We start from the raw sequence: 72,089 nt of genomic DNA, 5'->3' as shown, positions 1-72,089 counted from the left end.
CGGCCCGGGGCGTGTGCGAGTGTGGGTTTTCATCACAGCGCTGGGACTAAACTCTGTACTCGCTCACATCACGGGGACCTGTCTTCTGTATGGGGACAAATATCAGGTTCCCATGATGTAAAACTTTCATTATTACAACCACAACATGATTTAAAGTTCATATGGGGCTATTAGGGTTTAGGTTAAAAGCGCTGTACCTGTTTTTACCATCTTAAAAACATGAAAAACAGAACTAGTTCATTTTTAACTGTTCGCATTGGTCCAAAGTTATTCCTCACTTACCTTATACTTTCCGACCATCCTAATTATTCACCACAATGAGTTTATCAGCACTTTTCACAACTTTCAGAGACCAGAGCGGAGTTTTTTGTGGCAATAAGGCTAACGAAAACTAGCTTGCAAACCCGCACTTCGTGATTATCGGACAATAAAATGCTTTCTGATTATTTTTACGTCAAAAGCTGCTTATGCAATAGATCCACACTGGGGCGAGACACGTTTAGTTCAAATACATGGAGAGAAAATCAGGTACAGGGGCTTTTAAGGTTAGGCAATTAGTGAGAACAGTTAAGGTAAGGATCAGACTTCAGGAAGTTAATGGAATCAATGTAATGTCCCCAAGATGCATAGAAACCCAACAAGTTTGTGCGTGTATGTGTGTGTATGTGTGTGTGTGGGGGTGTGTGTGTGTGTGTGTGTGCAAGGGGTCCGGTGGGTCTAATCCAGCCACAATGGACCCCTCCCCACAACAACCAGCCCCCGGCCCCAGTGACAGGTCCCAAACAAAGATCCAGCCGCTGCTTTACACACAATAATGTATAGGCGCCAGCAAAAGTGAGAGAGATGGACACACGGAGTATTCTTGGAGACTGTTCGGTAAAAATACTGCAAAATGTAAAAAAAATAAACTGCATATAGGGTTCATTGTTGTCAGCAGCACAATCTACACTTGATTGTATTATAGGACAACAGACAGAACGCAGACAACATATATTTTAATACATGTTTACACTCTAAATTTTATATCGTTTTGGGATTTTTTTTGGTTCCTTTTTACCAAATCAGACTTTTGCACGTTGATAATAAAGTTTAAGTCACACAGACACAACATCACGTCACATACAACTGAGGAAGTGCAGATACAACTGTCACCAATTATGGAAAATAATAGATTATATTTAAAAGTGGCGGTGACAAAAACTGATGTTGTGTCCTTGGGCAAGACACTTCACCCACATTGCCTCGTATGAATGGGGTTTGCGGGAGTGCGTTGGTGGAGGTGAGAGGAGCCGATATCGCAGATTGACAGCCTCGTTTCTGTCAGTCTGTCTCGGGGCAGCTGTGGCTACAATAGTAAATAATGAATAATGTTGTGCAAAGCTCTTTGGGCGTCATGAAATGCACTGTATAAATGCAATGAGTAATTAATTTAAATAAAATATAGCCTTAATAAAGCATGGACAAAACTTAAATTATAACGAACAGTTTATTAAGAATGATTCAGCTACTTGTGTTTAGCAATCAGTGTTAGTTAATGACCCTTTTCTTAATATAGAAAAAGACATTTTGGTAATTGTGAATCAAATCTTTGTTCATGTTTCATTGGGGCAAATTTACAATGTGTATAAATAAGAACAAGACTTATTTAAAGCTGAAGTAACATTTTACTATAAATATGTCTTTGTTCTATTGTAAAAGCAGAACCTTGTGCTAAAAATGGTATTCAAAATTTTTCATCTGCTTAATAAATAAATAAATTAATAAATACATTTGTAAAAGCAGAACTTTGTGCCAAAAATTGTCTTCATTTTTTTTTTTTTTTTATCTGGTTGATAGATGGATAAATAAATACATAGATAAATAAATAAATAAATATGTCCCATGCAATTTGTAAAAGCAGAACTTTGTGCCAAAAATTGTCTTCATTTTTTTTTTTTTTTTTATCTGGTTGATAGATGGATAGATAAACAGATAGATAGATAGATAAATAAATAAATAGATAAATAAATAGATAGATAAATAAATAAGTCCATTGTGCCAAAAATCGTCTTCATTTTTTTCCATTTGGTTGATAGAAAGATAGATAGATAAATAAATTGCAATTTTATAAGGAAGAGCCATGTGAGTATATGGTGGTCCTGCTTCACTGTCTGTAAAAGTTGATCTAAAGCTGTGCTAGTGAACAAAAATCATGCATGTGAATACTAGTGATGCGCCATAGGGTTTATGTGAGCTAGAATTAAGTTAGTTAGATTTAACCCCGCTTTAACCCCTAATTCATAACAAAAGCCCTAATTAACCTAATCAAACTAATTTAACTGAAATCACAAAAGACACATTAATTAGTTCTATTTCTTTTCCACAGGTGTGCTCCATCTGTCATTCTCGACCAATCACGTCCCTCGTCCCCAGAGCCGGAGCAGGTGTGCGGCGTAGGCCTCTGTACAGTGAGGTGTCCCCCGAGGGCCCCTCTGTCCCTCAGTCCCAGAGGGGAAGTGTCTCAGGGGCCCTCACACAGAGATAATCTTATCAGTGGTGTGAGTAATGAGAGCTTAATGTGGCGGCCTCAGGACTAGCATAGCCTCATAGATACAGTAGAGAGGCTAATCTGTCTCAGTGGAGCTGAATATGAAAGGCCCCGCGGTGTGGAGATAGAACAGAGCGGAGGTGATGGATGGTGTCTGCAGTTTTGAAGTCAGTGGATTTGTTTTAAAAAACAGATATATGGGGAAATTTTCTTTAATTTTTGTATTAAAGGAACTGTATGTAGACTGCACTCTTACAATGAAAAAAAGATAATGGCATCACAACTGAACCTGTGCGTCCAGAGCCTTAACCTGCAAATAGAGACACACACAAGTTTGTCTCATTATCAGTTTATGGACAGGCCTCATGTGGAAGCGCAGAACCTCCAGAGGCTGCACTAGCACTGATTCATAATTGTCTGCAGGTGCTGGGGTTTAGGTAGAGACCATTCAGATCAGAGAGAGACTTTTTAGGTTTAAACCAACTGGATTTCACCATTGAACACAAATGAGGAACTCACGTGAGGCTCATTCCACTTTCTGATTGGATAATTGTCTTGAGAACCAAAACACTAACACACAAATTGGACGTCAGCGTTACAATTCAGCAAACAGCTCAGTAAAATACTTCTGATTTGAGCACGTTTACCTTATATCACGAGACACGTTTACCTTATATCTGGAGACACATATCTAGGTCATGTTTTAAAAATGAAAGTTATATACACGTTTCTTTAAAAGTTAGAATCACAATTTTGCATTTTGTTCATTATATAGCTCAAAAATTATGAAAAAAACTGACTATGTAACAATTTTTAAGCCTAAATGTAAGACACAGTAAGAGAAGTTGGTGGAGATTTCTTTTGAATTGGATTGACATTATACTGTCCAGATATTATCAGGATAAAAAAAACAAAAAACTAAACAAAAAATAACCCCATCAAGATATTTTTTTTTGTTAATATTGCCCCCTATGTGCAAGTACAACATAAACAACTGATTCTTACCAAGTGCAGTTGAATGCCTCCTCTATCTATACCTTACCTTACTTGTCGCCGTGTTGTCGATGTATAGAAATCTGAACCGGGACCCTCTCTACCTCCCACACATTATGACAGTGAAACCCCGTGCCCCCAGCTCACGGCCTGGAAGAGCATCGTGTCAAGTACCTCCCATCATGCATTGTTCCTGTTTAGCGGAGTGAGTGAAGCGAATGGCAATCCCTCACTCTCCCCTCTCCACCTACCCACCCACCCCACCCACTACCAGCAGCCGCCCCAACTTTCATCCTCCCATACCCACCCCACCCCAAACCCATACACAAGAGCGGCTAATCCCCGAGACCCCTTCCACCACCACCACCCCCCACCACCTCCTTTACCTCCTCCTCTTCTTTCTCCAACCCTCAAAATTCTCTACCTCCTTCCATTTTCCCATCCGTCTCCTCCCCATAACGGTTTGCACATTTTTCTCACCTCTGTCATCTTGGGCTTTTGTTCGATCAAATATAAAGCATGTCTACGGGGCTTTTCACAGAGAAACACCAGCTTTGGTATGGTGTATGTACGGTAAAGTTGAAAGGTGAGAGTGGGTATACCTGACCGACTCCACTGAATTCAGTTTTTGTTTTGAATTAAATTTTCTTCTTGGAAACAAATCTGAAATTGTATTTTGTTGTTTTGTCTGTGTAATCCCTCAGTCGTCCAAGAAGCCTCCATATTGTTGAGTTCACTAAGATGAACACAAATCTTAACCTTTTAAGTATCAGGTATTGTTTTTAGCCTCATTTACATTACATAACTCCCCACAGTGCAGAGCTTTTCTAGTACTATACCATAACATAGTCCTTAGTTTACATTTGTTTCAGACATTACATCATTGATCTAAAACAGCTTAAAGGTCCTATATTACACAAAATTGACCCTTGTGAGGTTTTAGTCATGTTTTAATGCTGTTTCCTCCTCAAAAACAAACTTGGAGTTGTGTTTTGTTTCATTTACACATGTTTGAGAAATGCTGCGTTATTAGTCTGTCTACATCTCCAAAGCTCTAAACACTCTGTTCCAACTTGTGATGTCATGAAGTGGTAGTTTTCAAGTTAACAGCTACATTTTACCTTTTGTTTTGTCAGGATTGGAAATTCCAGGGCTGAAATGATCCAAATGATTCTAGTGAAGGTGTGTGGAGTTTAAAAACAGAGTGAAGGACTTCCTGTGTTAGGACGTGACATCACAAGGTGGAACAGTGTGTTTTCTGTTTGAGAGAAGAACTCAACCTAAATATGCAGAGTTTGTGCGTTAAACATGTGTGAAAGAAACAAAACACAACTCCAGGTCTGTTTATGATGAGGAAACAACATTATAACATAGATCAGAAAATAGTGTAACATGTGCCCTTTAACATTTTGTCCAAACTGCAACATTGATATAAAACAGCTTAATAATATTTAATTTACATATTTTTATCGTTAAAAAAAGCCTCATTTTTGAAAACTTTATGTATGACCCAGAGTCTGATTATTTTTTAATAATTGCAAGTAAATACAGATCAGTGGGCAGAGATAGGGGGTAGGTGAAAACAGACATTTTCCGAACACTCAACCCTCAAATGCAGGACGATACAGGATTATTCAAACATGCAACAATCAAAAATATAACTTGAAGTAATCTAATGATGAGGGAACACTGCTATAGCATAAATAAAAGCTTATAAAAGTAGATTTTTATGCACGTCACTATAAAAATCTATCAAACATAATTATTCCTGTCCAAAATATCTGGAGAGGGGTCCCACGATTATAGTCTACGGTCAATCACTTCTCCTCAAGCTAAGAATGGAGTTCCATCGTCCCACCCACTTCCAAGTCTGCTCCAGCTCCAGAAGTAAATTTTCCATTCATTTTTCCCATAGACTTTTCAAAAAATTCAAATATTAAGAGCTCAAAAACGCTGCGAAGGCTAACCAGCTACATGCTAAAGAATATCCATAACGTGGTTGTTTTAAATCCAAAAAGCGAATTTAAAAGGCAAGATTCAGCTAAATGCTTGAATAACTTTAGGGCTTGCCGCTTATTAATGTTCATATCTTGATTAATGGACACAATAGCGAAATAAAAACACCAGGATCATGTAGAGCGGGTTAATACGAACATTTTACGACCAAAATGACAAGTCTGACAGCAGCAGTTACAGAGAGAGGAGACAACAGTTTTTCAATAGAAAGTGAATTGGAGCCAGAGTCGATGGAGCCGGAATTGCCCCCGTGATCACTTCCTATTTGGAATGGGAGACTAGCAGGTTAGCTATGTCCATTTATATATATATACGGTCTATGGTTAGCACGTAGCTAATTAACCCTGAGCAAGCTTTCAAACTTTTATCTATTGCTGTTGCTCTCCATCAACCAGAATTTCTTAACCAAAGAGATAATACAGAAAACTTATAAAACTATTCAAACTTCAACAACAAAGTCTCCCGGAGATTACAGGTGCTGTTCTTTCTTACACCTCCCTTCGCTAAAACCGCTCGGCTCCGTTTTATGTTAAAGAGTTCACGTGGGAACCTGCACTCGCTCAATACAACTCCCATTTCCTCCATATTTCAAATGTCTCCAATGCAGCAGCCCTCCTTTACTCTCCTTCCTCTTCTTTAAGACCCAGCTATGAAGAGAGGGGGGGGGGGGGGGAGTCACTCAGCTAAGCACAGCGGTCCATTCCCCCACCCCCCGGTACCCCCACTCCCTCCCACACCTAACCTTGTCCGCTTCCCTGTTAGCCCCTGTACCGATCAATCCATCTCTCTCCGCCTTGCATTCCTTCATTCTCTCTCTCTTTCTCCATTCAGACAATTCAACAAACCGCCGGCCCCACCCTCCAACCTCCCTCCCGCAACTACCGCCACCTACCCCGCAGCTTCCGACCAATGTCCAGGACTCTACATCCCCACCCTCCCTGGACCCTATCAACTCCCCCCCCCCCTCCCCTCCATCGGCCGATTCGAGCGGGACAAAGACAGCGAGCGCACCCCTAATTCTCCCTTTCTCCTCCGCTCCACCTCCGCACCCCCCGGCCGCATTCTCTCCATCCTCGCTGGGCCCCCACAGGCAGCGGAAAAGGCTTTGAAGAGCGGGGACCCCCTCCTCTTACCATATACCTTGCATTATTATACAGCTTGTACATGGATATAAAAGAAATGTAAATACAATGTTAGCCTAATAAATCATGAAGAACAGCTGAATTCATAATGAACAAATGGTTTATTTACCATGTTGTTCCTTCATCAAGAACATCCCTGAAGAGGCTTTAGATCAGGGGTGTCCAAACTTTTTTCACCAAGGGCCGCATACTGAAACATATTTGAAGTGGAGGGCTACAAACCAGTGTCGATACAGGAAGTCAAACGGTGCATTTAACACAGGTTTGACAGAGACATTGTACCTTTAATAAGACTTGGAAGATTAGTTTTAAGTCTGTGTCACAATGCAATGTGATGCTATTCAGGTTATAGAGGTAGAATCTCTTCAGTTTGGAGTAAAAATACTTCCTGACCAATTGGGCCAGTTTAAGAGGAGGCATGAGGGCCAACAAAAATGGGTCTGAGTGCCGCAGTTGGCCCCTGGGCCGTAGTTTGGATGGCCCTGCTTTAGATGCTTTCCATGCATGTTTGCGTAATCTAGCGATCTCTCGTGGCCGCTATTTAAACCCTCCTTACAGTTAGCTACAAGGCTCCGCCCACAAGTCTACATCACCCACGCTGTCACACAACAATCTTCCATTAATACGTAAAAGTATGACACAAAACTGTCGACTACAACTTCACAAACCTGATGTGATGCGTAGTAGTTTCATTAGTGGGATGATTGCTGATTGTGTGGTGGTAGCGCTCTGAAGGTGGAGTGACAAAGTGAGGAGAGCAAAGAGAGGAAAGGGGACTCAAAAACAGAAGTGAAGGTTATTATTGATGCTTCGGCGAATACAGCATTTTCAAAACAATTAAAGGTAACAAGGAAATCTAAATATGTTGTGTTAGCAGTTAATACCCCACAAAAGGGAAATATCCCAGGCTTTGTAACTAGAGTCATTTTTAATAAACTACATTAATAAATTTTAACTTTAAATTATTTTTTCATTAAGGTTAATTAAGATGCAGCAATTACAAAGTGTGACTCACCATCTTTTCCAGTGGACAACTGGAATATTACATACTCACATAAACATACAAAGGACTTAAACATACACCTTGGAACTTGATGGGTCTGCCACCTGCTTGTCTCAGTGGAGATGTTACATATGGTTCCTTTAAATTGGACTAGCTCTACGAACTTAACAGTGTTTCGGGACAAAAAAAGTTAATCTACTTTGGTTGTACTGCATCTTACTGCTACTTCTAATACCAGGTACAGGGCTGGCACAAGCTACACGTAGTATTTGTAGTAGTTTTAGTTGTTGTACCATTTGAATACTGCTATCACTGTAGTATTTGTAGTCGTTGTACAGTTTGAATCATGCTATCATTGTAGTAGTTATAGTAGTAGTAACAGAAGCAGTAGCAAACAACTTATATTTCATTTCATTTTCAAATATATACTATGATCATATTTATTTGCAATACTTCAATACGTCATTTCAGTCTCCAAAAAAACTCCACCAGAGCTGCAGCAGTGAGGGTGGCCTTTCCTCGTCGCATAGCCCCCTCCTTTATAGAGTCCCATCCATACCCCAAGAACCTACCCCCCGTCTCCCCTCGTATACCTCTAAAACCCCCTCTCCCCCGTCCAAACCTCCCACCCTCCACGTCTCATCCGAGCCCATAAAGACTGCTCAAGAATGTTGTTTTTAGCTGCGACTGGTGATGTGCCCACGTTTTTTTCCCTTCAATTGTACCACTTGATGACAATTTGGCGCGCGGGAGTCGGCCATTTTTAATCAGACGTTAATTTATGGCACTTGGACCCCTTGGCGGCGCGACTTCGCTTTTAAAGGAGCTGTTGTGTGTCCTTTTTTGTCCCTTGTTTTGTCCTGGGAGTGTGGCTAACATTAATAGCGTGTTGTTAGCTATAGCGCTCTAGTACCGGGGCCCCCATGCACTTTTTTTTTTTGGAGAAGGGTGGAGGGCGTTTTCTTAAAGAGTTAAATGAAAGTGCGGATATGGGGTTTAAGCTAACGTTTACCTGAAGTGACAGCTGTGCTATACCTGTACATTGTGAGCTATAGCTTCACACGCTAACAATGAGACCGGGGTTAGCGCATCAAAGGGGCGGTATTTTTTCTATCGGTGCAGTTCTCAAGAGCTTTACACAATACACTTGGGTTTATGAGACTTTAAAGAATTTGGTTTATAATGTCTTTCAAATAAAGTTAAATTCAAACCAATACTTTGCTTATTTTACTTCCTGTTAGCTGTCTGTCACTGTCAATCAATCACAGTCTGGGTCCTTTGCCTCTCAGCTAATTAACTCTCAAGTCAATCATATAAATGCACTCTCATTCCCCTGCTTCCTGTCATATTCGCCATGCGCCACCAGTCTCCTCCTCCTCCTCCGCAAAACCATCAGCCTCCTCGAGTTTACAACACACCCAACGACTATAGCCCCAACTGACCTGAGCCCGCACAAGTATTGTATTAACCCGGCCTTCCCTTCCCTGTAGGTCAGCGCTCGACCTGAAATCAACCCGCAATACAGGACACAGAACTCAGAGGACAGGCTGGCTGCCAATCTGTCCTTCTGACCACCTCCAGTCGCTCACGTACACACCATATACATACTAGGCGAGGTGGGTGAAGTGTGAAGGACACAGCAGACTGACACACTGTCACTCCACCTGCCTGTGGCAAGTCAGTGGAGTGACAGTGAAAATGTTGCAATTGGTTTATGTTTAAGGATCAAATTCAATGCATGGATTTTGCATGTAATATCTCCTGTACTATCGCTACAAATCACTACTATATAGACCAGACATGCCCAAACTGTGGCCCGGGGGCCAAATGCGGCCCTCAGACCAATTTTTCTTGGCCCTCAAGCATCCAGGTGAATTGGCCCATTGGCCCCACAGTACTTTTTGCTGTACATTTCTGAAAATCTACTTTAACAAGCCCATATCAAATATTTAATGTGTCCCGTTAAGGATGTAAGCATGAATAAAGGTCTAGTGGTTCAGACTAACTTGTAATAATAACACAGATTTGAAGTATTCTCTGAATTGGTGACCAGTCTATGGCCCTCAATCGGCCCTCAACTTTGTCTGTGTTTTTATATGTGGCCCTTAATGAGACACCCCCTGATCTAGACATACTACTACTACTACTACTACTGCTGCTGCTGCTAATACTACAATTAAACAATAGATCCAAACTGTGCTAAAACTCTTTCTACATACCTTTAAATCAGGTCTCATTTCAGTGTTGCCAATGCTTGTTTTAAATCTCGATGATGTCATACTTTGAAAATGCTGAAAAAAAACATTTTAAAAATGAATTAGTTAATGATTCATTCATTCAGTTTTGTTTTAGAGTCTCTCTTCCTCTGAATCCCTGTTCTCTTTACAAAGTCACTCCCCCTTCAGAGCTCTATCACTACACAATCACGTGCATCCCGTTAATGAAACTACTGCACATAGCATCAGGTTTGTGAAGTTGTAGTCTACAGTTTTCATCATGCTTTTGTATATTCATGGAAAATTGTCATGTGGGAGCATGGGTGACATAAGCTTGTGGGCGGAGCTTTGGATAGGATTGTACAGCTATCTGCCCTTCTGAGCACCACCCGTCACTCACGTACACATCATATACGTACTAGGCGAGGTGGGTGAAGTGTGAAGGACGCAACAGACTGACACACAGTCACCCCCACCTACCTGTGTCTCCAGCTCCAGAAGCACTCGTCCCCAGTCGCTCACCCACATGACCTCTCTTAATTTAGTCCTTTTTTGTCATAATTAGATATTATCATTTAACTAGCTTTTACAAATAAAGAGGACAGCCTTTTATGTCTGTTTGTGCAAGTGTTTTATTTTTAAATTTACACAATCTGCAAGTATTTCTAGCCTGAGTACAGTGGAGAGACATGACGTTTTAAACAGCGGTGGCAATAATACATATATTCAACACACTGCTCTCCTGTTATATAGACACAAACATGCCCACTTCTAGCATGGGTGTCCTTATAAGTCACCTCATCTCAACTTTTCCCCCTGTAGCGCTTCGTTCTTTCTTCTCTGCTTCTTTTATTGACCCTCATGTCCTCCGCTCGTAGTGTAAAACCCGATCGGCCTCGCGGTGGTTGGGGGTTGAATTCCGGTGTAAGAGGCGTGTGCGCAGCTGGCAAACCGATCCCCCTTCAAACGGAGGCGCATGAATGAGACAGGTATCGCTAACACTACGCCCACTCACGGCAATAAAAGCCAAAGTGAAGAGGAGGGAGAGGAGGTGCCGTTTACAGGAACTAGAAAGTGAAGGCGGACCGCTTCAAACGCTCACTCGGTTAGGCATTAACAGGTAGGAATCTCTGGCCTTAGAAGTCTGCGGCCCCGGGGTTAATACTTTGGTCTCATAACTTTTCACTGTACTCAATGACATTTCTTCACAAGTCGGTGCGGTATTCATGTAGCCGCAGCTGCCCTGGGGTTGTCAGACGGTTATGTGGCTGCTAATGTGTGTTGATAGTCTCTTTGATTATTCATTGTTGAGTAAGACATTGGAAAAAAAGTGATGAAAAGTTGTATAAATATTCGCAAAGAGGCTATCGATTTCTTTTACACTTAAAGGTGGATTCTTCATAGATCAAATATTGAAAACGTTAGAACGGGTAAGGTACATGAACGTTTGTCGGCTACACTATTATAATATACGGCACACGTGGATCATTGTGTTATAATTTGGATATTTTTAATCGCAATATTCATCTAAGACGAGTTAATAAAAGAAACAAATACGCTGAGTTTGTGTTAGAAAACTGTAGCGCTCAATGGGAGCTGACGTCACTGTAAACATCATCTCAACAATCTGAAGTGTATCAACGATTGAGAAAATGAAATCGGAGAACAAAGTAAGTACGTCACAGTGGCCATGTACCAGAGACAGTGAAAACGAGGGAATATATTAGAATAAAGATTACTCAAATACGCACAAATCACTCTAGAAACAACTTTGAGGTGGTAAATGAGAAATGTTCAACTATAACAGGTTTAAAAGCTCTGAAAAGTTGACTTTGCAGAATAGGTCAGCTTTAAAAAAAAACGAAAACTCAAGTTGTCCACACCTAAGAATGTGTCCTCTGCATTTGACCCATCCATTCTTCAATGTCTATCGGGAGCAGTGGGACCCACCTCCAGATCTAGTCTTGGTCAGGACTACCTTAGCTGGAGGATTTGACCTATTTGCATGTTTTGGGTTGTATGCAAACGCCACATAGAAAGAGCCCAACACACATAGAAGCCAGGAACCCAGAACAAGAGTGTCTGCCAATCATACCCTGGACTTGTGGTTATGTCTGTTCAGAATGACTGTAATCGCCCGGATAGCAACTTTAGCGGTTAAAAGAGGAACAGAGCAGAGCTGAGCCAGTTAGTCCAGGGCAGACCCAAGTGCGTTTTATTTCCACCACAACCATTTACAAAAAAAACAAGGAAAAAGTTTAAAAGAATCATCATTTGCAGTACCTGTTACATACAGCACCCTCTCACATAACCACTGAGATTGTTCCTTTTATAGAGCCTCTCCTTAATTGGGTGAGCCCATTCTGTATAACAGGTACTTCTTTTCTCAGATCCAGTTCTGCTGTTAAAATTCAGCTCCAATCCATCAATGTATGAATTTATTCAGTGAAATTGTCAATTAAAATAGAGCTCAGTTTAAATTCAATTATTTTAACAGTGGAAAATAATTACATTACCCACAAGCTAAAATATATAACACCCCTCCTTGTTAACCCCCAATGGTCTGCCCCGGAACCTTCTTAAGGTGCTTCGGCTCCCCGGGGAGTCATTTGGCCGAAACACCTAAGGCAGACAACATGGGTAAGTTAAAAATTCTCACAATTCAATTACAATCAAGTCAGTGCTACACCTTTATCAATAAAACATTTTAAACATTTGTGTATGTCCTTTTCTTCCTGTTAGCCTCCATGATAGTAATGGACTAGCTACATTACAATGACACAGGAAATGTTGCAGTTGGTTTATGTTTAAGGATCAAATTCAAAATATGGAGTTTGAATGTAATATCTTCCATACTATCGCTACAAATCACTTTTATCTAGGCCTACTATCTACTACTACTACTACTACTACTACTACTACTACGACAATCAAACAACAGACCCAAGCTGTGCTAAAACTCTTTCTACACACATTTAAATCAGGCGTCATTTCAATGTTGCCAATGTCATAGACCAAAGACAGGTTGTGTTCTCGTTTTAGACTTTGATGATGCCATAAACTGAAAATGCCGAAAATAAGGTATTAAAATATTTCATTCATTAGTGTTTCATTAATTCAGTTTCATTTTTGAGTGTGTATTCCCTTTACAAAGTCACTCCCTTTCCAGAGCGCTATCACAACACAATCGCCTGTATCCCGTTAATGAAACTACTGCACATCGTACCAGGTTTGTGAAGTTGTAGTTTATTGTTTTGCATCATATTTTTGTATATTTATGGAAAATTGTCATGTGGGAGCATAGGTGATGTAGGGTTGTGGGCGAAGCTTTGGATAGGATTGTACTGCTAACTGTACTGAAAAGAAAAGGATGTTGAATTTTGATGAAACAAACATGCACGGATGACATCGAAAACCTCTTCAGATGTTTTTCTGAGAGAACAACGTTATGGTAGAAAGCTCCCAAGAATCAATTTAGCATAATACCGCCTCTTTAAACAGCAAATTCCCTCGCTGAACTCTGACCTGTCCTTCAGTTTCAGTTCAGTTTCAAACTATATGTTGTGACAAACAGTGACTTATCTCAATCTCTCGTGTAATAACCATACACAACTCACCATTCAAAACCCCAGCTATGAAAAAGTCACCTTCCTTCTCAAGTCCACATTTCCCACGTTATGAATGAATGTGAACATTGTCTCGTACGTTGAAAAAAAACCCCCAAAAAACTGCAATTGGTTTCCTGGCGTGTCTGATTGCGGCGTCTTGTATGCATCACGCCGATTATGTAACGGCCCGGCCTCTAAGTGCACGGAGGTATGTATGTGAAGGATTTACTTAGAGTTGGGGTGCACGCTTCCAGCATTCGGCAAAGGGGCCCCTAGTTCAAATAAGACAAAAACGCCGGACAGGATATGAAGTCACGGGCCTCGAAATGCCACCATTGTGAGTAATAGGGCCCCTGGCTTTTCACGGGCATCTATCGGGAGGCGTTTGAACATTTGGAGGATTGTGTGAGGCTTGTTTGATTACCATTACAACGTGCCTCCGAGCAAGGCACCTCTCTTTTTACATGGGGGAATTTTGGGAATTTTCACACCAAGTTACACCTAAGGAAATAATGGTAAGTAGTTGGAAGTAGGAGCAGACAGGATTAAAATTAGCATATCAGCGTGTTAGCAAAACAAGCATATCGACAGCGCTATGTAATATAGATTATCAAAAAGCAGTCTCACGGAATACCTTTTCAGCTCAGTAGTTACACATTTGTAGAGTTATAAAAAACTACAAATGGTTGCCATGTAGAACAAAATATTCTCGAAATTACCCTTAAGCAAGTACTGTACATTTTCTAATTATAAATGTTTTACAGAGCCTTTCATTAAGAGCAAATGAGAAGTTGTTTTTGTTTTAGCTAAATTAATCTGCGTGCTAAGAACATCACAAAACATATTGTACTAATTTGAGGGTTTGAAGGTTCGAGAGCTGCTGGCTTCCTCCTCCCGGTGGGACATGCTCAGAACACCTCCCTAGGGACGCGTCCAGGAGGCATCCTGAGCAGATGCCCGAGCAGCGGCTCTACTCCGAGCTCCTCCCGTGTGACTGAGCTCCTCACCCTATCCCTAAGGGTGCGCCCAGCCACTCTGCGGAGGAAACCCATTTCGGCCGCTTGTATCCGTGACCTTGTCTAACTAAAGTCTAACTTGAGTAACAGAGCTTCTGACATAGTAGTGCCTTCAGTTAGCATCACACCCCTAGAGAATGTTGATGACATCAGCTGCAAAGTCTCAATAGGATGTTTCAATACAATGTGAAACTAGAACAGTTCCAAAACTTGCGTGCTAGTGAGGCTGTCTGCTGTTTAGATCTGTTACATACAAGATTAGCACAAGTGGACATTTTAGACAGTCTGAGTTTTGATAAACACAACACTTTACATTTTGTATTTTTAAAAGGTTGGCAGCGGTCAAAGTTATTCCTCACTTATTTTATGCGTTCAGAAAATCCTAAAGATTCTCTATGATGAGTTTATAAGCCTTTTTCCCAACTCTCAGAGACCAGAGCGGAGTTTTGCTGTCACTATAAAGCTAACGATGACTAGCATGCTAACACACACTTTTTGATTATTGAACATTAAAAGATGTAGACAGCACAAGGCAGACTTATTTTTACCTCAAGAACTGCTCATACAATATATCTGTACTAGGGAAGACACATTTTGCTCAAATACATGGAAAAAATGTACAGGCCGTTTAAGGACTGGGTGGACATGAGCTTTAGACTATACAGGAGTACCTAGATGGAGGATTAAGTCCGGATTAAGACTGGTCTAAATCAGGTCAGGTTTAACAGAGGCCTGAGACAAAACCAGACTAAGTAGCTGTTTCGTTTAACTGGATTACGCAGTTCTCTAAGTCCATTTGGCTAAGTCTGGCTTTATTTTGTGATCATTTCTACTTAAAAACAGGCTGATCAAAGTCTGGCTCAGTCAACCATGGAAACTAAGGGTGCGTTCACACTCGCACAGTCACTACATCAAAGTTGGGACTGAACCGGAACTAACCCAGAACTAAATTTGGACTTGACCAGGACTAGAATAGGGCCAAACCAAGTCTCCATTTGTTCTCAAACCTGGCGAAAGTACCAAACTAGGACTAAAAAAAGAAGCTACTCTAACTGTATGAGAGCTCAATTTGGAGCTAGTTTACTCCAGGCTAAGGGTGCGTTCACATTGTCCAACACCACATCAAAATTTGGACTAAATTTGGTATTACACCTTGACTACACAGGGACAAAACCAAGTCTAAATCAGGACTTATCAGGATCAGTGTGAAAGTCAGAAGTCCTTATTGATCATTCTCTTACGCATTAAAGCAACACTATGTAACTTTCTGAAGGTGCCGTGTCACCAGCATGATTTCACGGAAATAGAAAGTTAAAGTCATACCTCGGAACATTCTCCATGCAGATGAATACGTTTTATGCCTTACTGTGTTAGATTACAACCAAAGGAACAACATCTCCATAGAAACAATCAGGCTAAATAATATAAGAGTCAGGTTTGTGGAGATGCAAGCCCACTCACAGGATGGAAGGTTCTACATAGCAGCATTACACATACATGTATCTTGCATTTATTCAATTACGGTTACTTTTTATTGCTTAAAAACATCTTGAAAAACATGTCATTACAGTGAGTGGGGTCGCCTCTCCATAGATTTGACCTGTAACTTGATCTAATAGCGTTACCTGCTTGTCTCCACGGAGATCAATAGGTTTAAAGCTATACTGTAGAACATTTCATGCAAAGAAATAATCATCACCTTGTAGATTTTGCCTCCACAAGAAAAGTTACATCATGAATCTTTAAAATGCTGCCTAAGCCCATTTCCCCTGATCTTTACCATTTACTGTAAACACTTGCCCCACATGTCGAGAATCATAAATTCACATCAAAAGACTTTCCATTTACCACCTATTGTTCTATACTTATCAGTATGGCCTGTAATTAAGCAGTATAGACCGCTCCATGGGCTTTAAAGTGTGGATTTACTCTACAATATCTGCCATAGGAAAGTGAAAGTAACACAAGAAGGTAGTAATAAAGTTATCAAGTATCAGAACGGAAGAACAAAGTCTATGGCCATTTGCGTAAGGAGTCGGTGTGTGTGCCAAGATCAATATTTAAACAAGAGGGGACCGGCAGGTGTGTGTTTTAAGGAACTTCATTCATTTCTTTGACGTCGTATGTGTTACTGCTCAGTGTAACGGTTTAAAGAGGGCATATAATACTTCTATGGGGTATAAACTGTGAACACAAAACACTGCAAAACATCACCAGATCACCATGTTACCTTTTATTACTTTGAAAATGCTATATTCACCAAAAGAGTGCATCCCGCTAATCAAACTACTGCACATCTCATCAGGTTTGTGAAGTTGTAGTGTATTCTTTTGGAATGGAAAATTACGTAACTTTGCACAAGAGGCGTGGGCTCATACTGCTGAAAATTAGAAGTAGATGAGTACCCGGGAGACAAGATTACTCAAACATGCATGGATGACATCTTAAACCTCTTCAGGCATGTTTTTGACCAGGGTTTTTAACTTTTACAATAATTCCATCGCTAATTGCAAGACAGCGATTAGCGATGGAACACCTGTCTTAATGTTTTCTAATGAGCTTCTGGTGATTCCAAGTTCTTTTGTTGTGTCCTTGTACTGTAGACTGTAAAAAGAAGTGGACTGAGTGTGACGTCACCCATAGCGTTCAGCTCCTGTCAAATGAAACTCATCGAGGCTAGAGCGGTTATTTGTAGCCGAGTTCAATATTTGGAGCGCGTGCGAGTATCATAGCAACCAAAGAGCCAATCCGGAGCAAGGCTGTTGATGGTAACGCCCCTTCCCGCTCTCACCGCTGGTTTGTGGTTGAAATTTTAGTCAAAATACACTGCAAGAGGTGCTGAATCCTTTGTCAAATCCTTTAGTCTCACAGGAGGCTATAGGTAACTTTGTGTTTTCTATTTACATGTCTGCTGTTTTATTTCACATGTCGGTTGTTTGATCATCCTTACCTTTACTGAAATGCTAATGTAAAGATGTTAGATGACCTAAATGCAAATTGTACTTTGACCTCAGACAGTACTTAAGTGCGTTACCCCATTAAGAAACTCTGTCTGTCAGTAGTGGAACCGTTTGTTTAGTGGTGCAAACGTAATAAAACCAACATAGACAGTCTTCTTATATGTTTTGGTATATTATTTTACAGATAATTTCCACGACACAACGTAAAGTGAATTGTAGTCGATGGCGCCGGAAGTGCACCCATGATCACTTCCTGTTTGGAACGCGGCGGTTAGCAGGTTAGCTGTGTCCGTTTATATATACAGTCGATACCTTATAGAAGACACATCCAAGTATAAAACTGTTGTGTGTGTGTTTGCGTGAATGTTGGTAGTGATAGAAGGGGCAGATGGCACAGATTGGCAGCCTCACTTCTATAAGTCTGCCCCAGGACAAATGTAGTCTTTGTCAGTCGCCAAAACAGCCCTGGTTTTTCACAGTTTGCAATGTTTCAAGGCTAACGCTAACTCTCCCATTGAGAATTCATGACAGCCAATGCTACGGAATAAGATCATCCATTAGAATCCAGGTGTTCAGTTTACGCATTTTCGTAATGATGAGTAGTTAAGACTGTTGCCATAGCATTTAACAATTTAAAACAAAACATTATTTATTTTGAATTGCAGGAAATCCTCAAAATGTTGCGCATAACAGGAAGCAGAAACCCAAGAATAGGTTCCCATGAGCGAGGAGTTGCTGTGTTTGTGGATATTATCAGGTTGCACTGTTTCTCATCTAGAACCCAACACAGAAATCCAATGGGAACAGCACTCACAGGTCTGCTAATGTAAAGATTGTAGCCCTGACCTAATCTTTTAATGGACAATCTGGTTTGGCTCCAGGGACAAGATCTGTACATTGGCTCTCTAACCACATTATAACCACGCACCTCTCTGACAAAGATCTCAGGGACTTTGAGGGAACCAGCATCAAGAACATATTATGCTTTTGAAACCAAGCTATTATTGCCACCAGATTTTAACCCTTGATACGTTCATGTTTTATAACGTTTTAAAAATGTGTTTCATATGTGTATTGAAAATGATTACATGTCTGATGCCCTCTGCTGGCAACAATGAGGCCTGATGCAATTGGAAAAGTCAAGTTAGCGCCATGGGTAAAAGAACTGCATGTGAACAGTGCTCTTACGTGTTTAAGTTACTACAATCACAACTGAACCTGTGTTTCCAGAGCCCTAAAAAGTATTGCCTTATGTCTTATAATTTAAGGTTAATTTTGGTAATAACTGTGGTAAAAACAGGCAAGGCAAGTTTATTTGTATAGCGCAATGCGTACACAAAGTTGTTCAAAGTGAAGTAAGAAAGACATTAAAATCACACAAATCAAAACATAAATAATCACAAATAATCACCATAGAATTAACATTAAAACAGAAGAGTGCAGCATTAAAAACCTTTCAGTCACATCTTCAGGAAGACTGTTACAGGACATATTATGAAATCAATGTATTTTAAGAAGATGTTATGTCAGAAGTCAACACTAACTGAAATTAACCCACCCAATAAAATGACAAAATCATGATAAATAAATAAATAAATAACTGCACCATGATTTCAGCTTCAGACAGAGACACATACAAGTGTTTCTCATTCTCAGTTTAAACAGGAAGCTCAGAAACTCCAGAATTCAGTCACTGAGCTGCAGAGGCTGCACTAGCACTGAGTCATGATTGTTCTGCAGGTGCTGGGGTTTAGGTAGAGGCCATTTAGATCAGAGAGTGATATTTTAGGTTTAAACCAACTGGATTTCAGCATCAAAACTGTCACAACACAAATGTGAGACTCATGTGAGGCTCATTCTCGTTTCTAATCTTGAGCACCAAACCCCCAAATTATAACGTTTTTGTAATTAAGAAAAAGCAAATCAAAATCCTGCACAGTCCCTGGTGACAGATGGATGTTTAGTTCATAGTCAGGAGATATTAAAGAGGGAGTACCAGATCGCAAACTGTAAAAGGAGGAGGTCAGTATTCAGGAAGCGTTGGCTCTAACACGTTTCAAGCACTCACAAACCTTCCTGCACATCAGTAGTATTCACATGCACGCTTTTTCAGGATCATGCACAGCTTTAGAACAGCATTTTCAGGTGAACATATCAAACTTCTTGCTGATCAACAAAGCAAATGCACGTTCAGACTTTTTTCTACTGTTTTTTTTAGATGGAAACAACATTATACCATGGTTAATCTCTCTCTTCATACAACAAGATACATCTCCTTTAATGGACCATCCGGCTCGACCTTATGGAGCAGATGTTGCCTTTACTTCCTCTTCCTGTTCCTGTTCCTCTTCCTTTTCGCATTAGATCCACGTCCAAAGACCTCACTGATTGTTCGCACTGAAGGAAACCAGGTCCTCCACACAGCTGCTTCCTCCACACGCGCTTACATAATGATCGAAATGCCCCGCGCTTTGTATTGTACTGCCCGTGTTTTTGTACGAACAGAAATAGGACCAAAGCCGCAGAAGAAGAGAGGGGTCAAGAGGGCGCGTTGACGGTTCTTGTGTAAAGTTCCTGTGACTGTAAAAACAATAACATGAGTAAAATGGGATGTCCAGTCACACAGTGGGTATTGTGTGAATCTAAGGCAGGGTGGGCAAAAGTATTGAAAATCGGATGGTAATCAATAGGAGGATTTTTTTTTTTTTAAACACAGTGGAATACTTCCTGTATTACCACGACATCACAAGGTGGAACAGAGTGTTTTCAGTTTAAATGAAGAACTCAGCCTAAATATGCAGGGTTTGAGTGTTAAACATGTGTGAACGAAACAAAACACAACTTCAGGTATGTTTTCGATGAGGAAACAACATTATAACAGAATAAAAGATATAAAAGAGTGATAATTTGAACCTTTCAGACAAAAAACTGAGCAATCCAGTCTGCTTATGTGAGATTTTGTGCGATTATTAGGGTCACATTACTGTTTGTGTCAAAGTGTTTTTATCTTCTGCAAACCAGGAAGTAACTGGTGATTTTCCTGTTTGTTTTTGTGTGTAGGCAGCACGGTGGCTGAGTGGCCTCACAGCAAGAAGGTTTGGTTCGATCCCTGGGTCGCCCAGGCCTTTCTGTGTGGAGTTTTTCATGTTTCTCCCCGTGTCTGGATGGGTTTCCTCCGGGTACTCCGGTTTCCCCCATCAACCAAAACATGAACGCCCTTCGAGGCAACTGTTGTTGTGATTTTGGGCGTTACAAAAATAAAATGAATTGAATTGGTGCCTTGTCGCTAGTTGTTAGCATCAGTGGTGGAAGTACCAGTAGTAAAGTACTGTACTTCGGTAGAATTTTTTGGTATCTGTAGTTTACTTAAGTACGTTTTACAGTGGATCCATTTTACTTTATTACATTTGAGAGCAGTATCTGTACTTTTTACTCCACTACATTTTGACCAACTCCTCCCTCCCTGGGAAAGCGTTCTGGGCATGTCCCTCCGGGAGGAGGCCACGGGGGAAGACCTATGACAAGCTGGAGGGACTTTGTCTCTCGGCTGGCCTGCGAACACCTTGGGGTCCCACCAGAGTGGAAGTTAGTGTCTGGGGTGTGGGAAGTCTGGGAGTCCCTGCTTAGACTACTGCCCCTGCGGATAAGCAGAAGCAAATGGATGGATGAATACATTTTGAACAGGACTGAAAAGTAAAAAGTGTATTTCATATGATTTGAGGGGTTATTTTTACCATGTTCCTGGAAACATCCTGACTAAAGTTTTTGAGTTCAAGCTTCGGCTTTGAGTAAAACAAAAATTAATACACAAAATTCATAAGAAAATGAAGACATTAATTCGTATTGTTATTGTGACCAAAATATGTATGATTTTGAATCAATATCACTACATTTACACTTGAACAAATTAACAACACAATACTTTTACATTTTACTCTTAAAGTACATTTTACTGGTACTTAAATACTTTTAGTTGAGTATCTTTTTACCTCTGTATCTGTACTTTTAACTAACAAAACTGGTTAGCATTACTGCGATAGAAAACTCCTCTCTGGTCTCTGAAAGTTGGAAAAAAACTTATAAACTCATCGTGGTGAATCATTACAGGTTTTCAGGAATGCGTGAGGAAAGCCAAACTGTTTAAACTAGTTACAGTAAAAACCCGGTACACCATCTTTAATGCCCTGACCACTTCCCTGTTTTTCATTATTTCCTTTCTGCTTTCCCCGTATAAATTTGCATGTCAACTGCCCTGGTTAAAGATAAGCAAATACTCAATCGCTCTTAACAGTCCCACTCTAACTCCCGCGGTAAAGTTTGATCGCTTTTAGCATCGCCATCCCATAATATTATCATCATGTTTAATCACTTGTCATAGCACATTTTCCATATCCGTCTTCCATAGAAACCAACGCCATTGTTCCGTACAGCCCCCGGTCCCCATTCATAAAACATGTATACTCATTTTTCCATACCTTCACTCAAGCGATTCACACAAGCATTTGCCACACTCTACGCACTTTTCGCTCGTAAACCGTACATAAAATCAGACTGAAATAGACGCCGTGGGTTTTATCTTTGTTTTTCAAAAGAGGGCGAATAATTACAAGGTTTGAGAATGATAGAGAGTGATGTGTTGGAGCGCTAATGCTAAGCCGGTATACATTTCCCATATCAATCAAGCACCACGGATGGCAGGGCTAGTTAGCGGCCGTGCGATTGTTTAGGGGGGCCCTCGCCTCTTGCTTGGGGTCCAGAAAATGTCTCCTTTTTAGCGCGGCACAGCGGGAGGCCGGAGATGGCGCCTCCGTGGTGGCTGGATGTAGGAGTATGTAGAGACGGCGTACGTGTGCTGCAAAATGGGACCACTGCTTGGGTAGAAAGTCAGGACGTGATTAATTTTATCTGGTATAATTTGGCTTATTTCATGCTAAATTATTTATGGAGAAGGAAAAATGGTAAATAAAAGCATCCTATCTTTAAAGCAACATAGTGTAACTTTTCTGATGATGTTATTGCTTTGACAGGAATGTTCCAAAGTATGGCATTAACCTTATCTTGTCTTCATTCAGTCATACGTTGGTCTGATTTGATCTGAGTGGGAATTGATCCTCTGACTTTTAGGTTGAAGAACACTGGTCCAACCTCTGAGCCAGGGGGGCCCAAACTCTTTTCACCGAGCGCTATATCTTGAAAAATATTCAACACGGAGGGCAAGTGGTCAGTACAGTGGATAATTCAGATGGGTGGATTTAACATACTTTAGATAAATCTTGAAATATTAATATTATGTCTGTTTGACAATGCAATGTGATGTTATTTAGGTTATATTGGTAGGATTACTCAAATTTGCCATAAAAAAGTACTGATGATCAACTGGGCCAGTTAAACTGAAGGCCTGAGGGCCAATAAAAATTGGTCTGAGGGCCGCATTTGCAAGCAGCTGATGTGTCTGTTATTAATTTTCATATCTTGAGTTAAGAAAAAAAAATAGCAAATGAAAACACCAGGATAGAGCGGGTTAATACGAACATTTTAAGACCAAAAGTCGATGAAGTCAGAATCACGCTCACCATGCTCACTTCCTATTTGGAGCGTAACGGCTAGCAGATTAGCTATGTCCATTTATATATATATATATATGTACAGTCTATGATAACTACAGAGAAATACTGCAATAAACGATAACCCAGTTTTAAATAGACTCTCTCATTAAAAGGCCTGAGCTGCAGCAAACACATATCAGAATGAACCAATATTTAGCTGTAGACATTGTTTACCTTACCTCAAATGTGACCTTATTACAAAAATGCAAAAATCTCCCCACTTTATCAAAGAAAAAGTGCACACTATAAATACTGAGCCCCAAAATATATTGCTCCAACTTTATATATTGAACGATAAGTTGATATGGTGATTATTGTGACAGGCTTATGCGAACCCTCCACTAGAAAAGTTGCATGGTGTACCTTTAATGAGATGATAAATAACATGACAGTGGTTTGTATCACACACGATGCTATATTACACATTGAATTAAACATCACAGCCCTAGACCAACTGTGTGCCTACATATGAGGTCAGCATGTTCAAATCAAATATAGCTTTTTCTGCTAACAATGCTAACAATGCTAACGCTGATTTATTCTTCATTACAAAAACACTGAGGCCTGTCCATAAACTCAGAACTGAGAAGGCTCTGGCAACACAGATTCAGTGTAAGCGCGCAGGGCAGGCTATATAAAAAACAAAACTAAACTGGAAACTAAACTAAATACTACTCAAAGTGTTACTCTGAAGTGAATCTGTTTGAACTCATACGTACATTCCTGTTTCCAGTGCTGGATGAGGGAGTGGAGAGAGCTGGAGATACAGGGGACTGGTCTTTTGTCCAGTGCCACATTCTTCGGCCCATTGTGAACTCGATCACCATTTAGGGATTTTAAAGGCTCGTTTGCACAATTGCCTTTGTCAGCGCAGCAGAAAAGCTCCAGAGGCCAACAGCGTTCCCCAGCTAAAGAAGAGCCAAAGAATCGTTAGGAAGGTGGGCATTCCAGGTTCAAAAAGCCGTGTTTGAAGAATGAGTGAAAGGGGGACTAAAGGGGTCGTATTATGTCAAATTTGCCTTTAGGAGTTTTTAACCATGTTGTAATGGTGGTCTTGTAATTAGCTTCATCAAAGTCGGATTTCAGTGTTTGAGTAATCCTGTGTTGTTTTGTAGTGGAGGTTTGAGCTTTCAGACAAGTTCCGTTTTCACCTTCCCCCCAATCTCCGCCCACGGCTGTGTACTTATTTGTGATTATTTCAAAAATTCCGACTCCAAGTCACACAATAAAAATGTTATATGTTATAATGTTGTTACCTCATCACAAACATACATGAAATAAGTAATACCAGGATCTTGTAGAGCGGGTTAATAGGAACATCTAAAGGTCAAAAAGACGAGTCTGAGAGCAGCAGTTACAGAAAGAGGAGACACAGTTTTTCTATAGAAAGTGAACTGGAGCTGGAAACACACCCATGATCAGTTCCTATTTGGAAAGTGGAGGTTAACAGGTTAAACATGTCCATTTATATGTACGGTTTATGCATTAAAGCAGACTCAGGCAAGATCATATCAATATGTATTAGAGCTGTGCCACTGGCCGCCACGCCAGGATAGCACATGCACCTCTAATACTACAAATCCCAGAATGCTTTGCAAAAGTGTTGGCGCTGGCCCTCACCACTTCTGCTGACACTCATTAGCATCTGCTACCTGTCGCTCACTCAAATTTAGTCCACCTCTTCTGAAAAACATGCAGATGTTGTGGAAAGTTTTCAATAAATATTTAGTTTGCCCCACGACCTAGTCACAATTTTTAATTTTGGCCCTTGAATTTAAGTTTGACGCCCCTGCTTTAAAGCTAACAACAACTAACATGCTAATACGCAGTTTCTGATTATCGCATCATAAAGTGCTGATATTACACAGCTGACTTATTCTGACATCAAGAGCTGCTTATACAATATATCTGTACTGTGGCACAGGTCCTTTAAATATTTTCTTGTGTAGAAACTGTACCTTATCAGAGAGGCCATGGGCACAGATCAGCAGCCACATTTCACTGACTATCCCCAGGTCAGCTTTGGCTACAGGAAATCGCCACAAATACAAGAAGTGAAAGAGCACCCCTTACTTGGCCTTATGTCACACCAACCATACCCTGAGACATTATTTGTGACACTTTTGCACATTTTCGGACCCTTTTCTCACCAAGCTTAAGCACATGGCGTAATGGAAATACAGATAGGAGCGCAGACACATCATTGCGAGATAGGGCCGACCCCCAAAACCAAAACACAGGCCTTATCAAACTGAATACTTTCCCTCACGAGCTGGCCCCCTGTGAACGCGCTGGAGAGAGGGGCCTTGGAGCTTGTTTTGACGATGATAGATGGTAATATGTCAGGCCTGTTGCATAACCAGTTCCTCCTACTCTTGTGTGGGCCTTAAACACATCATAATGAATAGAGTGAATGGCATTAGACATTCTCATTCAAATCAGCTGAGTTTAACGCAGTTGGGATGTTATGGTGTGAGTTAGAGGTGGGAATCTCAGGGTAAAACTCATAATGTCGGTATTGATAGAACAATTTTTCTTATAGGGACGATAAAGTGTACCTTAATTTTAAATTTAGAAACTTTAAAAGGTTCATATTACACAAAATTGACTCTTGTGAGCATTTAGTTGCGTTATAATGCATCCCTAATATCTGGAAAAAACAAATCTAACTGTGAGCTGACCCATCTCTCCACAGATCTGACCGATAAGTTGGTCACCTGCTTGCCTCCATAGTTTAAAGCTAATGCCATATGGTGAAATGTACCAAACACTGCAATAATATCTCCATGGAAACAAACAGGTGACCCTCCACCAGAAAAATTACATAATAAAACTTTAAATTAGTAAAAAATATACAAAACAGTGTAGAGAAAAGTATATTGCTTCAGCAGTTTGAAATAACATTAACACTAATTAAAGTATAAGAAGCATATGCAAATGATATCAAATGATGGCTTCTGATCCAAAGGTTGGCGGTTCAAATCCTGCGGTTCAAATCATAAACATTATTGGTAGAGTGGTCCGATCCACTGACCCACAGACTGACACTTAACCCATCTCGTCCCTAGTGTCTGCGCACAGGGCCGGTCCAGCCTATAAACAGACTAAGCAGCTGCTTAGGGCCCCATGGCCAGCAGAGGGCCCCCGAGAGCCCAAACATTAATAATTGAAATTGAAAATAATTTAATATATCAAGTTTTATTGGACACAGGGCTGGTGTGTTTACAGCAGCCTAAATATCCCTCTAAAACAATTACATTTGTTTTATATCTATAGTAGTAAAATATCTGCTGCTGTTACATTTATTTTTGGGCAGAGGTGAGGGCAGCTCTGTGTTTACACCGGAGCAAGGACCCGACATAATGTAAATGTAACACCACTGTCGCAACTGGAACACATTAAAATCCAACAGAAATTGTCTAGAATTTTAAAAATCTTGCCCCTCCCCTTATCTGTTTGTGTTCTGTTGTTGTGACTGTGGTAGTTGTGACATTCTGTTTTCAGTCTGATGTTGTTCAGATAAACACAAATACAGCTGGTCGAGGTGATGAGAGCAAAATCAGAATGAGTCAAATGTGAATCACCAATATCTGAGCGAGGAGACATCCACTATCAGGGGCCCCAGACACAAATTCAACTTAGGGACTCCTGAAAGTTACTGCCGGCCCTGTCGTGACCACGTACCAGGACCATTTAGAGTTATTTTGCAAGGAGTTTAAAACATATAGAAATGTCATAGGCGATTAATACATTTGTAAACAGTAGGATTTTACATGACAGAACACTCACCCATTGATCATTTTAACAGGTCAGACACTGAACAGACGACAGGTCAAGTGTCTTGCCCAAAAGAACACAATGGCAGACTGCAATACTCGCAACAGGAATCACACTAACAACCGAACTACTGCATCCTGAGCACATGAGCAGGCAATTTTATTATATTACTATTAAAGATTATTAAAGCCCTACATAATTTTGGTGATTAACGTCCCTCCGCCTGCTTCTCACCATGCATATGTTACTGTTGGAATGTTCCGCAGTATGGCATTAAACTTTTATCTTGCATTTATTAGTTTGCCTTTTTTATTGCTAACAAAACACCTTGAAAAACATGCATTTCTATTGTGAGCAGGGTCAAATCTCCACAGATCTGACTTGACCTGATACCGTCACCTGATTGTCTCCATGGAGATTGATAAGTTGAATGACGTTTACATTAGAAAAGTTACGCAGTAGCCCTTTAAAAGAAACATTGTGAACTAGTTACTTTACAACTATTTACCATTAATCAAACTATTTAAACGCACTGAGATAGGCCCGCTTAAACAATGCTAACCCCGCGCCCATTGTGAAGCGCGGCAAAGATAAGAGTATCCGTTTTCTCGCTAATCACCGTGGAGAGCTAATTTATTCATTGATGGTGACAAAGCTTGCTGATTAACCACGTGGCTTCATTCGGATGCGAGAGACAGCGCTAGGCTATTGTTAGCAAGATTCCGCTATTGTTTTGCGTTAGCTTAGCACAGCACACGTGAATGGCGCTACCTCAGGAGGGGGGCTATGGAAACCGCAAGCTAATCAGATGCTACTTTCACTTTCTGAGCACATTGTTGTTGTCCTATGGGGTTGAGCACTCAAGTAGAAAGAAATGCAATTCTTCCCATTGTGTGGGCAAGCTTGAGTGAAACAAAAGTGTCCTAACATCACAATCTTTAGCTATTGACGCTCATACAGTGGCTAGAGGAGTCTGTAAGGAGCTAGCGTTGATTGACTTAGCACTTAGCTTATCAGAATCTAAAGAATGGATGTCTTTTATTTGAGTATAAGAGTTCCAGATAGGATTTTTGGGGGCTGTTCCGATCCTCTTCACAGATATCAAGCTAACAATACCAGGGGTCGTGACTCGTGGCTGCAGAGGTCAAAGTTGAAACGGCATGCAAGATGGTGGAAAAGCTTGTGGTGAGACAAAATGTTGCCCGGCGAGACTGAGCTGGTATTTGGGTGCGCACGGAGGATTTAAAAATGGCGGACTTTATGATAACAAGTGTAAAGATGACTAATTACTCAAGGATGCATATGTTTTTGTTTGAAATGAAATAGACAAAACAACCTACGCAACTGATTTTAGATAATACAGAGAAAGCACGTCTTTGTTTGTTGCCACCGAGCTAAAATTCATTTGTGCAATTCACATTCACAACTTTTCTGGAGGTCATTCAAAGGAAATAGGAAATTAAAATTATACTGTGGAACATTCTCCATGGAAATAGATGTGTTTTACGTTATTGTGGCAGATTATCACCAAAGGAGCAACATTTCCATGGAAACAATCTCAAATAAGAGTCAGGTTTGTGGAGATGCAAGTCCGCTCACAGTAAGGACGCATGTTTTGTTTTTTAAGTTTAGGTTTTTCAGCGCAATTAAAATAATCAAAATGCTTCTATTTTAGTGTCTTTTTTTTTTATTTATTTATTTTTTTTTTTTTTTTGGCTAAAACGTTAACAAGTAACAAAAGAGCAAAAAATCTTAATCTTATACAAATCTTCTGTATTTTTCAGTTTTGAAACTCAAAACTGACTCAAATTGTCAATAGAGAAAATCTCCACGAGCAAAGAAATTACAAAAAAAAAAGTTTTAAAAAGTATTATTATTATTATTATTATTATTATTATTATTATTATTATTATTATTATTATTATTATTATTATTATTATATTTTGTATGTATTTATTTTTTAATTTTTTTAATTTATATTTTTTTGTGGACACCAACTGAACAGCATTATTGGCACAAAGATGGAGCTGCCAAAACTATTTTCAGCAATTCACTTTATTTATTTATTTATTTATTTTCTTTTAATTAAATGGTAGTATTCTAACATATACAATAATTTTTCAAACACTTCCCATAGTTCTCTGCTGCATACAGTATTTTTGAGTAGACAAGTAACAGGACACATCTATGGAGAGGCGATCCCACTCACAATAAGAATGCATACATTTTTCAGCAATAAAAACACCTGTAATGGAACACATAATCGACAGATAAATTTAAATCTATACTGTGGAACATTATACTGTAAGATAAACCGATAACTTGTCCAAAGAGACAAGCAGGTAGCAGAGCGTCCACCAGAAAAATTACATAATCCCCCTATAAGAATTACAAACTGGCATGAAATCATTGTCCATTTTTCCCTCATATTACTCTAAGATGCGAGGTGGTTGAAGTATCTTGCCCAAGGACACAACATTAGCACATTACCACTCCGACGCCTTCACATCCTCTATTGGCTCACACTCAAAAACCTTTATCCCTGCGTCTAATGGCATTCCTGATCCATATGTTTCTTCTTATGCGCTCTGTTTGAACGCATCTCGCCAAGTTCGTCAACGGCTTCAAAGCTGACAACTTGCTCCGACGTGTTCCTGGGAGCCCGAAACGCGGCGGTATGCACAGGACTGAAAGGACAATCCCGCTCCACGTTGATAGATGTGGTTTTTGAACGCGACGCGATTGAAAAGCCAAAAGGTCGGAGGTCAAGTGTCTCGGCGTGCATGCTAGAAGAGGAAGCTAGGAGTGGATTGTGCGTGGCTCCGTTTTGACCCCGCTACCGGTGGCTGTTACAGACCCGAGACCCGATCAAAACCAGACACACCAGGGTTTTTTATGAGACTTTTATGGCTTGAAAGGTATAGCGTGAGATAATAATTGCGTAGTCACTCATTTGCTTTTGACATCGAGTGACACCGTGTAACGTACCACTTTAGCAGAATGCAGCCTGAATCACGATGAGGTAGAACAAAGCCAGGAGTAAACTGGGGCTAAATTATATATAAATGGACATAGCTAACCCGCTAGCCCCTGCGTTCCGTCCGACATCCTGGTATTTTTATTTCACCACTGCGTCCATAAATCGAAATTGATTAATAACATACGAATAAGGCGTCTCCTTTACCCGAGGTTGCTCCCGCCAGCGTTAGCAACAGGTTTGATTGACAGGTGTTGGTAAACGCTGCTCCGTGCTAACCCAGTGATGCGCATGGAAAGCGACGTTACCTTCAACATCCTTGCTCCAGATTGGCTCTCTGGTTGTTATGATACTCAAGGTCGAAATTCCAAATGTGGAACTCCAAATTGGCCGCTATAACTGCTAGCTAGTCCACTTCTTTATACTGTCTTGACTTTTTTCTAGATCAGGAAAATGCTAATATTAGGTTCAGGATATTGTATAATTGATATTGCTCATACATTTTCCTCAAGGCATTTTGTTGATGAGAACCATGTGGAGACAACGGCCTCTCACATGTGTCTATCTCTCATGGTTAAATACAACAGTGAGAGAAGAGACCAAGTGGGCGGGGCTAACACTTCCAAATTAAACCAAACAATTAAAAAACTTAGACTAAAAAACTTAGACTGAATGATCCCCTGGTCCTAACTTTGTAAAAATATGACAAAATCGGACTTACGCATGAACTAAAGCAGGTTTCTAAACGATCAAAAAGTCCACTTGTGAGAACCACTGAAAAAACAACAAAAGTAGTTGATAAAATTCTGTCTCTTAGGGTTCTAGGTACTGGTGTTGGTGAAGAGGGAGAAGAGAGGTTGAGGAAAAACTTACTGCTGAAAGGCTTGAGGAAACACTTGAAGAGAAATCGGTCCATCTCATCACTGACCAAAACAACAGAGTGAAGTAAGACCCCCTGGATACTGTGATGCTGCAGGACACAGAGGACACAGAGGAGGGACACTTTTGTCCTGAGGGCTGTTACTCACCTCAAACTGACCTAACACTGGATCTGATGACCCTGGTGTTACCTGCTGAGCTGCGCTGAGACTTTTGTTTGAGTTTTTCCATTATTGTTATATATCAGTGTGTTTAAACTGTCACTCAAGGAGACAGAAAGTGATATGAGATTAATTGATTGAGAGATGATTGGTTTAGATCAGTCGACAGTGACTTTAGCTCAGTATGTTTGTCTCTCTCGTCTTCACTTCCTTTTCCCTCCGGGCATCATCCAGGTACTTTAATCATTGTGCATTTGACCCTCACGTTTTGCATTTATCCTCTTTATGTATTAGGGACTTAAAACATTTTGTCTCGAAAGAAATATAGAATGATTGACAGCCATGTCACTGCACTTATCTGTCAATCATCAGTACAGATCTGCAACTCGGAGTGACCTTCTAACAACAGACCTATTCTGCAAAATGGACTTTTCAGAGCTTTTAACCATGTTATAGTTGTTTCCCCTTCTTATTTACCCTCTGAAGTTGTATATGGATTGTTATTTTCAAGACGCCATATTGCCAATCAGTTCTTGTTTTCACCTCCACCGCTCACTGCTCTGTACTCTCTGAACTAAACAGGGTCTACATTAGGACTAAACAGGGTCTACACTAGGACTAAACCAGGTCTGTATTAGGACTAAACAGGGTCTACACTAGGACTAAACCAGGTCTGTATTAGGACTAAACAGGGTCTACACTAGGACTAAACCAGGTCTGTATTAGGACTAAACAGGGTCTACACTAGGACTGAACCAGGTCTACATTAGGACTGAACCAGGTCTACACTAGGACTAAACCAGGTCTGTATTAGGACTAAACCAGGTCTGTATTAGGACTAAACCAGGTCTGTATTAGGACTAAACCAGGTCTGTATTAGGACTAAACAGGGTCTAAACTAGGACTAAACCAGGTCTGTATTAGGACTAAACAGGGTCTACACTAGGACTAAACCAGGTCTACATTAGGACTGAACCAGGTCTGTATTAGGACTAAACAGGGTCTACACTAGGACTGAACCAGGTCTACACTAGGACTAAACCAGGTCTACATTAGGACTGAACCAGGTCTACACTAGGACTAAACCAGGTCTGTATTAGGACTAAACCAGGTCTGTATTAGGACTAAACTAGGTCTACACTAGGACTAAACCAGGTCTGTATTAGGACTAAACCAGGTCTACATTAGGACTAAACCAGGTCTGTATTAGGACCTGGTTTAGTCCTGTATTAGGACTGTATTAGGTCTGTATTAGGACTAAACCAGGTCTGTATTAGGACTAAACCAGGTCTGTATTAGGACTAAACCAGGTCTGTATTAGGACTAAACAGGGTCTAAACTAGGACTAAACCAGGTCTGTATTAGGACTAAACCAGGTCTGTATTAGGACTAAACAGGGTCTAAACTAGGACTAAACCAGGTCTGTATTAGGACTAAACAGGGTCTACACTAGGACTAAACCAGGTCTACATTAGGACTGAACCAGGTCTGTATTAGGACTAAACAGGGTCTACACTAGGACTGAACCAGGTCTACACTAGGACTAAACCAGGTCTACACTAGGACTGAACCAGGTCTACACTAGGACTAAACCAGGTCTACATTAGGACTGAACCAGGTCTACACTAGGACTAAACCAGGTCTGTATTAGGACTAAACCAGGTCTGTATTAGGACTAAACTAGGTCTACACTAGGACTAAACCAGGTCTGTATTAGGACTAAACCAGGTTTACATTAGGACTAAACCAGGTCTGTATTAGGACCTGGTTTAGTCCTGTATTAGGACTGTATTAGGTCTGTATTAGGACTAAACCAGGTCTGTATTAGGACTAAACCAGGTCTGTATTAGGACTAAACCAGGTCTGTATTAGGACTAAACAGGGTCTAAACTAGGACTAAACCAGGTCTGTATTAGGACTAAACAGGGTCTACACTAGGACTAAACCAGGTCTACATTAGGACTGAACCAGGTCTGTATTAGGACTAAACAGGGTCTACACTAGGACTGAACCAGGTCTACACTAGGACTAAACCAGGTCTACATTAGGACTGAACCAGGTCTACACTAGGACTAAACCAGGTCTGTATTAGGACTAAACCAGGTCTGTATTAGGACTAAACTAGGTCTACACTAGGACTAAACCAGGTCTGTATTAGGACTAAACCAGGTCTACATTAGGACTAAACCAGGTCTGTATTAGGACCTGGTTTAGTCCTGTATTAGGACTGTATTAGGTCTGTATTAGGACTAAACCAGGTCTGTATTAGGACTAAACCAGGTCTGTATTAGGACTAAACCAGGTCTACATCAGGACTCCGCTCACTGCTCTGTACTCTGTTCGTTCACCAATTTTATTTTCCTAATCGTTTATGTGCGTAGGATTCGGCAGCGTTGCGTTGTCATTTTGGCACAACCGTCTATAGGGGGCGCCGACAGCTTCACGGCTCTTTGTTGAAATGACTTTTACGGCGACCTCGGCAGTTTTCTAAATCAGCCGACTCGTTTCTTTTATTAAGTCGTTATAGATGAATATTGCAATTTAAAATATGCAAATTATAACAGATAATGATCCAGGAAAGTCATAGGTCATAACTCTAGAGCAGACACGAGTACTATACGTCTGCTTTAAGTATTAACACTCTGAGCTGAGAGACAACGGCATCAGGCCTTCATCGACCAACAGGTGACAGGATGCACGGAACAAAAACAGTTGAGTTTACTCCCAAGATAAATTTTAACTGAGCAAGAAAACGTTCAAAACCCATAACTTTAACTCACCAACAGTACAACCCGTCAACGCACTTTTAAAACCAGCTCGCGGGTGTCAAAGGAGCCAACTTCAAACGGGTTCTCAGCTGTTCCTGCCCTGTTCCCCCGTGTTCTGTTTTTTATTACGGCACGTACTGTAGCCCCCCTCCCCCCTCGCTCCCTCACCCTCTCCCCCCTCTTTCCACCCCCCTGAACAGGAAGTCATTGGCTTCCTAATTATCTGCACATCAAACGGGGGTCGGCCCAAAGACGCGGACCGTAAATTCATACCCCCCGCACCCCGACCATAACCCCCCAAAACCCGCCCCCCTCCCCTTCGCCTGCGCGCCTCTCGATAGCTCCTCCGCAACAGCTGCCCGTAATTGCGCCCATATAAGTTGAAACTGCTAGCATATGAGTTTCCTTCGCCATCCGCCGGGGCAGAGGCTGTCAGTCTGTGGTAATGGCATCACCGGTGGTACGCAGGGCCTTTGTAGTGGGGACTGTGGAATGCATATATTTGGGTTGGAGTCTAGGTCTCGGGTTGGGTTTAAGTGCTCTGGCGTGATATGGTTTGGACTGGCTTGGTTTAGTTCTGGTGCAGGACTTTTGAAGAACTGTTTAAGATTGGTTTATTTGTGTCTGGCAGTCAACAATTAAAGTTATATAAAAACTTATTGGCTCGGTCTGATTCAGGCCCATGCAGTTGTACATGTTAACGTTCGCATTTAGCAGACGCCTTAAAGAGATCTGTGTTTAAAATCTAAAATTGTATCTAAAATGTATCTCACAGTACAGACTTTTGTGTCTGGCGGACCTGCTATGAGCTAACGTAGCTTCTGGGGAGTTTACTTTTACAAAACTGTCATAGAATTAAATGAATGAACTATTTTTAAATGTTTTGTACATTTAAAAACACAGCAAAAAAGATATATTGTATACGTCAGCTGCTTTTTATTTGCAACCAATTATAAAGCGTTTTATTGTCCAATAATCATGAAGTTAGAGGTTAGCATGCTAATTCCACTCTGGTGTCTGAAAGTTGTTTTAATTTATTAGTTTTTTTCATGGTTTTCACAATAATACAAAAAAGTAAATAAATAAAAAAAATAAAAAACCTACAAACATATATTAATAATGATGCAAATATAGAAACAAAAGAGAAAAGAGAAAGAAAAAAAATATAATGATAATAAAATAAAATATATATACACACACACGCACACAATGTATACACATGCACACACATATATACAAATACATGCATCTACACATATAGATACACATAAATGCACATATACATGAAGCACTTATAAACTCATCATGGTGAATAATTAGGATGTTCTGAATGCATAAGGTAAGTGAGGAATAAAATGTTTTTAAAATGTAATTCTTGAGTAGGATCATTATATAATAAAACTAGGTTGATATTTAAATTTAAAAAAATTGGACAAAATGTATTTTTAAGAGCCCATATTACACTATTTTCTAATCTTATATTTATGTTTCATTTTCACATGTTTAACACACAAACCCTGCAGATTTATGTCACGTTTATTTATGTCTCGAACTAAAAGCATGTCTCACACTAAAAACACTCTGTTCCTTGTGATGTCATCAAGTTGTAATACAGGAAGTGCTCCGCTGTGTTTTTAAACTCTATAGATCTTCACTAGAATCATTTGGATCATTTCTGTCATGATGCACGCATTGTCTGCCTCTTTTGTTGTCCCCCTGTGTGCTCTCCCCCTCCCGCACCTGTCTGAGTCTGGAGCTGAGCGGAGTTGCTGACTCCTCCTGGAGCGCATCAGCAAAATCACCTCCACCTGCTGCGGAGCATAAGATGGACGAGCTTCAGACACTCGGTGCCAGATCGTCCGTGTGTCCATGTGAATGCTCCAGCTCTGTTTTTTGCATTTCTGGTTCTCTATTTTTGATGCTTACTGGATTCTTGCTGCTTCCCAGATTCCTGCTCTCTCGCTCGTCCCTGCTCCTGGTCTCTGGTTCCGCTCCTGACTCTGCGCTCCAGCTCTGGTACAGTCAACCCCTTGTCTTCACCTCCTCGTCTAATCTGTGGCTCCGGCTTGCTCCTTGTCTCCCGCTCCTTGGACTACTCCTGCTCGGCTCTCTCTGGCTTCGTTCCCGGTCCTGGCCGCCCTCTGCTCCTGTTCCGGCTCACTGAAACGGACCCCGGCTCGCACCCCGCTCCCTGCTCCCTATTGGATTAATGAACTCTTGTCTTATTTTCACAAACTATAAATAAACACTGTAAATCTGTCCTGAGTTCTGCACTCTTTGGTCCACCTCACACCAGCCCATACGACAATTTCACCCCTGGAGTTGCCCATCTCTACTCAACAAAAGGTAAATGGTAACTGTTAACTTAAACTATCACTTCATGACATCACAAGGTGGAACGTAGCATTTTGAGCTTTGGAGATGCAGACAGACTAATAATAAAGTGTTACTCAAACATGTGTGAATGAAACAAAACGCAGCTAAAGAGAGGAGAAGAGTGAAAGTATGGGGTGTGGGGCGGCTGGTGCGGTCAGGGGTGGGGGCTCTGAAGTGGTCCACCGCAGAGGGCCCTGGGTCAACAGGAGCTGAGAGAGAGAGAGAGAGAGGAGGGTAAAAAAAAAAGAATGAAGGAGAAAAAGATGAGTGACAGAGACAGATGGAGAAAGGAGGGAAAGAAGGGATGAGAGAGGAAGGGAGAAAGAGTAAGAGGGTGACGGAGGGGTGAAAGAGACAGACATGGGTGGGGAAAGTAGGGAGGGAAGGATTGAGAAAGAAGAGTCAAAAGGATAGAGGTTAAGAGGTGAGGGAGGTGAAGGGAAAGAGATAGAGGGACAGAAGGAGGAAGAAAGAGGAGAGGGACAGAGATGGGGGGTGAGAGGAGGGAAAGAAGGGTGTAAGAGCGAGCTAAGAGTATAGAGAAAAGCTGATGAGTTGCCAGATGTGGAGGTGAAAGTGTGAAAACGTGGGACTTTTAACTATTTTTAAATGCAACAAAAATGAAAACAAATGGATCCAGGACGACCTGCCTCCATCTGTCACTGTCAGCCAATCACAGCACGAGTATTTCTAGCCAATGTCTAACTTTTGGTGTCTGATGGTTTAAAACTGAAATTAAACTGTCAAACTTTTGTGTTCATGGTGTATATTTGTTCAGCATAAAGTTAAATTTAAGAAACATTTACGTGGTCGTTAGCATGTATGCTAATCTTGGTGCTAATTGCTGATGTTAATACTGTACGCAAAACAGTGGTACATTCGGTAAAACGGCTCTGGTGTTACTCATTTAGTCGAGTGTTTGTCAGTTGCTAAAACAGCCCTGGTTTTTCATAGTTTGTGATGTGCGGAAGCTAATGCTAACTGCTAACTCTACCATTGAAAACACACTGGCGCTAATGTGTAGAATGGTCCCAAGCTAATGGCCTACATGTAACTGTAAACCAGAGGTGCCCAAAGTGGAGCGTTCGATTGATCTATGTGTCTATTTATGTCCTTATCAAGTACAAATTAAAGCAAACCTCTGGAACTTTTTGAAGATTTGCCTTCATTACTTTTTGCTGCTACAAAATCTTGAACTCTAGACCAGCAGCCTCCCATCTGACAGGGTTAAAGCTGTCTTTCTTGTTACTGCGTTTGTGAATAGAACAGTAGTTGGTCTATCATCTCACAGCATGGCAGTCCTAGTTAAGAGTACTATTATGGTGGTAATTGTAGTAGTTGCATACCACACTACTACTACTACTATTACTACTACTAAGTCATTTACTGTCATTGTGTACTAATCAAGTAAAAAAAACGTCTATTAAAATGTCTTTATAATAAAAGTTGATAAAATCCCAAGGCATATTTTATTCATATTGAAGTAGACCCAATTTTCGCAAACACAGTGTCAAGGCGTGTCTGTCTGTCTGTCTGTCTGTCTCTCCGTCCAATTACTGAATTTTCATCATAAATATTCAAAAGAAAAATAACAAACAATATAAAATACAACTATTTCTAAGACCCAGCTCTTAAAGAGGGGGTATTAAGTAAAAATCGACTTTTCGTAGCGTTCTACCATGTTACAACATTATATCCATATTTGAGTAATTTAGCGATCTCTCTTAAGCTCAATCCGAACCCTCCTTATGGTTAGCTGTAAGATTCTGTTCAACGCTCCGCCCACAAGCCTATGTCACCCATGCTCCCACACAGCAATTCTCCATAAATAAAAAAATACACTACAACTTCACAAACCTGATGTGATGTGCAGTAGTTTGACTAGCAGAACGCACGCTGACTGTGTTGTGATAACGCTTTGAAGAGGGAGTGACTCAGAGTGCCAAAAATGAAACTGAAACTTATCAAACATGTTAAGACGGTCTTTAGAGCAATTTTAGCATTTTCAGAACAGTCAAAGGTCACATGATTATTTAAATATGTGTTACACCCCAAAGAAGTAGAAAACTCCCTCTTTAACAATCATTTTCAATTTTCAAATCAAAACTCAAACCAATTTTTTCCCCAAATACAGTTAACTTTTACTTTACTTTAATATACCATACTATACTTGACTGTATTATAACCTGTATTACTTTACTATACTATACTTCACTTTATATAACTTACTATATGATACGTTACTTTATATTACTTTACTTTCCTATACTTTGCTTTACTACACTATACTATAATATACTTCTCTATACTATACTTTACTAAACTATACTACACTTTATTTTACTTTACTATACTTTATATGAGTTTACATTACTTTCTTATGGCCAATGTCCTGATTTATTCTACACCTTCTTAAATTCTCAGCTTAACTAATCCGATCCTCACATTCCAAACATCTTTACACCCCTTTACCGGAGTACCCACCCCCACTATAGGTACTCTCCATGCATCCTTATATACTCTTTAGTACCTGGCACTTCTTTATCAATGGGGACTTGAATGAGTGAATGAGCGTGCCTATTGTGTTTTATGTCCTCTGTTTGAAAAGCCAGTAATGGTCTTGAAACAGGACTTTGCGAGCGCCCTCCGGGTACCCTCTTTTTCCCAATCGCCCCCCCATTAGGTTTACTGCATTGGTCTAGGAAACACAATTAGCCCAACCAAAGGGAGTAGAACGGGAGTCCCACTGTTTTGGGGGAGGGCTTGGCAGTTTTTATGGACGAGGGTGGTGGACCGTTGAAGTAGTGGGTAGAGTAGACAGAAAATTTACTCAAGTAAGATTAACTTTCCTTCCAGAGGTGGATAGTACTCAGTTACATTTACTCAGTGTCTTGTGTGTTTGCTTGTTTATATGGAGATGAATGAGTTAATTGGCACACTGTGACATGTAGATTTTCTCAGCACAGAAAAAGTTATCAGAAATATGTGGTATTTTCAAAGGATAGACAAAACACAGTGGAGCACTTCCTGTATTACCACATGACATCACAAGGTGGAACAGAGTGTTTTCTGTTTGAGAATAACCTAAATCTGCAGGGTTTATGTGTTAAACATGTGTGAATGAAACAAAACACAACTCTAGGTCTGTTTGTGGCGAGGAAACAACATTATAACATAGATCAGAAAACAGCGTAATATGAACCCTTTCATAAAAAAAAGTTTCCAAAGTTGTGTTTTATTTGATTTGGATATGTTTGCTAAGTCTGTCTCAGGGGTGGGCTAGGTGAAAAGGTAAATTGAACAAGGTTTACCCCTATCTATTTTAATATAATTTGGGCATATTCGGCGGGCCAGATTAATAAGCCCAAAGGGCCATGTGTGGCCCCTGGACCGTAGTTTGCCCATGTCTGGTCTATCTCCTTGAGTAAGAGTAATGTTACACTGCACAATATATTTTTCAAGTAGGAGTAAAAGTATGCAGTATTAAAACTATTCCTGCTCCATAAGATTTCTTCAAAAAATAGCTCAAGTAAATATAACTACCCGCTCCTAACCTCTGACCGGTGACCACGGTAGCCAACTAGCTATAACATATTAGCCACTTTTCCCCAGACTTGTTAAAACCTGCTCATATACAATTAAAAGAAAATATGGCCGTAGACAGGCGTGTCATAAGAACACATTAGCGGATTGGGTTTTAAAGGGGAGGCACGCTTTAAAGGGATGGCCATACGGGAGAGAGTGGTATGAGTTACGATGCTAGGCTAACGCGTTCGGTTTTAAAAGCGTGTTAATGGAAGTCTATTAAAAGGAGGATGTGCCGAAGATTAATTGTCGGGTTGAAAAATGCCGCGTGTGCACTTCCTGGTGTAGAAATAATAACGCCATATGCTGCGATGCCGTTTGTCTTAATCAGTTTTATCCTCTTAGCAAAAACATTATTCTATTGCTTCTGTTCTGCATTTAAAGGGCCCTATCATGATAAATTGGTGTTTTTTCAAATTAAAATCTATATTATATGAAACTGACTGAATGCTCAAAACGCTCTGTTCCACCTTGTGATGTCATGAAGTGGTAGTTTTCAAATTAACAGCTCCTTTTACCTATAGTTCAATAGAGATGGGAAAATAATATGGGCACTTTAATAAAATAAAAAGAATGTTTTATTCTCACATTTGCTCAGTCTGTCTCCCTGTAAAGAGTTCAAAACGCTCTGTTCCACCTGCTGATGTCACAAGGTTAATTCCTCCTTTTCTGGGAAATGCTCCTCTGTGTGTTTAAAATCCATGTAACGTCACCTGGAACTCATTAATGGAATAATCTTCTCTACAAAACTTGACTTTTTCAACCCTTTTCTTTGCATTCACTGAATTAAATGATACAATCTAGACTAGTAATTAAAGGAGACATAATGCGAAATGTTGTAATATTTTGAACTTGCATCAGAAAAGCAAAGTATCCATCAGTTTACATTATGCAGACAGCAGAGTTCAAATGAAAAGTGAAACACAAATGGCTGCAGAATTGGCAATCTTAAATCTATAAAATTCTATAATAAAAATAAATAAATAATATGTATGTATTTATTTATTTTAATCTATAATGTCAAAAGTAATCTGGACGTCTGAGGTGTATTTGTGATGAGGTTGGGCCTGGGATCCAGAATACTTCTTCAGTACTTGGGTGTAATTGACAGGTGGATTAGCCGGGGTCATGGTCCGTCTGTATCAGTACCAAAACAAATATGGCTGCTCACGAGGAAATAATAAAGTAAAAAAAATATCACAGGTGACTGAAAAGTACAGCGGATTTCGGCTGAATCAAAGAGCGAAGCACCAAACTTGATTTTGTTTGTAAATGATTGATGCAGATATCGTTCTGGATTTACCAGGCAACTGATGAGGTAATACTTGAAATCTTAAAGTAAGCAAGTTACGGCATAACCTCACAGCTGAGCCTAATCCCTGTGTTTGAGTTCCCACCAGTGTTGATAAGGTAATCATTCTGTTTGTTTGCTCAAACTATTTACCCAAGAAATAAGATTAACTCTGACTTTAATGAGTAAGAATACTAGCTAACTTTCGCTAAGTACGCCTGCATTTTTCCATGGTACCACGTTTACAATAACTGCATCTTATTTAGCCTTAATAAAGCATGAACAAAGGCTCATGTGATTTCAACTTAGAAACTACTAATGAAGTGGTTACGGTATTAAGAAGTTACCACTGACTGTAGAAGTGGACTAAGTGAGTGTGACATCACCCGCAGCGTTCTGCTCCAGTCAAATGAAGCTCATCAAGGCTAGCAGTTATAGCGGCGAATCTGCAGCCGAGTTTCAGATTTGGAATTCCGACTGCGAATATCACAGCAACCAAAGAGCCAATCTGAAGCGAGGTTGTTGAAGGTAACACCCTTTTCCGCCCTCACCGCTGCTTTAGCATAGCATAGCAACGCTGTAATGTTTCTAATGGACGGTCTGCCACTTGCTTGTCTCCATGGAGATGTTATGCCTGGAATGTTCAGATCCTTAATTCTCACAAAAAAATAAAAAATACAAAAATACCTCTAATACATATGACTGAGTTGGAACATTCCAGGGAAAGCAAAAACACTTCCATGATGTAGGAGACCCTCCATCAGATTGCACCTCTGATAAACTGTCACGATCCGCATTTTCCAGTCCCATGTTTTGCCTCCTGTCCTGCTCTTCCCCTCCCTCACCTGCTGGAGTTGGGCTGAGCTCCTGGCTTCTCCCGCGCGCACCTGCAGCCCATCAGCGCAATCACCACCACCTGCTGTGGATAAGAGGAGCCAGGACCAGACACTCGGTGCGAGATCGTCTGCGTAGCTTTATCCTGTTCGGTGCCAGATTGTACGCGTGTCAACACCCTGCTTGCTGGACCGTGCCAGCTCCAGCGCTCCCGGCTCTGCTCCGATTCTGCTCCGACCCTGCTTCCCAGCCCTGGTACTGTCTTGTCTTGTCTCTGCACTCCACGTCACTGGACCCTGCCTTGCACCCTGCTCCTCGTCCTGGCTCTTCTTACCCCGTCTACGTCCCTGCACTCCTCGACCCCCGGACCCTGGCTTGCACTCTGCTCCCTGTCCCGGTGCTGCCCGCATCTTCTTCTCCGCTGCGCTCCACGTTCCGCTCCTGGATCCTGGCCCGCACTTCGCCTCCTGCTCACCGCCAGATCAACCCTCGTTACTGAACTGTTTTGTCACTTCTGTAAATAAACACTGTAAATATTCCCCGAGTACTGCACTTTTTGGTCCAATTGCCCTGCCATTACGACATAAACTATTTGCTCATAGTGATTTTAGTCTTTGTTGATGCTTTATTGAGGTGTAATTATTATAAAGTGGTAGTGTTACAACTAGTAAACTCATGGTTGATTTGATATTTTTGTTTAGCCCTTTAGTCCTGTTATAGACCTGGTTTAGATCTGGTGGGACTCAGAAAAGCTGGGTTGGACTTGTGGCATGTCCCTTAGTCAGCAGAGGCAAGAGCAGTGGACAAAAGCCCCCGTCCGGTCAACAATAGGGGGCATTCAGATGACATACCCCTCTGACCGTCAGGGTGGGGGGCAGACAGGGCAGAGGTAAGGCTGTGGGTCTGTGGAGAGAGACACGGGAATAGACGGGGGTCCGATAAGCTCACCTTTGGGCAGGGTCAAAGGTCACAGTCTGAGAGAGACGAGCAGAGATGGGGGAGACAAAATATAACCACTCTAGTTGTTTTAATAACACGAAAAAAAAAAAAACAAATTCAACATATCTAATTGTATCTCGAGATTATCAAGATTTTATTTTAATATTTTATTTATTTTCTTAATTTTCACACTTGGGAGAATAGTGCTTTATATGTGGATATTGTTTGAGGAGTGCCACAGGGGTCAGTGTTGGGACCAAAATTATTTACATTAATGATCTATGTGTCAAAAAACAACACAAACTTTTTTTGAATTTTTTTTAATAAATGTCTACTAGAAGTATTCTTTTGTATTTGTCTTTCAAATATCATGGTGTCAAATTAATAAGTACTTCACTGTATGTCTCAAATAAAGTACAAATTCTCCAAAACTCTACTTAAATCCACTGTATGTAACTTTCTAGACAAAAAAAGCATGTTTTTTTTGTTTTTTTTTAATCTTTTGTTTTTATTGTACTGAAAAACTTCAAACAACATACATGGGCTTGCATCTCCACAAACCTGACTGATCTTGGCTTGCAGAACAGCTTCCACTTGTTGTTCCTTTGGCTATAATCTTCCAGAGTATGGCATAAAATGTATCTATTTTCATGGAGAATTTTCCATTTTTAACTTTCTTAACTTTCTATTTCCATCCAGTGACGTGCCACATCTGGAAATTACATAGTGTACCATTACTTTTACTCGAGTACTCCCATCCTGTCCTTTGTCTGCTGAAATCAAAACCTCTCCACTCTACAAACCCTGACATCTCCAGCTCTTTTGATTCTTTTGGGTCACTACTTTCCAGGGCGTGCTCAGTAAACAGAAGGGAGCCGTCCCGCACACCGCCCCAGGTACGGCCCCTCTGATCGGGTTACGGCTAACAGGTGAACTGCGCCCGTCCCTTTAAGCCTATCTGATTGAACGGCCTATTCTTTTTCTATAATCGGCCCATTCATCTGAAATAGTCAAGTTTAAGCTCATGCAACGACTTATATGAAAGAAAATAGCAAGTGATATTTGAGGCAATACTGACCCCATAATTAATGTAACTTTTCCACTTGTGTCCATGGAGATACTCATGGCCTAGAATGTTCCGCAATACATCTACCAACCCAGGTTACAAGTCAGATCTGTGGAGAGGCACAGTAGGAATAGTAAAAATGCCTGTTTTTCTGAGATATTTTTGAGCAATAAAAACAGGAATAGATAAATTAGAGTAATACTATACTGTGGAACATTCCAGCACAAGCAATAGCATTGCAATAATACAGTATTCAGAAACTTGTGATAAAGTACAGCTACTTCAAATGACATCATATTACTAGCGAATTAGGAGTAAACTAATGACCAAATACTTTTTAGTGTAACTACTACTACTACTTTTACTCAAGCATCTGTTGAAATTGAAGGTTCTCCACTGTACAGTCCTTGACATCTTAATCTTTGGTTTTTTGGGTTGATTTTCAAGGAATTTTTGAGTAATACAAAACTATAAAGGAAGGGATTCAAGATGGATTAGGGTAAAGCTTTACTAAGGAACATTCCACATAAATGTATATAACAGTGAAGTAAAGTTTCTCTTGCCACAGTAATTACAAAGCTCCTTTATCATCCTTGACCTTGGAAATAATGCTGGTGCGCTGTTAGCATGCTAGTTATTATGCTCTGGCCTCTGAAAATTGAGAAAATCGTTTATGAACAAATTTAAGACAGGAATGTGTTTAAAAACTGAGGAATAAGATAGTATAAGATAGTAAAAATCAGGTACAGTTACTTAAAATGACATGACATTAGAGTAAACTAGTGAACGCCATACTTTGTATTGTAACTTTCACTTTTACTTTCTCCTTATCCACTATGACAAAAGGTGTTTATTCTGCACTTTTCTCTTTTAATGTTAATTTTATGATGATTATTTATGTTTTGATTTGTTGTATTGTGATTTTAATGTCTTTCTTATTCTGTAAAGTGCTTTGAATTACTTGTTGTACCAATTGTGCTACACAAATAAACGTGCTTTGTCTCCATAAACAGAAGGGAGCCGTCCCGCACACCGCCCCAGGTACGGCCCCTCCGATCAGGTTACGGCTAACAGGTGAACTGCGCCCGTCCCTTTGCGCCTATCTGATTGAGCGGCCTATTCTTTTTCTAAACTTGGCCTATTCTTCTAAAATAGCAAAGTTTAAGGTCATGCAACTACTTTATGAGAAAAATAACAACTAATATTTGAGTGAGTGGTGACAGTTAGTTCAAAACAGCTCTAAAGGTCTAAAATGAGACCACTGTGTAACATCAGTGTTTTTATTGTCTGTGAACCAATAAGCAACGCTAGTGTGCTGTTAGCATGCTAGTAGTTGTTAGCGTCACCGTGACAGCTCCGCTCTGGCCTCTAAAAGTTGTGAAATGTGGTGATAAAGTCGCCGCGGTTTTAGGAATGCGTGAGGTAAGTGAGGCATAAGGACCGCTAAGTTTAAAACAGACTATTATGATTTTTTTTTTTTCAAATTTTGAAGACTTAAAAAATACTTGAAATTTCATCAGCAGTAAACAATAATTTTAATACTTTTTCTTTTTTTTTTAAATTAATTAATTAATTTATTTAATGCAAGTCATACAAACATAGTGACTATACATATACAATAGTGACAAGTGGTGGTGAGACATACAACACATACCAAGGCACACATGGTTTGTAGTAACAGCTATTTACAATTGTATGTGACAAGTTTGTGTTGTGTGTATCTTTGTTTGTGACATTTCCGTGATTTTGTAGGGGGATAAGGTGGAAACGGCAGAGGAGAGTGCTAGTACTAGTCATTTGTAAGCAAAAAAGGTATAGATAATATAGATGGGAAGAAAAAGGAGAAAAAAATTTATAATACTAATACTTTTACTCAACTACTCCCTCTCCTTTTGTCTACTTAAATCAAAGACTCTCCACTACACTCCTCAGTCCCTGACATCTTAATCTTTGCTTCTTTTGGGTCACTCGTGTGTAAACAGAAGGGAGTCGTCCCACACACCGCCGAGGTACCGCCCCTCCGATCAGGTTATGGCTAACAGGTGAACTGCGCCCGTCCCTTTGAGCCTATCCTGATTGAGCGGTCTATTCTTCTCGTGCCTTCGCTTATGCTGTTCTTTTGATGGACGGTCTGTACCTGCCCCGGCTTTGAAGTACGTCCATAAGTCTGAAATAAGGATTGGGCGAGTGTACGGGGTGTCCAGTTTCGCGACAGGTGTCTTTTTGAAGGAGGGAGGAAGTGTGCGGGGGTGGTTGTAGAGTGGAGGGGTGAGGTTGTTGGTGGCTCGGTTGGGGATTTTTTTTTTTTTTTGGATGGGATTGAGTGTCGGCCTTTTTCTCCTCTTCGTCTTCACCTGCTAATTGAATAACACGATAGCTCGGCCATCTGCGGCGGTTTACGGGAGCTGAATGGTGTTTAGATGGCAGATAATGTGAGGATGAAAAGAATGGGGAAAAAACAAAAAAGATGGAGAAGAGTGGAGGGTGACGGACAGTGAGGTGTTGTAAATAGACACAGACTGAATGAAAAGAGAAAGAGATCGTTTTACAGTGTTTTGTGACAGAGGAGTGAGTCAAAATAGTGTCTGTACTTAGCACGAGTGGCACAAAGTGGAGAGTTCGATCAAAAACATAACTGTATTTTACTGTACAAGGTGGATATACACAGAAAAAAGAAAAAAAAAACATGCGCCCTTATCATAGACTGTATACAGAAGTGGACTAAGTGAGTGTGACATCACCCACAGAGTTTGGCTCCAGTCAAATGAAGCTCATCGAGGCTAGAGCAGTTATAGGGGACAATATTTTGAATTTCGACCTAGCAACCGAGGCTGTTGAAGGTAAAGCCCCCTCCGTCCCGCACCGCTGGTTTAGCAGGGAGCGGGCGCTTAGCAACACTGTCAATCAAACCTGTTGCTAATGCTACCAACAGCGAAATAGTGAAATAAAAGCACCAGGATCATGTAGAGTGGATTAATACAAACATTTTAAGACCAAAAAGACGAGTCTGACAGCAGCAGTTACAGAGAGAGGGGCCACGGTTTTTCAATAGAAAGTGAATTGGAACCAGAGTCAATGGAGCTAGAAGCGTGCCCATGCTCACTTCCTATTTGAAACTATTAGCAGGTTAGCTATGTCCATTTATATATATAGTCTATGGTACTTACTGTGAGTGTACCTTTAAGAATCAATGAACATTACTGATCATAAAATGAAATACTACAAACCCAGTGTGTTTTATTAAAATAATTGTATACGTGTCTGCATCTGATTTGTTTCATGTAATAAAGTGAAATTAGTTTTATCCTTATAAAACAGTATAAAGCATTTTTATTGCCAGTGAACCAGGAAGTACTGCAAGTGTGCTGTAAGCTAATTAGTTCTTGTTAGCATTACCGTAAAAGAAAAAACTCCACCTTGGTCTCTGAAAGTTGTGTAAAGTGCTTATAAACTCATCGTGGTGAATAATTAGGATGCTCAGAATGCATAAGGTAAGTGAGGGATAACATTAGACCACTGCAATTTGTTTAAAATGAACCAGTTCTGTTTCTTACATTTTTAAGACGGTAAAAATCAAGAACAGCATCTCTAAATGTACATTCAATCTGTACAAACAAAAAAACAGGGGCTACTGGGGTGACAGCTGCTCAGTTAGTTGAGCGGTCAGACCTACTGATCCACAGGTTGGGAGTTCGAATCCAGCTCCCACAGATGAATGCTGTTTTTGTGTCCTTGGGCAAGACACTTAACCCACCTCACCCTCAGTGTCCGTGTACACTGGTGTATGAATGTGTGTGAATGGATAACTGGTTCCTTGATGTAAAGTGCTTTGAGTGACTTTAATGTGGAAAACTGCTGTATAAAATGTGACCGTTTACCCAAAAAGTACCGCAGTCTGGAGGGTGACGAATGGTGAGGTGTTGAAAATAAACACGGAGCACGCCTGGGGTTACAACGAAACAGAAAAAGATCATTTTACAGTGTTTTGTGTTCGAGGAGTGAGTCACATGAGGCACAGAGAGTGTCCGCACTTGTCCGCTCGAGTGGCACAAAGTCAGGTTGTTTTCTATAGTGTTACTGCAGTTTAGTGTACAAGCTGGGGATACACAGGGAATACTGAAATACATGACGGCAGGGGGTGATATTATAAACAAAAACACTAACTCATTAAAGGGACAGTATGGAAGATTTAGATTTGAAACTGTGTCCCCATACACATGTTTAAATCAAATATAGCTTTAAGTGACAAGCAGTGGTAGAAAGTAATGAAGTACAAGAAGTAAAGTACTCTACCTAAGTACACATTTTAGGCATCAATACTCTACTTAAGTACATTTGGATACTTTTTACGTTTGTTTGTTGTTGTTTTTTTCAGGTCCCTCGTTTATCGCAGGGGCTACATTCTAAAAATAACCAGTCAAATTTATTTTTTTTAAACCCCTCACCACACACTTTATACACTTTTCTCACACAGGCATTAACATTTTCTCACATTTCTCTCTTGTTTAAACTCTCTCAAAGTTCAAACCTCCGTAGGCGCCTTTGTCGGTGCAGAACGTTTCATCGACATCGTGGGTTTTGTCGGGGAGAAAACAAATCGCAAACATACGGCACTTCAGAGTCACACTGCGATCCAACGTTTATGTAAATTTGTCTGAACACATTCTATATTGTACAGGAGACACGACATGTATTTCTGACTTAAAGTTTAATGGTTTCCTTTCCTAACTGATGCCAGGTTCTTGAAGGCAGAGACGTTGGCAAACATCACTCTGAACTGCACAGGTACAAAGTGGACATTGACAAACTGGAATAGAGTCCAGACTTTCCAGCTCATTTTTAAAAACAGTCCAGTAACAACTTTTCGTTTTTTTCTCATAGTCTCTCCACCCTGTAGCCTCCGGGACAGTCACAACAAAGTAGAGGAGAAAAAGGAAAGGCAGAGGCAAAGAACAGTCTATCTAAGAGCAGACGTTTGACGAGGCAGTAACAGTCGGGGGTGGACATCCAGACCTCCATCAGCGTGGTCCAGTGAAGAGCAACCCAAACATGGTGTATCGGGCTGCCCCAGCTCTGTCTCTGTCAAAAATATACAAATAAAACAGCTAAAAACTATCACTTAAGTTGTTTATTTTGAACAAAAGCATAAATCTGTCTCAAAATCACTACATTTAAAGCTTTATTGGGTCTCAAACTCTGCATGAAAGACTTTGACTTTTGACTCGAGGCTCTGGACACACAGATTCAGTTGAGATCGTAGTAACTGTAACTGAGATATTGTACCATATGTTGTAGAAACTAAAGTAATGATTAATAGCATTAGCATGTCCGTTAGCACGTTGGTTTTTATGCACAGTTTGCTCGCAGGAATCTCCCCTTCATCTACTAGATTTTTCTTTCATTTCAAAGTGAAACATTAACCGTTTTAATCTAAATGACCCCAACTGACTCGACGCTAGTAATAAGAAAACTCGTCATTTTCCAGTACAAGTGTTAAATCAATAAACTATTAACCGAGTTTTAACAAACTATTATATATCTAAAAAATATTCTACAATCACATTTGAACCTGGGTTGCCAGAAGGATGAAGATTGAAGACACAACCAAGTTTTTCTCATTCTTATCGTGAAAAAAAGGGTGGACAAAATCGTTCATGGGACATTTGATATAATCGTGATAATCGCCAACAAAGATAATAATAATAATAATCGTCGATATATCACCAAAATGTGCCCCACAAAGCTACTTATCCACAGGAGAGTTGACAGAGGGGACAAAGAGGTCTGTAGTCCCAGGCTCCAGGGTCTTAGGGGCCCAAAATTGGACCCTCTTTCTTTTCATGTATATTAGAATGGGGGGCCCATGTGAAGCTTCTAGGGCCCCAAACATCTGTCAACGGCCCTGTTCATCCATACTGTTCTCTGCTAGATCATTTGTTTTCGATTTGTTTTCAAATACAATTATCAAGTACAATTATAAAAAAAGTTGTTCAAACATGGAACTTATTCATAACATCAGAGTTATAATTGTTCATATCCATAAGGTTTTTAAACTGTCTGTGACTTTAATTGTAATATTATTGTTAATCTGTTGTAACTGTTGTAAATATATTGCATAACTTTTATTGTTACATTCCAGGGTGAATGCTTCACCATCTGTCCACTGACAACAGATGAAAAATAGCCTTTCTGGCTAAATCTGGTACATTTACAGAAATGTTGGTTAATGGACACTGTCCCTATCAAATAAACCAAATAAAATAAAATAAATAAATGAATAAATCGCAATCCATGATTTATTTTTTATTTTTTTATTTTTTTATTTATTTGATAGGGACAATGCACATTAATGAACATCTGTTGTAAACAAATGTAAATATGCCGGATTATAGCTACAGAGCTAATTTACATCCGCAGTCCCCAGGCAGGTAAAGAGTACAACAAAATACATCACATTAGTACAATATACAAGAGTTAAAAAGTGAGAAGTAGAGTAAAAAAAAAAAAAAAAAAAAAAAAAAAAAAAAAAAGGTAAGAAAAGTAAGAAGGGAGGTCCATGTATTGATTAGTGATCACATGACTGATTTGATTTCAGCCAGAGTTTGAGTTGAGTTTTAAAAGTGGATAATGTGGAGCACTCTCTTATTTGAAGAGGAATGCCGTTCCAGATCTTACTCGCCTTCACAGAAAGAGCATTTTGTCCAAAGGCAGTTTTTCTATAGGGCACCTCACAGTCTCCTCTGGACGAGGCCCTGGTCCTCATGCTTCGGGTGTTTTTTGTTTTGAAGAGGTCTGACATGGGAGGCGGGGCTAATCCATGTAGCACTTTGTAGATAAAACATGCATATTTAAAATGTTTAAAATGATCAAAACTAAAAAGATTATGCTTTTTAAAAATATTACAAACATGGAAAGAAAGTGGTTTCCTATCAAAGACCTTTAGGGATTTTTTGTAGAGTGATTCCATTATTTTGAGTGTATTTAAATTTGTTAAAGACCAACTTGTGATACAGTATTCAATGTGAGATAATATCATTGAGTGGAGAAACACTCTGGCAGCATCAAAGGTTATAAATGGCCTGATTTGCTTAAAATTTAGGAGATTGAATTTAACTATTTTGGTAATTATTTTAACATGATTCTTAAAACATAAAGTAGAGTCAAGTGTGACACCAAGGTACTTAAATTCGGTTACAATTTGTAATTCTTCTCCTCTCAAGAACACTCCTGAATGTTTTAAATCTTGTGGCTGCTTTGTAAACATCATACAAATAATAATAGTAACACCTCTGGTTTGGCAGGAAGCGAGCAACTCTGTCAATCAAACCTGTTGCTAACGCTACCAGGAGTGACTTCGGGGAAAGAAGACTGCTGATTTGTCTCTTATTAATGTTCACATCTTGTTTTATGGACACAATAGTGAAGTAAAAACACTAGAATCATGTAGAGCGGGTTAATACAAACATTGTAAGACAAAAACGACGTGTCTGAGAGCAGCAGGTACAGAGAGAGGTGACAGTGTTTCAATAGAAAGTGAATTGGGGCCAGAGTCGATGGACCTGGAAGTGCACCTATGATCACTTCCTATTTGGAACATGCTGGCTAGTAGGTTAGCTATGTCCATTTATATAAACAGTCTATGGTTTAAACCAATTGGATTTCAGCATTGAAACTGGCAACACCAATGAGAGGCTCATGTCAGGGTCATTCTGCTTTCTGATTGGATAATCATGAAACCAAAATACAGCATAAAAAGATGGGACATCATGTTCAATGTTTTTGTAATCAGAATAAATCAGCATTAGTTGTTATCAGTAAAAGATTTATTTGATTCGAATATGTACCTCGTATCTGGAGACACAGATAACGAAACCTTACATATAGTTCCTTTAAAGAAGACTTATTACATTTTAATTTATTTTTTTTACATTACACATTTTGTTTATTGTAAACCTTATTTTTGATGTAATAATAGAAACTGGTCCAATGACTTCCCCAAAACTGCCCAACTGCTTGGCCCCGCCTCTTCAGTCTCTGTTTTATTTACATGTTTTTTATTGTTGAAAATGGCTATGTGACATTTGACCCCAGAGTCTGAATGTTTGTCCTAACCTCAGTGAGCACAGAGGCTGGAGCTGCAGGGCTCCACAGACGTTTAACAGTCGTCTGTTCTAGTCACAGTCTGGATGTAGTTCTGCTTTAGTCTTGGTTTAGTCAACTGAGAAAATTCCCATGGGGACTTCCCAGGTACAGAGGCATCAGATTCCTATTAGAGAAGAGAGAGGAAGCGTCTTGGGAGAGGGAAGTCTAGACTACTTTTGTAATTATAGTTATCTGGCAATGTTTAAACAAGTTTAGTTTCCTTTTCAGCTAAAACGTTCTTTGGCATTGTTGAAGGAACTGTATGATTTTGATCTTCACTTTCATAAACCTGACCTGTCTGTGTCCCCAGATACAATGTAAACATGATCACATCAAATACAGCGTTTACTGAAAACAGACGCTGTGCACAACAGCACCTGGCAACCTCACTGTGAGCGTCACTACTTCCTGTTCAAGTTTATCTCTGAGGTTTGTGCAGAGTCTCCTAAAGTGATACATATTTAAAGATGAGGCAGTGGACGGGGACGTGAGGCTTCAGCTAAAGACTACTACAAATCAGGAAACGAAGGCCGTGTCCCAATTCGCTGAAGTCCCCTTAAATGCTCCATTTGAATGGTGCATTTAAAGGCTTACGTAACTTCCGACACAACAAGTGCTGTCCCATTTTATGCACCCAACAAATGCGGCCGAAAACATGCACTGCATTTTCATGGAGATTAACTGTAGCCAAAGCGTGGGTCCGAGCACACTGCTATATCCCACATGTGCAAAAAAATGACGAAAATGGAGTCTGTTACTCAATACACTTTTAAATGTAACTACTGGTTTGCCTCAACTACAACAGTGCAACATGAAACTGTTAAAAATAGATGTGTAGGTACTTCGAACTTTGAACAGTGTCTTTGGCGAATTGGGACAGGGCCATAGAAAGGCAGGTGTCTGTGTGTCAATGCTCATGCTAATAATCTACATATAAAAATAACTGGGTAGTCATTACTTCAATCCATTTTAATTTTAACGGGTTGCTTATTTGATATTTTATGCTTTTAATAAAACACAGTGCTGCACACAAAGCTTATTGTAACGCTGATTTATTCTTAATCATAAACCTACTGGACTTTAGTTCTCAAGACAATTGTCCAATCAGAGAGCAGAATGAGCGTCACATGAGTCTCATTTGTGTTGCCCAGTTCAATGCTGAAATATAGTTTAAACCTAAAATGTCTCTCTCTGATCTGAATGGTCTCTCCCTAAACCCCAGCACCTGCAGAACAATCATGACTCTTCTTCAGATTGTGGAGGTTCTTTCACATGAGGCCTGTCCATAAACTGAGAATGAGAAAACGTGTACGTGTCTGTATCTGCAGGTTAAGGATTTGCCAACGCAGGTTCAGATGTGACTGTAGTAGTTGTTTTTTTGTTTTTTTACCTGTAAGAGGCAGGTTACATCCAGCTCCTCTCATCACAAGAGCCTGGAGTCACATCCACACATCCAGCCTTTGAGCTTCACCTGTCTCACATACGATACCCCCTCCCTCTATCTATGCCGTGACCCACTTACCAGCGGTGATTCAAGGACACGCCGCGGCCCGGTCTGCCCCGGTCGGCCGCTGCTCCATACATACCCCCACCACCCAACCCCCACACCACCATCGTCCCACCCCCCTCACCGCCCCCCACGGACGAAGCTGCTGACGCCCGCATCCATGTGAGTGCTAATCACATCAGCTGTTAGCACCACATTAGCCTCAGACCACGGCATCCTGACAGGAACGCTCTGATGGACAGAATGTGAGAGGAAGAGAGAAAGAGGGAGACGATGAAGAGAGAGAACACAAGGAGACTGGGAGAGACAGGGGCATAGAGAGAGGGAAAGAGAGTGCACAGAGACAGATTAAAGATAGAAAAGAGAATCAAAGAGGGAAGGAGAGAACACAGGTGGAGTGTAAGAGAGGGGAGGAAAGAGGCAGAAAAAAGAGAGAAAAGAGAGTGAGAGAAGGAAGGAGAGAACAAGAGGTGAGTGGGAAAGAGAGGCTGGAGAGAAGAGAGAACACAGGGAGAGTAGGAGAGAGGAGGGCAAAGAGAACGAGAGAGGAAAAAGGGAGGAGGGAAAGAGCGACATAAAGAAAAAAGAGAGGAGGGAGAGGAGGAAGAAAGAGGGAAAGAAAAGAGCAGAGGATGAGAGAGCTAGAGAACACAGAGAGACAGAGAGAGGGAAAGAGAGTGAGGGAGAGAAAGAGGAGAGTAATATATACAACACATGAAGAATGGGAGAGAGAGGATGGGAGAAAGGGGCAGATAAAAGAGAGAGGGAGAGAGAAGGAGAGAACACAGGGGCACAGTGGGAGAGATAAGGAGAAAGAGAGGGAGGCGAAGTGAAGAGGCGAAGAGAGAGGACACAGGAAGAGGGGGAGAGAAAAAGGCAGATAAAGGAGGAAAGGAAGTGAGAGAGATGAAAGAACACAGGGAGATAGGTGGAGAAAGAGGGGGAGAGTGAGAACAGGGGAAGAGAAAGAGAGAGAACACAGAGAGCAGCAGGTAGAAGAGAGAGGGGGTGAAAGAGAGAGAAGGGGAGAAAGTGGGGAGAAAGAGAGAGAAGGGGAGACGAGAGAGAGGATGATATAGAGTGAGATAAAAGAGGAAGATGAGAGGGGTAGGGATTAACTAGTCTAAAAGTGAGAGATGAGACAGGGAAAAAAAGAAGAGAGACAAAGATACAGAGGGGGGAGGGGGGCTCCTTAATTGTGATGAAATTATAATTAATATTGTGTGTCAGTGTTGTTTATACATGACACATTTTCATCATGATTTCTAACTATAATTAAGAATAAATCAGCATCACATCTGTTATCAGTAAAAGGGATATTTGATTTGAGCATGTTTACCTCATATCTGCGGACACAGACAGGGCGTGTTTATGGAGTTTAAAATCTAAATCTACAAAAATATAATAATACAATGTTACAAATTTGGATTATAAACAAATTTAACCAAATTTGTTGTACATTTTCTCAATTAAAACTTGCTTAAAGATCCTATATTACGCAAAACTGACTCTTGTGAGCTTTAAGTTGTGTTATAATGTTGTTACCTCCTCAAAAACAGACCTGGAGTTATGTTTTGTTTCATTCACACGTGTTTGAATTACCTTTTATCATTAGTCTGTTTACATCTCCAAAGCTCCAACTGCTCTGTTCCACCTTGTGATGTCATTATGTGGTAGTTTTTTAAGTTAACAGCTCCTTTTAGCTCCTTTTAGTTCAGTAGAGATTGTCGATTCCACGTCTGAAATCATCCAAATGATTCTAGTGAAGGTGTGTGGAGTTTAAAAACACAGTAGAGCACTTCCTGTATTTCCACATGATGACATCACAAGGTGGAACAGCCTAAATTTGTCGGGTTTGGGAATGAAACAAAACTCCGGCGACATTATAACACAGATCAGTAAACAGTGTAATATGGGCCTTTTAAACCAAAAAACCATAAGCTCCATGGCCCACATTAGAGCCACATGTTACATAAGCCGCCCACGCACAACAACAAATCAAACGGCCCACTTAAGGAGCCAATTAGAAACTACTTAGAGCCAATCTGAGCCGACCCGTGCCAAACCAGGCCCATCTAAGTGGAATTAAAGGGCACGCGCTACTTCAAGCTACGGACAGATGGGAGAGGCTTGGGGCTTATGACGGCTAGAGTGAGGGTACGAGGGGGGACGGGGGGGCCCGGTTTACTTATGTGTCTAATTAGTTGTGCGTACGTTTGTTTAAGATACAGGAAGTGAAGGCTGAGGCGATTACTGTTATCAAATGTATTATAACAAATACTTCTACTGTTACTGGTACTATTTTATCTATCTATCTCTTTTATCTATCTAATTACTATCTAACCATTACTACTACTACTACTACCACTACTTTTACCTTCAATCTATCTATCAAGCTGCTATTACTACTACTTCTAACTACTATCTACAACTACTACTACTACTGCAATACTTTCAGCTAGTAACAACTACTGGTACTATGCTATTTTTTATCTTCTATCTAATAACTATTATTACTAAGACTACTACTACTTCTAACTACTACTATCTACCCCTACTACTACCCCACTAGTACTCCTACTTATGATTACTACTACTGCTACTACTACACTACTTCTAACTGCTAACTAGTACAAACTACTGCTACTGTGCTGCTACTACTTCTACACTACAGAACAATTTTTATCTTCTGTCTAACTACTATCTAACTACTACTACTACTTCTAACTACGATCTACTACTATCACCTCTACTACTACTACTACTATTACTGCTGTACTACTTCTAACTGGAAACTAGTAACAACTACTGGTACTACTACTACTATTTACTACTACTTTCTAACTGCTGTCTACTATTACTATTATGACTACTCCTACTACTACTTCTGACTACTACTACTACTACTACTACTACTTCTAATTGTTAACCCTTTACAATTACTGGTACTATACAAATATTACCACGGCTACTACTATTACTACCACTACTACTACTGCTACTACTTGTATAAATGTGTGAATGTGGGACGTGGGCATGTATAGGGCGTGGGGTTTGGAGTACATAGTGTTACAGTGAGTGGACAGGGGACATTGGACGGGGGGAGGATGGTATTATCAGTGATGGATGAGGTCCCAGGAGCATCAGTGGCACTCGGGCCCCGTACATACTCACCCCAGCAAGTATTTATCTGATTTGTGTTATTTAAAAGGTGCAAAGAGATAAGAAAATTAATCAAATCCTGAGACAGATCAATATGAGACATGGAGGATCTGCTCTGAATGTAAATGTACAGGTACAGGTCAGCTGAGGTGTAGCTCATGTCCCAGAGACACGTGTACAACGAAGTACATTTGTGTACATGGACATTATCATTAATAACATTCTTTGGTACTTTTTGGTACAATGTTTTTTACTTCATGAATATGAATTCTCTAAATGAGGAAAAGTATATTTGTTTGCTGTACTTTTTTGCAGTATTGGTACTATAGTAATAGTGGTCGTATTAGTATTAGAAGTAATATTGATATTTGTAATTGTAGATCAGGGGTGTCAAACTCATTTTAACCAAGGGCCACATCAGCAAAATGATTACCCTCAAAGGGCCAGATGTAACCGTAAGACAGTATAAATGTAACCAAATATAAAGTAAAATAAATATCATAATAAATCACACACACACTAATATTAAAATTATTATCTGAGAAACGTCCAATAAAAATAACAAAAATAAAATTGAAAATTGATCCCGATCACTAAAAATTAAATTGAATCGACTGGCTTAAAGGAGCAGTTATAGAGGGCAATTAAAGTGTCAATCAGCTCATCAACAGATTTAGATTCATAAAAAAGGTCAAAGTAGAAAGGTTCATGGGTTTGTGAGCATCAGTGTTGGGCAAGATCCTTCAAAAAAGTACTTAGTTATAGTTACCTGTTACTCTTCCCTCAAAATAACATTGTTAGTGTGTTATATTCAGCTTTATTTATCCCTCAAATCAGCAAATCCATCCAGAGCCAGAGTTAAAAGAGATCCTCCTCCACAGAGCTCAAAATCACCAACACACATAACTGTCCCCACAATGTCCTCTAATGTCCCCACAATGTCCTCATAATCACCAACACACATCGCTGATGTCTTTTGAGCAATCTGACATCCCCACAATGTCCTCCAATGTCCCCATAATCACCAACGTACATTACTGACATCTTTTGAGCGATCTCCAGACGCACGTGTCACAATTTCCCCCACAATTAACCCACAATGTCCCCACAATGTCCTCCAATGTCTCCACAATGTCCTCCAATGTCCCCACAATGTCCTCCAATGTCCCCACAATGTCCTCCAGTGTCCCCACAATGTCTTCCAATGTCCCCATAATCACCAACACACAAACACTGACGTCTTTTGAGTGATGTAAACTCCATACTCATGTGTCACTATTGCTGTAGTCATGTGTTTGTGCTCCCATCACAAAGAGTCGCCAAATAACAATGTTTATCCACACAATCCACCAGAATTGGCATATTTCCTCATGTGTGTTGAAACAGCGAGTATTTGACCTTGCGCCAGCTCTAAACCAATGAAACGCCAGGAAAGTCTTTACGGTCGCCTAATGCTGCTTCTGATTCCGATCCCTGACTCGAATCCCTCGGCTCAGTCAGGGAAAACTTTGCAGCTCCTCTGAATACGACGAGAGAGCTGAGTCTGATCTGTGACCTGCTGAGACTCACGTTAAAATAACAATATTATACTTAAACAGTGTTATTCTGAACACTGTTGGGTATAAATCTGCACAGAGCCCCTTTAATTAAAAATATGTAACTTATATTTTCTGTAGCTGAACAACAAAAGTGCATCTAAGACCAGATAAATATTACTAATGAGCCTGTGTAGTGTATTAGTATATGAGTGTATACTGTGTGTAGTGTATACTGTGTGTAGTGTAGAGGTAAGATCTTAAGCCCAAGCCCGAGTCCGAGCCCGACCCGACCCGACCCAAATTTCGGGCCGGGTCGGGCCTAAAATGTCAATCATTACGTTCGGGTCGGGTCGGGCTTCTCTCTAGCTGACTTTTTTAAAATAAATATATGTTTATAAAAATGTATACTAAAACAATGTGTGGATACTAAACTTAGGAATACTTGTTATAAAAAAAATAATTTGGATAAAACAGAGAAGGCGCTGTAAGGTAATTGCTATTTAACTACTAAACAGGAGCCGCAGAGCCAGAGCACACTCTGTGCACGTGAACGCCCCCTCTTAATAATCTTCCCCTCCGCAAGTCCGCATCTATTTTGACCTGGTATCCCTGATATGGAGCAGCAAGAAGTAAAGGATAAACTAAAGACAGGGGAACTGAAAAGGCAAACACGCACCGGCAAGAGTGAGGTGTGGCTTCAAATTGATTGTTGAAAATGCTACAGAAACTTGCGTTGGCTTCGCTGAATGTAGTCAATGTGGCGCTTTGCTTTCATACGAGAGCAAAAAGACTGGCACCTCGACGCTGAGCAGACATTTAAACAGCTGTACTGGCAAAAGTGATGATCAAACATCTATATTATCATTTGTCCCAAACCCAAAGACCGCACCTCTTCGCGCTAAGCAGGCCATCACAGACAAGTGCTTATTTATGTTTTAGTTTGTTGTATTGTGATTTTAATGTCTTTCTTATTCTGTAAAGCACTTTGAATTACTTTGTGTAATTAGTAGGCTTATTTTAACGCATGTTTAACTTTGTTTGGTTCTTAATTTTTTGTTATTTATCCTCACAAATAAAATATGAAAGTTCGGGTTTACTTCGGGCTCGGGCCTGCAAATCAAGTTAATTGGTCGGGCTCGGGCCGGGTCGGGCTTTAATACCCACGGGCCTGGGTCGGGTCGGGCTTTATTTTTTAGACCCGATCTTACCTCTAGTGTAGTGTATGCTGTGTGTAATGTATGCTGTGTGTAGTGTATGCTGTGTGTAGTGTATGCTGTGTGTAGTGTATACTGTGTGTAGTGAATACTGTAGTGTATACTGTATGTACTGTATACTGTGTGTAGTGTATACTGTGTGTAGTGTAGTGTATGCTGTGTGTAGTGTAGTGTTTACTGTGTGTAGTGTATACTGTAGTGTATACTGTATGTACTGTATACTGTGTGTAGTGTATACTGTATGTACTGTATACTGTGTGTAATGTATACTGTATGTACTGTATACTGTGTGTAGTGTATGCTGTGTGTAGTGTAGTGTATGCTGTGTGTAGTGTAGTGTATACTGTGTGTAGTGTATACTGTGTGTAGTGTATGCTGTGTGTAGTGTATACTGTATGTACTGTATACTGTAGTGTATACTGTATGTACTGTATACTGTGTGTAGTGTATACTGTATGTACTGTATACTGTGTGTAGTGTATGCTGTGTGTAGTGTAGTGTATACTGTGTGTAGTGTATACTGTGTGTACTACGGTGTGTTACACAGATGATGGTTAAATATGTATTTCCTCTCATAAATCTGTGGGCGGTGACTGGTGTGGTCTTATCACTGCAGCTGTCCCAACTGTCTCTGACTTCACTTCCTGTACCTCAAACAAACGTATGCTCAGCCATATGTCCCCCCATGTCCCCATAATGTCCTCCCATGTCATCCAGTGTCCTCATAATGTCCTCAAATCTCCTCATAATGTCCTCCCATGACCCATGATGTCCTCCAGTGTCCCCATAATGTCTTCCAGTGTCCCCACAATGACCTCCAATGTCCCCATAATGTCTTCCACTGTCCTCATAATGTCCTCCAATCTTCCCACAGTCTCCACAATATCCTCATAATGTCCTCCCATTTCCCCATAATGTCCTCTAATGTGCCCATAATTTCTTCCAGTGTCCCCATAATGACCTCCCATAACCCCAAAATGTCCTCGCATGTCTCCACAATGTCCTCCAATGTCCCCATAATGTCCTCCAATGTCCCTACAACCTCTCCACAATGTCCCCATAATGTCCTCCCATGTCTTCCAATGTTCTCATAATGTCCTCCAATATCCCCACAATGTCTGCCAGTCTCCCCACAATGCCCTCCACTGTCCCCACCATGTCCTCCCATGTCCTCATAATGTTCTCCAATCTCCCCACAATGCCCTCCACTGTCCCTACAATGTCCTCCCATGTGCTCCAGTTTCCTTATAATGTCTTCCAATGTCCCCACAATGTCCTCCCATGTCTGCAAAATGTCCTCTTATGTCCCCATAGTGTAATGCCCCAACAATGTCCTCCAATGTCCCCTTAATGTCCTCCCATGTCCCCACAATTTCCCATAATTACAAACAGACAAATTTGTTAGTAGACGTTAGTAGCAGAAGGTAGTTGTTAGTAATAGTAGTTGCAGATGCAGTAATAGTAGCAGTAACCTTTGCCTCCCATACCTCAAACAAATGTATGCACACCCATATGTCCCACCCACATGTCCCCATGTCCCACAGTGTAACAGTACTCTACTTATCTCAGTCAGGGAAACAAGCAGCTTCCTTGTTGGGCAACTCTGGAAGGAAAGTGGAGTTGAAAGATTAACCCGACTCAAACCACTAATTCTGTGTGTAGAGCAGGAGCGTGGAAGTGTGAGAACGCTTTTGTGCCAAGAAATAACAGCTTTCAGAAATAAAAGTCTGATATCATAGGGTTGTCCAAACTTTATTTATTTATTTTTATTTTTTTTATATTTAAACATATGGTGGTCAATAATGAGAATCCTTCTAAGGAGTAGTTTTCATCTGAAGTTGTATAGTGCCACAAGCCCTTGGCTCAGGTCGGCTTCACTCCAAAATGCGAGTTATTGAAGTTATAATCGTATCGTATTTTAAAATTGCAGTAAAAATGACCCAAGATAACATCCCCTTGTCATTTCCCTTGCACACCAGAAACTGACTTTGTACCGTTGGCTCAAGTGGACATGCGCTAACAGAAAGTGATTATTTTAAAGGGAGGCATAATATGTTTACAAATGATATTGTTGATTTATAGCAATGATTATGAATGTATACCAAAAATGTACGGAAAGAAAGCATGTTTTGATCAGTTAGCAATAGTGGCTAACGTCCCAATTAATTCATGCCAGAATGCAACACTATAACTATATGTATTAAAGAGGGAGTATTATACTTTTTTTGCTAGCACATTACATATTTAGATCACCATATTACCTTTTATTGTTTTGAAAATGCTATATTCATCAAAAACAGCGTATTATCGTGTTTCCTTAGCTTTAAGTTTTGTTTTTGACACTCTGACGCTCCACCTCCCCTTGCTCTCCGCGATAAGTTGCTCCCCCTTCAGAGCGCTTTCACATTACAATCAGTGTGCGTCCCGCTAATGAAACTACTGCACATCACATCAGGTTTGTGAAGTTGTAGTGCAGTTTTGTATCATGCTTTTGTGTATTTATGGAGAATTGTTGAGTGGGAGCATGAGTGACGTAGGTTTGTGGGCGGAGCGTTGGACAGAATCTTACAGTTAACCATAAGGAGAGTAGGGATAGGGCCCGAGAGAGATCGCTAGATTACTCAAACATGCATGGATGACATATAAAACCTGTTCAGGCATGTTTTTGATGAAGGAACAACATTATAATATGGTAAAAAAGCTCAAAAAGGTCATCATTTTGCCCCCCTCTTTAAATTCTTTCTTCTTTATTTGTCAGGGACCATGTACAAATTCATTAATCTTACAGAAGAAAAGATGATTTGTATCAGATTTAGCTACTGCTGCATTCCATGTGCAGTCCTTGGGCAGTGAACACACATTAAAATATACATTTCATTACAAATACATTATAAGACAAACAGTTCATCATTGACATTAGCAGGAAAATACAGTAAATGTCCCCAAATGTCCAGTACAGTGTGTTTCCCACAGTCCAATCCAGGGAGTTTGTCCAGAAGAAAGTTTAATAAATGTTTTCAATGTAGGTGGAGCTGCATTATTAATCATTTTGAATAAATTTCTTAAAATGAGAATTTCTTAGAATGAGAGAAATTGAGCGCCTTTTGTAATAATCAATATCCCTCAGACTGACAGGGACGTATTGGTTGCTGTGTATAAAAAAACGCTTACTGATGCAGAAACAGTAGACTTGTGTTTGATGTATAAGTGCGTGGATATGAGCAGCCACTACAGAGGGGCCCGTTTGATGAAGACCAATGAGCCACAGGATTGGATCTGAAGTCTGCCGCCACAGAGAGCTGCAATCCAATACCAAGATGGCCGCCGCTACCACTTCGACTATTAAAACAATCAATGCCACGCGCGAGCTGGCTGTTGTCCATATGTTTACTCTGACAATACAAGGGACATAAAAAGCCGTATTACATCATCTGATTTAGATTTGAAGTTAATGTAATGTAAGGACAAAATATTAAATAATGAAAAACAATCTGGTATTTTCAAAGGACAGACACAACAAATTGAAAATATATATATATGTGATGGAGAGATTCAACATAAAACAAATCATTTCATATTGTCAACATAAAGCTTTTATCACCTGTAGACTTACTCGCAGTCAGAAGAGTAACTACAACTTTTACTCAATAAGTAAGAGTACTGTTACTTCAATTATTCAAGTAAGATGAAAAGTGTGCTGCTAGAAAACTACTCTGAAAAGCACAATTTCTACTCTAAAAAGTACAATTTCTACTCTGAAAAGTACAATTTCTCTTAATAGTTCCTGAAGTAAATGTATTTCTAAAGACTGAAAGCTGTATTGTTGTTTTTTGTGCATTTTGTATACATATTACATAACAGCAGGGTATTGAACCAAAGACCTTCACATGAGAGGGTAATTATTCAATTTATATATTCCCTTCCCACAAGCAAATTTGAGGACTTGAAAATTAAACTTTCGATGTCTTGCTAGATCATTTGAAAGTCAACGTAGGGACATATCAGAGTTTTTCTTGCGGGTTTGTGATCAATAAAATCAGTAGTAATTAGATGCAGTGCAGAACGGTGTGATTTTAAAAAGTGCTGCTCATACAATATGCGCAATTTACTTCAAATTTAAAGCCTCAGTATATAAAATTGTTGGGTTTATTGCGCTGGAAAACATGTGTCGTTACTGTGTGCGGGCTTACATCTACACATTCCTGATTATTACCATGGAAATGTTATTGCTTTGGCTATAATCTTCCACCATATGGTATAAAACGTATCTATCTCCATGGAGAATGTTCCGTAGTGTGATTTAAACTTTCTTTTTCCATGGAATCATACAAATGGCGTGCCACCTGAAAGTTACGAAGTTTGTTATACATATTTTGATCACCATGTTACCTTTTATTGTTTTGAAAATGCTATATTCACCGAAAACAACATATTAACATGTTTAATCAGTTTCACTTTCATTTTTGACAATCTAAATCCCCCCTCCCTTTGCTCTCTGCACTAAGTCACTCCCCCTTCAGAGTGACATCACAACACAATCATCATTTTGGTCACATTTTTATATATAACTTTTCCACCTTCAAGTTACTCAAAGCGCTTTACATCAAGGAACCAGTCACACATTCACACGCACATTCATACACCAGTGTACACGGACACTGAGGGTGAGGTGGGTTAAGTGTCTTGCCCAAGGACACAACAACAGCATTCATCTGTGTGAGCTGGAACCGCACCGGCAACCTCAACCGATGATGTTTATGTCGTGGGAAGGATACGAACAGGCAACATTCAGATCAGTGGACAAATGAGCTACTGTCATTTTATTAGAGCGCATCCCAAAACTACTGCGCATCACATCAGGTTTGTGAAGTTGTAGCGCATTGTTTTGTATCATGTTTTTGTATATTTATGGAGAATTGCTGTACAGGAGCATGAGTGACTTGTGCTTGTGAGCAGGGAATTGGACTGAATCTTACAGTTAACCAAAAAGAGGGTTCGAATAGGGCCCAGGAGAGATCGCTAAATGACTCAAACACGCATCTAAAACCTCTTCAGGCATGTTTTTGATGATTGAACAGCTTTATAACATGGTAGAAAGCTCCAAAAATAAAACCTTCTCCCCATATATTTGTACGCGTCCATGCTATGACATAACTGCCCCTTCCTCTTGGTAATTCTCCTGTAATTAACCCGTGCCCATAATCCCGGTAAGCCCACAGCCGCATCCCAAAAGTCCGTCCACGCTTTTCCAATGTTTTTCCTGATTAGATTAGCTGACTCACACGCCACAATGCCCTTAGCACACTCCACAGCTGTCATAGGCACCAGAGACGCGCATAAGCCTCCAATTAAATATGCTAATGTATTTGATCCTCTTACTCCGGTGAATTACGGCAGTGAAAGAAGCGGATCCAGGCGAGACGCTGAGCTAACGGCTAATTTGCCAGTTTCAGTGTAGTGTTGTTAATTGAATGATCAGCAGCTTGTCAGGCATGAGAAGACAGAGGAGGAGCGGGGAGAGGGACACATGGATTTGTGTGTTTAAGTTGTGATTGTATTGAGTTATGGACTGAAAGAAGTCTATGACGATGAAGATGCTGACGCTGACAGTTATGGAGCACACTTTGATTGACTGGAAGTGTTGGAATCCAGTGTTGGGTATTCGACTTTTTTCTGGTAAATGAATATATTTTGTATTTTAGTCATTGCTGGGATTCCCATGACATCACACCAATCTATAGGCCAATAGTATTTAATGCAAATGCAGATTTTACATTTATTCTATATGTTTTGCAGCTGTTAAACCCCTCACCACACACTTTATACACTTTTCTCACACAGGCATTAACATTTTCTCACATTTCTCTCTTGTTTAAACTCTCTCAAAGTTCAAACCTTCATAGGCGTCTTTGTTGGTGCAGTTTCATCAACGTTGTGGGTTTTGTCGTGGAGGAAACTCGCAAACATACAGCACTTCAGAGTCACACTGCGATCCAACATTTACGTAAATTTGTCTGAACACATTCTGTACTGTACAGGAGACACGGCACAGAGGAGACTGAAGGACAATGGTCTACAGTCCAACAGCCAATCAGGACAAAGAACACAATGCACGTTCATACACTGTAAAAAAGATGTAAAATTGCATTAAAAAAATCCACAAAACAGCAAAACCACGAAAGGTGAACCGCAACATAGTGAGGGACAACTGTAGTCATTAATAGAAATGATGCTGGTTCAACATTTGTGATTTACCATTTACCTTTTGGATATTTCACAGCAAAGTACAATGTGATCAATACTGATATACCTATATACATTTTGCTAACTGAACAGATTTACACATTTTTATAACTCAAAGTGTCTGTATTGGACTGTTTTCTGATCTGTTATCATGTTGTTTCCTCATCACAAACAGTCCTGAAGTTGAGTTTTTCTCTCAAACTGAAAACACTCCACTTTGTGATGTCATCATGTGGTAATACAGGAAGTGCTCCACTGTGTTTTTAAACTCCATTCACCTTCACTAGAATCATTTGGATCATTTCAGCCCTGGAATTGCCGATCTCTACTGAACTAAAGGTAAAAGGAGCTGTTAACTTGAAAAATACCCCTTCATGACATTCCAAGGTGGAACAGAGCGTTTTGAGCTTTGGAGATGTAGACGGACTAATAATTAAGTGTTACTCAAACATATGTGAATGAAACAAAACACAACTCCGGGTCTGTTTTGATGAAGTAACAACATTATAACATGACTTACACCTCACAAGAGTCAGTTTTGTGTCATATAGGACCTTTAATGTTCTTTAATATAAAAGTTGCCTCTTTGAAAATCTACCTCACGAATAAATGAATGGATAAATAAAAAAGTCATTGACATAGAGACTGAATATTCATGTTATTTCAGGTGGTTTTCACTGTCACTAGTTTGGTCAATATAAAACTACAGTCACTTCAAGATCATTGTTCTTAGGTCAGTGTGAACCCAACAGCCGCGTTCTGGAGCACAGAAAAGGACCACTCCGAGATCCAAACCGGAGGTCTCAGAAATGGAAAAACATTACAGTATTGTTTGATCGGCTTATGGCCTGTCCTGTGGCTAACGGTGCAGCATTTGGTGTGTTTTGGGGAAGTAAAAAGTAAGCAAATCTAGGCCTATATCGACTTATAATTTCATATTTGAATAATGGAGCGATATATTTCTGGGCTCAGTATTCATCATGTGTATGAGAGATTTGGGGTATTTTAGTTGAAATACAATAAGATTTGCGCTGTAGAGGGTGGAAAAAGTGATTTCTATGGCTAATTACGAATCATTGGATTTGTATAGCACCTTACATGACATCCAAAGTGCTTTACAGTGCATTATTCATTCACTCCTCACTCGGATGTGGTAAGCTAGTTTTGTAGCCATGACTCCCCTCGGACACACTGACGGAAATGAGGTTGCCAATCTGTGGGACCACTTCAACCACTACCAATGCTTTTACACACACACCGCTATCATACTGGACAACAATGGTGAAGTGTCTTGCCTAAGGACATAGTAACGCGTGAAAAACAGCCTTGCCGACATTTAAAGTTCAGTGGTAAGTATTATAGCGGTCTGGTATAAGTAAACATGCCAAATTCCTTCTGGTTGTTTGTTGTCTGAACACAAGGGCTACTGCAGGCCGTAAAAACCACGCCAAAACAAGGGCGAAACAACAGCAGGGTCAAGATCCCAGTCTGTCCCTGTGTTTCTGTGCTGTCTTTCCCCCTCCCTTCTGTGTCCTCGTCTGGAGCTGGGCGGAGACTCTGGCACCACCCACTACACACCTGCAGCCTATGAGCAATCAAGCCTCCACCTCGGGAGAACAAAGGGACTGAGGATCCTACACACGTCGCCAGATCGTCAGTGTATCCTCGGTGATCCTGGGAGCTACCCTACACCTCCGCCTTCAACCCAGCCCTCCATGACTGGTACGAACACCTCAGCCTCCAACCAAGCTCTCCACGACCAGTATGAACACCTCCGCCTCCGACCCAGCCCTCCACAACCGGTATGAAGACTCCAACTTCCAACCAAGCTCTCCACGACTGGTACGAACACTTCAGACTCTGACCCAACTCTCCACGACCGGTACGAACACGTCAGCCTCCGACCCAACTCTCCACAACCAGTACGAACACTTCAGCCTCCGACCCAGCTCTCCACGACCAGTACGAACACCTCAGCCTCCGACCCAGCTTCCTACTACCAGCTCCTCGACCCAGCATTCACATCCTCCTGTTTGCAATAAACCTGTACCCCGAGTCTGTATCTTTGGTCCGCCATTCTTTTCGACAAGCAGTCTCAACTCACTGGAGCCAGTCCCCAAAAACAGACCAGTTACTGACCAATAGAACCATCACATCAATTTGTCGGCATAGCAACCATTTGTCACACACAAAAGAACAACACATAAACAGATACAACAACAAAAGGTGTCAACAATGAGCTGAACACAAAACACCAGATGATTACAGTTTTATAATAGATTTGCCCAGTGGAAGGACTAAACCGGCCACCTTCTTTTTGCAAACGAAATCCAAATCTATTATGAGGTGTTTTACCACTTGTAGAAAATTGAAAATGTGCCTTAATTTAAAAAAAATGGAATATCTGTCGAATTATGTCTAGCCTAAAGGTAGGTCACACTGGACTACAATGCTGACAAAGAAACTTACCCATCATTCACCCTCACATTCACTCTCTGGATAACCATTAGGTAACGCATTAGCTAACAGCTGAATGGACAGAGGCGGAGATGAAGTGATGTTCTGGCCGATTATTAAACTGGTTCTTTCTCCAATCCACTGGTTTGTCATGAGAACTGTTTTAGACCTGTGAACCTTCATCATGCATTAGACCAAACCCGAAACACTCAATGGACTATTAACTAACGGTTACACTCCCCGCTTACAAAAAAAGACAGAATGGGGCATTAAAAATCTCCTATGACACATTAGTGGCAGGAGCTTTGTCTTCCCCGGGTCTATGATGTATTGTTACGAATCCTTTTAACAAACTTGTATGGTGCTAGCGGACATCCCTGCCTGCAACCCCTCCCGTGTTTTGTATGGGGGGGATATTGACAGAGTAAAGCCTCCCGTGGTTCCCTTCTGCGCGATTCATTAAGCCGATTTGCCGTGATGCCGTCCCACATGTGTCAGGGAGGCGCCCGCTGCACCCGTCCCGTACAGAGCTATGACCCATCAGGCGGGTAGGGCGCATCGGAGCTGACGGATAACTGTCGAAGGGCACGGTCTCCCCCAAAAGTGTCCCTAACCTTTTCATGTCGGCCCACCAAGGCTCACTGAAGATGAAGGACTATTGATTTTGTGCATTGTGACATCACTAAGTTCACCAAGTTTTGTTGTGCTTATGTAACTGTAAAATAACACTGAATATGCTCATTTTTGTTTTACATAACTTTAGCTATAGAATTGTTTACCATTATGTCTTGTGTAATGCAAATGCTACAACTCCACAGGGGAGTTTTAACAGAGGGGCCTATGGAGTGAGAAGACCAGTTATTAAGCAGCTCAGTGTCAAGCTAAACTTTTTTGAGACTAAAAAAACATCAAAAAAACATTATAAAACACAATATAAAACTTTCTAAGCTTTTATCGACTTAAACGACTTTATTTCGATGGGCAATCATTTGTGTTTTATTTAACCTTCTCTTGTTGTTATTGTGTTAGATATAATGTAATGATCATAAGATGGAATGGAAAATATCTCAGGTCAGGTTAGTTGAGTAATTTCAATGTTTTTAAAGGTTGTGTATGTAACTTTCTGGAGGTGGCACATCAACAGCACGATTCCACTGAAATAGAAAGTTGGTACATTCTCCATGGAGATAGATCAGTTTTATGCCATACTGTGGAAGATTATAGGTGAAGGAGCAATGTTTCCATGGAAACTAGCAGTAAGAGGCCCTACTTCAGGCCAAATAAGAGTCAGGTTTGTGGAGATGCAATCCCGCTCACAGTAAGGACGCATGTTTTTCTATGATTTTTAGTGCAACAAACCCAAAACTTTTAACTGAGCGTATTTTTTTTTTGGCTAATATGTTGCATGCTACAGCTTTAAGATAGAGAAATCACTTGTTAAAGGGCCTCCAGATCTCTCAGCATTAGGGTCTACTGATACCTTAAAATGGCCGTGCAGCTTAAGCATTTTGGTGAACTAAAATACTAAAATGTATGTATTGTTTGAGGATAGACTATCTGTAGATGAGCATGTGTATGTATGTAAATCCAATTTGTTGTGTTTTCTTATATTTCCTTAAATAGTACACATACTAAAACATGGAATTGTAAGGAACAAGCCAAAAAAATTTGATAAAAATAAGCAAACATGTCTAGTCACATTAGTTTTTTTCTCAGCTTTAGCTCACAAGTCAAACCTCACGCCAAAGTTTGAATAGCAAGGACATAGCCCTGCCTAACCCAGTTATTTTACCTATAATCCCTCATTGGCCTAGTTTTTTCCCACCCATCGGTCCCTGTCACCCTTCCTACTGTGGCAGAGGTTGAAGGTCAGACCCGTTCATGCTCACCAGCAATCAAACACGACACTGGCCCCAAGCAAATGACCGAAAATGACCAGTAAATCAACTGCTAACAAGCTGCGTACAAAACTGTCATGGCTACTTCAAAAACACAAACTCTATTTTTGGTGCATAGTTGGTTGGTTTGAAAAATAGTACTAGGTTAACGTCAAATACTGAGACGCTGATTGAAAGCACGAGCCGTGAGGGAGTCTGGGAGAGGCTGAGATCATGAGCCGTGCAATTAGCTCTCAATCAATATGTCTGCAGTAGAGCTAGTGAGGAAGTATTTGTTTAGCAATGGATTCAACAAGTTCAACCCAGGATGTAATGTGCACAAGACAGATTTTCACTCAATTATGACCTGGTTTGGTGGGATAGTACCTGTGGTAAATATTTATCATAGTTGTGCATCAGTCACGTCGCAGTTTATGGAAAACGACGGCTGAAAAGAAACGTACAAAAATACACAAAGTAGTGCTGAGTTCTCACATGGAATACTTCTATTTATGACATAAACACAAAAGTTCCAACCAATTTATGCTTAAAGAATACATAAAAAATCTATGACTCCTGTGGATCGTTATGTTATACTTTTAAATGCAATATTGATCTAAAACAGCGGTGTCAAACTCATTTCATGGGCCAAACTCAGTATTTATTGAAAAATGTACTGCACCTGATATGTAGTGTTTAAAGTTTTCATTAGAAGTTTAGTTTTGCTGAAACACAGCAGCTCAAGCTTGATATTCCAAACATATGAGAAATTAAATTTGAAATAAAAGACACATCGGTAGTATTCATTTCTTATATAAATAAATAAAATAAAATGTCTCTCTCTGTAGCCTTTCAAGTTCCTTTTTAAAATAAAAAACAAGACAAAATAAATTAATAATAATAATAATAATAATAGTGATGATTTCACCAACTGAAAACTGGACTATCAACTATTAACAGTCCATGCCTTGGAGTAGAAAAAGTGCATAGAGAAAACATATATTCAACCTCAGTTTGCTACATTTGTCTCCACTGCGCATCAGCGTACTAGCAAAGCATTCTGGGATCTGTAGTATTAATGATGCATGTGCTATATACCAGCAGGCCAGCACTAATGCACATTTGATATGATATCACAGGCCAAATATAATTACACCGTGGGCCAGATTTGGCCCCCAGGCCTGAGTTTGACATATTTGATCTAAAATGACTTAATAAAAGAAACAAATCCGCCAACTTCCACGTTAGAAAACTGCAGTGCCCAATGTGAGCTGACGTCTCTGTAAAAGTCAGAGAGAGAGCGAAGTACGTCACAGTGGGTGCTCAGCGGTGGAAAACGTGAGTAGATCAGAGCAATGACATTTTGAATACAGGAGAATAAAGATCACTCAAACATGAATCACTCTAAATACAACTTTGATTGGTTAAATGTGAAGGAAATAACTATAACATGGTTAAAAGCTCTGAAAAGTCCATTTTGCAGAACAGGTCTGCTTTAAAGGACAAACTGTTCTGGCAGTTTGGACCTTTAGCAAAGTAAAGGTGACATCATAACTGTTGTGCAATGTTGTTTACATTATGGTTGCTAGGGTAGTGTTATGGAATTATCTTTACCTATGCCATATCTGCTGTTCATATCTAACCAGGAAGTGAAATTATAAACTTTAAAAACTAGAAAAAAAAATGTAAAAAATATTCTAGGTAATGAGTAGTGTTCTTCGTGGTTAAAGAGGACATATTGATTTTCCTATAAAGTAGAGTCTATTGTAAAGGCAGCACTTGATCCTCCAGGGAAATTACTTGAAATAACTGGATCTCTGCATGACGTCTGTGTCGAAGTATTCAAACGTTTTATCGACTGCAATCCTGGAGGAAAGAATTTGAGATGAGGATTGGCAAAAATTCCTCATGTGAATATAAGCTATGTGCGGCTTTGTGAAAGCTAAGGAAAAGTTATATCTGTGGATAAGAGTCTTCTTTTTATGGTTTTGAAATTAGGTACCCCAGTTTAAATACACCGGGAGTACTTGGACAAAGTGTATTCACAGCTAATGTTCACTTGTACCTGTCTTAAAAAACATGAAAAACAGTTTGCTGTGGTCCAAAGTCATTCCTCACTTACCTTATGCATTCAGAACGATGTGTTTATAAGTGCTTTTCACAACTTTCAGAGGCTACAGTTTTGTTGTTATGGTACTGCTAACAACAA

Source organism: Periophthalmus magnuspinnatus, chromosome 24 (genome assembly GCF_009829125.3).
Source record: "Periophthalmus magnuspinnatus isolate fPerMag1 chromosome 24, fPerMag1.2.pri, whole genome shotgun sequence".
In the NCBI taxonomy this organism is placed as follows: domain Eukaryota; kingdom Metazoa; phylum Chordata; class Actinopteri; order Gobiiformes; family Gobiidae; genus Periophthalmus; species Periophthalmus magnuspinnatus.
This window is presented reverse-complemented; position numbering follows the sequence as displayed.